Consider the following 72,089-nt stretch of genomic DNA (forward strand, 5'->3'; position numbering starts at 1 on the left):
GCAACACTTAGTTTAAACATTTGGAACAGAATTTATTGCAATAGCACAGAAAGGGTTTTGGTTGCCTTCTAAGCTCATTTCTAAGTTCACTTAGAAAATTAAAAATTTCTCACTGTCTACCTCCTTCACCATCTAGTGTTTACTCTTGCCAACATTTATATATCTGACACAAAACTTTTTCAGTTGTCTCACTTCCTTAAAGCTACAATAGATGAGTTATCATTTCCACTTAGTTGGCCCCAGATCTTTTATTATTCTTTCCTATTTCATTTGATTATCTCATTTGAGTATCAGACACAACTACACTTTCACTCTGCCAGTTCTTCATTAAATCTCATTTCTAATGATCTGCCATTATTCACCCAAAATGGAAATGTTTCCTTTGCACCATTAATTACCGAGCTTTGTCCCTGCAGTCCAACCTGACCACTTCTTCAGTTGTTGCACCCCTAGGGTTTGGGAGCTGAGCTCATCCTTTTATCCCCACCATTCTCTTAGTTGGCAAAGAATGTTGTGGAAATGTTTGCGTGAGCTTCAAGCATAGGCAGAGATCTAGTGTTCCATTTGCTGATGTGGTCCATTTTCCAGGGTTATTAGTATCGAGTAGATATTGATTCCTCACACTAAGCAGGATATCACAATTCTTCTTACTAGACTTCTTATAATTATTTTACCACTTTATCAGATTTCTTGAAGAGATTCAAGTATGACCAATGTACCACTATTTTTTGAAAGTGTATATTCTACAAAATAGACAATAAAATAATTTAAATGTAATTCTATTTCTGGAAGACATGTAGATACATTTCTATTCTGCTTCAAGCCTAAAATAGAAAAATAAAATACATAGCATTGAATTTAGTGGAATGGTGTGACCACCAAACAATGAATATCATGAAGAATTTATTCCAGAGTACTAGTTTACATATGGCACAATTAGATAAAAGGCTCTCTCTCTCTCTCTCTCTCTCTCTTTCTCTCTCTCTCTCTCTCTCTCTCTCTCTCTCTCTCCCTCCCCCTCTTTTGTGCCTGTAATGTCATGTCAGTTATGTCAGCTGTAGTAGCCAGCAAGTGCTATTCCCCTGAGGAATGATACAGTAAGACTGAAATGGGCAACTTACACTAAGGGATGGAATTATATGGTGTTATCTCTTAAAAACACCCATGTCTCTTAGGTAAACCTCTTCCCATGGGGAGACATGAAAGCATAGAGCTTTCTGGGTAGCTTGCTGTTCGATTCTGTCCTCTACAATATAAATTAGATGCAAAGATGTATAAACTAGGAACTTTTCCAGAATTACTTTTAAAGAAGTATGGCATTTCCCAAGACTTCCATGAAAGCAAGATTCTTTGGACTGTCACAAAGCTCCATACCGGTATGCAAAGTCTGTGTGCTCTCTGCGCATGTGGAGTAATGGACAGTCAGGAAGAGAGCCAATTGTGTAGAAGCTGATTAGATGCACCTACATTTCAGAAAGTCCTTAAACTATCATTGCATTTTTTAAGTAAGCCAAAGACTTAAGGCACGAAGCAATATTGTTTTACCCCGATTATATATCATGATCCTGATGACTATTTCTAAATTTCTGATTACAGAAGAAATACGAGTACACGTTTAATATAGAAAATCTAAGCAATGTAATGGAAGAGAAAATAAAGCTCCCATAATGCCAATATCCAGAGACAACCTCTGTTAATATTTATATGTGTGTTAGTTCTCAGTGAGGTTTCTGTCTCTCTCTCTCTCTCTCTCTCTCTCTCTCTCTCTCTCTCTCCCCCCACCCTTTTTTTGACACATATAAAATTTTTGAAATTATGCCATATATAAATATTATATCCTGGTCTTTTCAGTTAATTTATAACATACACAATCACACATACACATAATGTATACATATAATATATAACACAGTCAGTAATATACATCAGAACTATTTTTTTCTAGCTTGTTTGTTGAAAATTTTTGAAAGCACAGCTTATTGCCAACATTGTGTGGCTGTTCATTGTGTGAACATAGTACAATTTGCTCAACTATTCTGCTAATTTTGGTCAGTTTGTTTGTTTTCATTTTTACTCATAAATAATTATATTGTGAAGGATTTGTTATGATTCTGGGTGAATGAAATAAGTGGGTAAAATGTGTTAAATGTTTAAGACTCAACATACGTATTGTCAAATTGTTTGATGAAAGTATTACCGTCTTACCTGCATTGAATGAATTCTAATTTCAACCCAGTCCCATTGGCATCAGGTAACCTTATTTCCTAAACATTTCTTTTAATAAGTAAAAATGGTATCTTGTTTGAAAGTACATTTCTTTTATTCCTGGTGAGAATGAATATTTTTCCATGCAAGCATCTGCTTTGTGGGAATTAATAAACTGCTACAGGAAAGCATAACTTTATACAGAAAATGTTATCTATGCCTATTTGAACATCAGCCTTATTTTTAAATGTTTTTCAATTTATAAAGTGCTGCCACATACATAATTACCTCATTTGAATCTTACAACAACCTTTTGAGGTAGAAAAGATCATGTATTAATTCTCTGTTTAAAACTGAGACAAGTGAGGCTCAGAGAAAATTAGTAATTAGCTCAACGTAATCCAGTTAGCAAGCAGAAGAGGTGCTTTGGTTTTGTTCTACTTTTTTGCTATGGGATCAGAGGGTTTCAATAAAAATTACTGTTTGTGCCAAGTAAAGTCCAGTTAAAGCAAAAATGCAAGAAAGTAAAGTAAGGGTTATCGTTTAATACTCTCCATTTGCTTGCTAGAACAGAGTACCAGACATCAAAAAAAGGTTGGTATCATTTTTTTTTATATGGTGTCTAAGACACTCCAATTTTGAACCAGAATAAATGTTTACCCTGTTTACCCCAAAATAAGACCTAGCCAGACAATCAGCTCTAATGCATCTTTTGGAGCAAAAATTAATATAACACTTGGTCTTATTTTACTATAATATAAGACCTGGTCGATATGATATGATATGATATGATATGATATGATATGATATGATATGATATGATATGATATGATATGATATGATACCTGGTCTTAAATTAATTTTTGCTCCAAAAGACACATTACAGCCGATTGCCCAGCTAGGTCTTATTTTCGGGGAAACAGGGTAGTAAGAGAAAAAAGATGAGCTGGACGGATGTTTTGCTGAGTGTTGCCTCAGAAAGTATTAACTGTAAGCATTCGTGGGCTAAAATATAAGGTGAGAAAAAGAAGTATTTGGAAGATATGCAGAAGACTGACAGTATTTTTGAGGCAATATTTTTCAAGATACCACAAGCTAAGCAAGTAGAATGTAGAGTATATATTTAGAGTAAAAATTTTGTTTCTCCTTCATTATTACACAAGTGTTTGCTAATTGCAAAAAGGTAATTACTTATTCTAATTTGCTTATCTAAAGGGGGAAAGGTCATAAAAATATCAGTAATAACAGATACTCCATTTTGATTATGTAAGCTTACAAAAAATTTTTGGATTTGAAACACTTTATGCAGATCATCCCGTTGGAAGAAAAATCAAACAGCTCTCTGAAAAAGAAATCTCTGAGGATTAAACAACATATTTTTAAAGAACAACCGGGTCACAGAAGAAATTAGAGGAGAGATAAAAGACACGTAGAAGCAAATGAGAATGAAAATACATCCTACCAAAATTTTTGGGATGCAGCGATAGCACTTTTAAGAGGGAAATTTACAACATTACAGGCCTATCTCAAGAAATAAGAAAAATCCCAAATAAATAACCTCATGTTACACCTTAAAGAACTAGAAAAAGAAGAACAAATGAAACCTAAGGTCAGCAGAAGAATGGAAATAATGAAAATCAGAGCAGCAATAAATGAAATAGAGAACAAAAAGACAATAGAAAAAATTAATGTGACAAAGAGCTGGTTCTTTGAAAAGATTAACGAAATTGACAAACTGTTGGCTAGACTCACTAAGATAAAAAGAGAGAAGAAACTAATTAACAAAATCAGAAATGAAAAAGGGGAAGTTATCACCGACACCACAGAAATACAAAGGATCATCCAAGAATACTATGAAGGACTATATGCCACCAAATTCAATAACCTAGAAGAAATGGACAAGTTCTTAGAAACATATAGCCTTCCTAGGCTGAACCATGAAGAACTGGAAAATCTAAACAGACCGATCACCAGTAACGAAATTGAATCAGTCATCCAAAACCTTCCCAAAAGCAAAAGTCCGGGACCAGATGGCTTCACTAGTGAATTCTACCAAAACTGCAAAGAGGACCTAATACCTATCCTGCTCAAACTCTTCCAAAAAATTGAAGAAGAGACAGCACTCCCCAACTCATTTTATGAGGCCAACATTACCCTGATGCCAAAACCTGGTAAGGACAACACAAAAAAAGAAAACTACAGACCAATATCTCTGATGAATACAGACGCAAAAATCCTAACCAAATTCTAGCAAATCGAATACAACAATGCATTAAAAAGATTATTCATCACGACCAAGTTGGCTTCATCCCCAGGGCACAAGGATGCTTCAATGTACGCAAATCCATCAATGTGATACATCACATAAACAAAATAAAGGACAAAAATCATATGATTATATCAATTGATGCAGAAAAAGCATTTGACAAGATGCAACATCCATTTATGATTAAAACACTTAATAAAATGGGTATAGAAGGAAAATACCTTAACATAATAAAGGCAATATATGACAAACCCTCAGCTAATCTCATAATTAATGGTGAAAAACTGAAGCCCTTTGCTCTATGTTCAGGAACACGACAGGGCTGTGCCCTATCACCTCTGCTTTTCAACATAGTGTTGGAAGTCCTCGCCAGAGCAATCAGGCAAAAGAAAGAAATAAAAGGCATCCAAATTGGGAATGAAGAAGTTAAATTATCACTCTTTGCAGATGACATGATGCTATGTATAGAAAACCCTAAAGATTCCACCAAAAAGCTATTAGAAACAATCAACAAATATAGTAAAGTTGCCTGCTACAAAATCAACGTACAAAAGTCCATTGCATTCCTGTATACTAACAATGAAATCTCAGAAAAAGAAATACAAAAAACAATTCCTTTTGCAATTGCAGCAAAAAGAATAATATACCTAGGAATAAACTTAACCAAGGATGCGAAGGACCTATATGCTGAAAACTATAAGTCATTTTTGAAAAAAATTAAAGAAGACACAAAGAAATGGAAAGACATTCCGTGCTCATGGATTGGAAGAATCAACATAGTCAAAATGGCCACATTACCCAAAGCAATATACAGATTAATGCAATCCCCATCAAAATCCCAATGGTATTTTTTAAAGAAATAGAACAAAAAATCATCAGATTTGTTTGGAACCACAAAAGACCCCAAAGAGCCAAAGCAATCTTAAGAAAAAAGAACAATACTGGAGGTATCACACTCCCTGACTTTAGCTTGTACTACAGGGCTACAATAATCAAAACAGCATGGTATTGGCAAAAAAACAGACACATAGACTAATGGAATAGAATTGAGAACCCAGAAATAAAACCACATAAATATGGACAAATAATTTTTGACAAAGAAGCTAAAAACATACAATGGAGGAAAGACAGCCTCTTCAATAAATGGTGCTGGGAGAATTGGATAGCCACATACAAAAGAATGAAACTGGACTGCTATTTGTCACCATGTACCAAAATTAATTCAAAATGGATCAAAGACTTAAGCATAAGACCTGACACAATAAACTGCATAAAAGAAAACATAGGTACTAAACTTATGGACCTTGGGTTCAAAGAGCATTTTATGAATGTGACTCCAAAGGCAATGGAAGTAAAAGCTAAAATAAACGAATGGGACTATATGAAACGTAAAAGCTTCTGCACAGCAAAAGAAACCATCAACAAAATAAAGAGACCACCAACTGAGTGGGAGAAGATTTTTGCAAACAGTGCCTCCGATAAGGAGCTAATATCCAGAATATACAAGGAACTCATACAACTCAACAACAAAAAAAACAAACAACCCAATTGAAAAATGGGCAGACGACCTGAAGAGACATTTCTCCAAAGAGGACATACAAATGACACATAGACATGAAAAAATCCTCAATATCACTAATCATCAGAGAAATGCAAATAAAAACCACAATGAGATATCATCTCACCCCAGTTGGAATGGCTATCATCAAGAAGACAAATAGTGACAAGTATTGGAGAGACTGTGGAGAAAAAGGAACCCTCATACACTGTTGGTGGGAATGCAGACTAGTGCAGCCGCTATAGAAAGCAGTGTGGAGATTCCTCAAAAAATTACGAATAGAATTACCATATGACCCAGCAAGCCCTCTCCCAGGTATCTACCCAAAATATCTGAAAACATTTATACATAAAGACACGTGTGCTCCAATGTTCATTGCAGCTTTGTTTACGGTGGCGAAGACATGGAAACAACCAAAATGTCCTTCGATAGATGAATGGATAAAGAAGTTGTGGTATATATACACAATGGAATACTATTCGGCGGTAAGAAAAGATGATATAGGAACATTTGTGACAACATGGATGGATCTTGAGAGTTTAATGCTAAGCGAAATAAGTCAGACAGAAAAAGCAGAGAACCATATGATTTCACTGATATGTGGTATATAAACCAAAAACAGCAAAAGAACAAGACAAACAAATGAGAAACAAAAACTCATAGACACAGACAATAGTTTAGTGGTTACCAGAGGGTAAGGGGGTGGGAGATGAGGGTAAAGGGGGTCAAATATCTGGTGATGGAAGGAGAACTGACTCTGGGTGGTGAACACACAATGGGATTTATAGATGATGTAATACAGAATTGGACACCTGAAATCTATGTAATTTTACTAACAATTGTCACCCCAATAAATTTTTGAAAAAAAAAATCTCTGAGAATTTATTTTTAATTAACTCCATCAATTTTTATTGATTACAAAATTTTTTAGGTACAGTATAATTTTTAAACCAATGATACAAGTATTTTGGTGAAATATGACCACGTAAAAGCTATATAATAACCATGTGGAAAATGGTATGCTACATACAGACAGCATTCTACAAACTATCATTAGGCACCATGCAACTTTACATGTAGCTGTTGTGTTAGCTAGGATTCTTGGTTGTAAGCAACAGAAACTAATGCTGCTGATCTCAGGCAAAAATAGAATTTATTGGCAGGCTCTAAGGCACTCACAAAAATTAATGAGAGCCTGGAGGACCATTCTTGGAATGAAAGCATAACCCTCTAAATGGCCCTACAGCAAGAACTAGATAAAATATTCCCACCAAACAACAAATTAGACCTATCCAACACCATTCATAAATAAGGCCCTCAGATCCCCACATCCTACATCACTAGCTGAAAACTCAAAATCCAGGAGGAGACCCTCTGGTTGGATAAAATTTTGTGTGCATTTTCCATGCTATTAGGAAAATGAAACCCATTCCATGTTTGTGATCAGCAGTAGCTATTAATGTCTAAAACTATATATATAATTGGGGATTTCCTCAAAAAAAAAAAAAAAGACTAAAACAAATGAATCTTGGCACAGGAGGTGAAATAGGGTTCTGCATTAAAAGTATAGAAATTAAGTAAGGGTCTACACAGCTATAAATCCTGAGACTAACCACCCCACAAGTCTTCTTCTTCTACTTTGGCAGCAGAAAGTAGGCAGCCATTTGTATACCTTACAGGCTGGAGATGAAAGGGTCTTCTCTAGTGAATCTGACTAGCCCAAGAGCAAAACCCAAAGAACACTGACACTGGGGTTTTCTCAAGGAGAAAGAGAGAGAGAGAGGAAGAAAAGGAGAGGGGAGGGGAGGGGAGGGGAAGGGGAGGGGAGTGGAGTGGAGGGGAGGGGAAGGGGAGGGGAAGGGGAAGGGGAAGGGAGGGGGAGGGGGAGGGGGAGGGGGAAGGGAAGGGAAGGGAAGGGAAGGGAAGGGAAGGGAAGGGAAGGGAAGGGAAGAGAAGAGAAGAGAAGAGAAGAGAAGAGAAGAGAAGAGAAGAGAAGAGAAGAGAAGAGAAGAGAAGAGAAGAGAAGAGAAGAGAAGAGAAGAGAAGAGAAATGAAACAAGTCAACCCCCTATTGTAGAACATATTCCCTGTGTACCATAGATTGAATTCGTGACTAATCTGATGAAAGTGTTTAAAATCCAACTCAAAAGTAGTTTAAACAAACAACAAGTTGAAGTTGGAATTTGTTGGCTGTCATAGCTGGGAAGGATGCTGGGGGAGCTCAGAATACCAAAGGCAGAGCTGGGGGAATCAAGACTTCATGACGCTGCTTGCCTCTGTCTTTGCTTACTTGCATCGCAAAGACAAGGGTTCTTCATAAAGCATGTAAAAAGGCCATTGGAAGGCCCACATTTACATTTTTCCACTTTAGCAATCCAAATGAAATGAGAGCCTCTTTATGACAGTATTTGTGTACCAGTTTTGGTAGGAGAGAGCTCTAAGATTGGCTGAGCCTGGGTCAGATGTCCATCCCGAGGATAGATCTGGCAAAGCTGCAAGGCATGGTCTCATGACTTTTGTCTCTCCTTGTCCCCCACCTCACATCTTTTTTTAAAAAGAATTTTTTATTAAAATACAGCTAACATACAATATTATATTAGTTTCAGGTGTACATCATAGTTATTCAACAGTATCCACCTAGCATTATACAGTGTTATTACCACATTATTGATTTTGTTCCCTATGCTAAAGAAGTGATCACCATAGTAAGTCCAGCAACCATCTGACACTGTACCACGCTATCACAGTATTATTGATCTTCCCTTCTTTTCAAAATTTTCAATTAGAGTTGACAATTAATATTATGTTGTATTAGTTTCAAGTTCATAGCATAGTGGTTAGACATTTATATAATTTAGGAAGTGATACCCCTGACTAGTACCACCTGGCACTATACACAGTTATTACCATATTATTGATTATATTCCCTATGCTTTGCATCCCCATGACTATTTTGTAACTACAAATTTGTATTTCTTAATACCTTCACCTTTTTTACCCTGCCCTCAACCCCATTCCCATCTATCACCCTGATAGATCTTGTATCTATCTGGCACCATAGCATTATTCCTTATGCTATACCCTAGTCCCCATGACTACTGTGTAACAACCAAATTGCACTTCTTAATCCCGTCCCCTTTTCATCCATCCCTAACCCCCATCCTATCTTAAAGAAGTCCCTGTAATATTCCTTGTAATACTGGTTTGGTGGTATTTTTCTTTTATGGGAAGCTCTTTATCTGTCCCTCAATTCTAAATGATAGCCTTGCTGGGTAGAGTGATCTTGGTTGTAGGTCCTTGCTTTTCATCACTTTGAATATTTCCTGCCAATCCCTTCTAGCCTGCAAAGTTTCTGTTGAGAAATCAGCCTACAATCTTATGGGGCTCCCCTGTAGGCAACTAATGGCTTTTCTCTGGCTGCTTTTAAGATTCTCTCTTTGTCTTTAACTTTTGGCATTTTAATTATGATGTGTTTTGGTGTGGGCCTGTTTGGGTTCATCTTGTTTGGGGTTCTCTGCACTTCCTGGGCTTGTATATCTATTTCCTTCACCAGGTTAGGGAAGTTTCCTGTCATTATTTCTTCAAATAGGTTTTCAATTCCTTGCTCTCTCTCTTCTCCTTCTGGTACCCCTATAATGCAAATGTTGGTATGCTTGATGTTGTCTTAGAGGCCCCTTAAATTCTCCTCAACTTTTTGGATTCCTTTTTCTTTTTGCTGTTCTGGTTGGGTGTTTTCTGCTACCTTATCTTCTACATCACTGGTTTAAGCCTCTGCTTCATCTAATCTACTGTTAATTTCCTGTAATATATTCTTCATCTATGTTATTGTATTCTTTGTTTCTGACTAGTTCTTTTTCATGTTTTCTCTCTCCATTTTTATGTTTCCTATCTCTTTTTTAATGTTTTCCCCGAGATCATTGAGCATCCTTATAACCAGTGTTTGGAACTCTGCATCTGGTAGATTGCTTGTCCTATTTTATTTAGTTCTTTTTCTGGAGCTTTGTTCTGTTCTTTTATTTGGGGCACATTTCTTTGTCTCGTTTTGGGTGCCTCTATGTGTTTGTTTCTATGTATTAGGTAGGGCTGCTATGTCTTCTGGTCTTAGTAGAGTGGCCTTATGTAGTAGGTGTGCTGTGGGCTTCAGTGGCACAGTCTATCTGGTCACCTGAGCCAGGGTCTCCAGGTGTGTCCCTTATGTAGTAGGTGTCCTGTGGGACCCAGTGGCACAGTCTCTCTGGTCACCTGAGCCAGGGTCTCCAGTTGTGTCCCTTGTGTGGGTTGTGTGTGCCCTCCTCTTATAGTTGAGCCTTGGTTGATAGCTGCACATTGGGAGGGACTGACCCTTGGTCTCACTGGTTGTAAGGACTGGCCTTGACTACAGAGGAAGAGCTGTTGTGCAGGGGCTCACCCTACAGAGCAGGATCTGGCTTAACAGGACTTTGGTGCCTGCTCAGTCTATCCCATGGATGTGTCGTACTTGGAGGTGGCTGGGTGATGCTCCAGCTCATTTTGAAGCTGGCCACTGGGGGCACAGCACCAGGACAACCTTGGAGGGGATCCATGTAGGTCAAGTTCAGCCATAGCCTGTGTTCCACCTGCAGCCACCTGACAGGAGCCACAAAGAAATCTGCAGATGGCTGCTTGTCATGCAGGGTGTCACGGGGCGTCTCAGCTCCCGCTCCCCACATAAGAACGCAGGATATGGTGAGGCCAAAAAGGAACACCCACGGAGCCATTGGTAGGGGAGTCATTACCACTATAGTCTCACTGGAGTCTGGATTCACACGATGTGCGACCTGCTGTCTGCTTTTCTGCCAACTGACCGACTCCCCTCCCCAGCACAGCCGTAGCAGTTATATCAGTGGCTAATTGGCTAACTGGTTACAGCTGATGGCCAACTAGCCACAGCTGATGGCCATCTACTACCCGAGCCAGCACCTTTCCACATAAGGCTGAGAGTGTGGAAACTGCTCTCTGGGGCTCTGTCCTCACACTGCTGCTCATGCCATGCCTGGAAGCACCTTGAGAGGCCAAGCTGTGAACCAACACCAGTGGCTGCTGATGCTGGATTTAGGGCTGCGCAGCCAGAGGCACAGGACACACTCAGCCAGGTGCTGCTTGTCTGAGTCCGTCGAAACTTTGAGAGACCCTAGGAAAGTCTGCAGCTTGAGCCAAGGCAAGTGGTTTGTATGAAAAAGCCACTGGGAGTGGCTTAGGGGTGTCTGAAGGTTGGGTGTGGTGGGGTCTCAAATTGCCAGGGCTGGATGAACTAATGGCAGAGACTCAGATATGGCGGCCACCTGTGTTTGTGCACTGGTAAGGAGGAGGGCTCAGCAGAAAAACAATGGCCTCTGCCAGCTCCCCCGTCCAGGAGAAGGCTGCCTCTCCAGGCCCCATCCCAAAACAGACAACTCAGTTCCCCACTATATGTCCCTGCTGCCTTTCCAGCTGCTGCCCCAGCACTGGAGCTCAGAACAAATGATTCCACTGGTGGGAAAGTCCATGTGGTCCCTTAAGAGGAGTGCCTGTGAGTGCAGCTGCACTCAGTCTCACTCAGTCACAATCTCTGCTGGTTTTTACAACAAGAAATTATGGGGACTTCTCTCCCCAGCACTGGAACCCTGGGATCTCTCACTCCTCTGGAAGGTGGGTGGGACGTCCACAGCTGAAATATCCCTCCAGATCTTTAATGGTCACACACATGGTTGTGGGACCAGCTTGTTCTCTGTCTCTGCCCCTCCTACCAGTCTGGAGGTGGCTTCTTCTGCATGTCCATAGTTGTAGGGCTTTGGTTCAGCAGATTTTAGGTGACTCTCAATGGTGGTTGTTTAGTAGTTTATTTGTCATTTTGTTGTGGTCGTGAGAGGTAAGCACAGCATTTACCTACTGCACCATCTTGATATTCTGTCACCTCACATCTTCTTAATGTAAGTTTTACTACAGCCAAGTCTGAAGTAACAAGTTTATGTACATATAACTGGCCACTACTTTGCCTCAATTGATCTCCCTCTTGCTACAGGGCTTCTGTGATGCCTTCAGAAAAATTCCTGGTGCAAAACCTGGAAGAGCAAGAGAATTAATATCCCATGTGGCAACTTTTGACCTATGGAACATGGGAGCTAGTGGATAAATGGTTTTCTCTTCTGTCACTCAGGCAGAACTTCTGAGATGCATTCTCCATGATTCCTTGGAAGATAACTGGGATTACTCACCAGCTGCCCTCAGTAGTGACTAATTTAAGAATATAGCCTTAGATTGCTTCTCCCTGCTTCTGTGTTTCTCCCCTCTTACTCCCACTCTTCTTCCCTGAGATCACTGCTATCATTCAGATTCTTGTTTCAGGTTCTGCTTTCTAGGGAGAATCCAGGTTAAGACAGGGATTTTCTCAAAGGAATATAGATGCCTTGTTAGACATGTCTATCTCAGACACCAAAAGGTATTGATTTCACGCACATCACCAGTGCCTTCTGAATATGTCAGTTCAGAAGACGTAAAATTTAGATTTTAGCTTCATAAACATTTGTTTTCATATGAACTAATTTTTCAGTAAATCCTAATTAAATATAATGCGAATTACTAACTAGAAGGTAAATTAAGAAAACAAACATGAAAAATAGTTTCCTACATACTGTAAAGCAACAGAAATGGTTTACAGTATGACAGGTGCCCTCCAGCTACCGGGGAATTGATATGAAATATTCTTAGGGAAAAGTCATGTTAAAATGGTAGTAAATATGGGTGTTAATTTGTACAACCTCAGTAATGGCTAAGCCTTTTTTTTTTTTTTTTTTTTTTCAGTTTCTGGGTTATATACCCAGAGTCAAAAAATAAGATAAAATATTTGTTTGGATGTTTCTAAAACTTAGTCCATTTAGACAGTCTTCTTCTTCTTCTTCTTCTTCTTTTTTTTTTTTTAGAGAAATTGTTTAAATTTTTGTTTTTTTTTTTAAATTGTTGCCCTACTTTTAAGGGGTGTTGAAATTACTTTTCTTCTTTTATTGCCTAAACAAATTCAATTTTGGTCGCAAATTTTTAAATACTCAGGTTATACATGGATCAAATAATTTAGTCTTTACACTTTACCGAAATAGTAGTATTAATATGGCAAGTTCATATTTTTAAAAAGATATAATGATTATTCTGAACTGCTATACAATCATCATATGTATTCTTTGTCAATGTAAGAAATATCCAAACCTGTAGAGAATTTTTATAAGAGTTTATTTGAGCCAAACTGACGACATATGCCAGGGGCAAGATCTCAAATGCTCTGGAGAATAGCAATTTTGCAACTTCTTTTATGCATTTGAAATTAAGGAGGGAACATAAGGAAGATTACATGGAGGTAGGAAAAAGCAAGGCTGGGATTGGATTATAGGCTAGTTAAAATGATTATGTGCTTTCTTGAGGGTGGTTATGGCTTATTTCAAAGGTGTGCTAACCTAGATGCACAGGGCTTGCTTAAGGCAAAGATAAACCTTTTACTAAAGAAGTTATAGGCCTGGGGCTTGACTACCCGCCATGATCTGGCCAGTTAGGAATTTATGATCAGATCACCAGGTGAGGTTACTGTCCATAGAACCCCATTTTTTCATTCACATCTTCATACTACATGTTACAATATTTCATATTTGTTTTGTGTTTTCCCATTATATTGTAATAATCTTGAAGACAGAGACTTTTTCTTCTTTGCATCTCCTTCAGTTCCTTTCAATGAGTATTACACATAGAAGGTAAGAAACAAATGTTCTGTTCACTCATTTTTATTGATTATAATATAACTCTTCTGAATAAAAACTTAAATCATTCTCACTATAAACAACATAAATAAGTAGAAAAAATAAAATAAAGAATAACCCCACTATCCAGGGATTATCAAGAGGAAATCTTTAGTACATGTTCTTCCAGTCTCTTTTTCTATTTTATACGCACAACCACATCACTCACCCACAGACGCACACTGACATACATAGTACATATCTAATAAAATGAGATCATGTTAAGCATAGTACTTTTGTGTCCTGATTTTTAATAATATCAGAATCTTTTTCAGTTTATTGGATTTTGTACTTAAAAATTAAACTTCACTGTAATTAAATCAATTAGTAAAGAATATACAAAGAAAAATTATTTCCCCACTCTCCCCTAACCCACATCTCTAAAGTAAACTATGTTAATAATTTGGTATCTAGCCTTCCACACCTTTCGCTGTATATTCCTACAAACATAAATAAACAAAAACACGTAAACGTGTATAAGGTTTTAACTAATTAACTGCATTTTCACACACCCTTTGGATCACAATATGGGGATATGAATTTAGACTCATCATCATTTCACTTCTAGTAGTTTGGTTTATAAGACTGGAGGAGTTAAGAGTAGTAAAAGTTGATAAACACAATTTTTACTTATATTAGATTATTCTTATTAGTACTTAGATTCTGAATCTACACAGTCAGGTGTCTTGGAAAACATCTCTGGTAAATATAGTTTCTATATAGACAAAGGATAAGTAAATGACTCCTTTTGCAATTTTCACTGGGACCTCTATAGATAAATGTATGTTAAATCCAATGATCACTCAACAGTGAGTAAAATTATTTCCTCTCAAGTGCCAAAGAAATATTTGTTGTCATTTTATTTAGTATGTAGAAAATTGGACTCACATTCTTTCCAACCTTTTTAAAAAGGTCCCATAGGAAAATAACTTGAAGGTTAACTCAATAGTCATTCAGTTTACAGAATAGGACACCTACAAAATTATTAAAAACACTTAAATTCACTGAGTTGCTTGTCAAACTTACTTTAGTCTAATTAAACGGTTGTTTTCATCACTTCTTATAATTTATTTTATCCTAGATAAGAAGCAAATATATCAGTCTCTGAATAGAATTAAATATTTCCCTCATAATATATCATCAACAAAGTCCTGCTGAATTAATGAATTGTGTGCATGTTTGAAAGTAGGATTGTACTTGCCTAATTGTGGCATCAGTTGTCATGGTGACTATCAGCCAATCAGTGAATAAACGCCCTTACTTGGCAGTGTTTGGGTGAAGAAAGCTTTGTGCAGTTGTCAGCCTGAGATTTATGATGGTAAAACTATATTTGGCAGGCAAATCAATGTGTTGTCCACTCTTTGTGTTTCTGCCCTCGTTTTAAGTCAACCCCTTGATATTCACTGGAATATTAAGAGACCCTGGGTCTTTGGAGCAGTTTTGTTATTAATAGATCACTTTTTATAAACTGTGTATGGGATGACTAGCTATTTGTATACATATCCAATGAAGGCAACCCCTGGTATTTCTTTGTATTTGTAATTGCAAATGTCAGATCTTGAAAGCAAGTGGGTATTAGAGGATATCTTTTTATGTCTACTATTAAAACATGTCGAGTGATCTATAAATTACCTCACATAGATAAACAGTGGATTAAAATTAGGCACTCTCATTCTGTCATCACTATAATATTAATCATTGGAGTTTGGGTCTTTAATGTTAATATATACCTTTTAGCAGTATATGTCACTACATATTAAATTACATGATAGCTGACAGATTTTTAAATCAAAACATTTTTTTCTCTCCTTATGTCATAACATGATAAGAGAGAAAGTAATTTTTGCTTACAAAGAATGTTTAATCTTTGCACATGTTGTTTCTTATTGTTTATATTTGCAATGAACTGAGATGTTTTTATCAGTGCTTATTCTTGTTCACATACATACCTAAATAGGTGATCAACATTTTCATTTAATGTACAAAGAGATAAATATCCATAAAACAAAATTGAAGTAAAATACCAAATCTTCTAAGTTATTTCTTTTCTTTCATCTAGAATGAATTTTGTTATCCAAAAACACATTTTTAAAATGATGTTGAAACATATGACATCCATTTCCTAATCAATCCAAAAATTGAAAAACGTGTTATATGTCCCATGGTAAAGACTGAGTCAATTATTTTCATTCCTTATAAATTCTGAACATTCAAGGAAATACTGATAAAATGTATATAGTTAATTTACATAAAATACAGCCATTGAAGGATGTGCAGGTAAGGTTTCTTGCATACTAGTTACTGCCAAAAACAAAACCCTCTTTACAAATCCACAGTCATCATAATTTCCCATCTGCTACTGCACAAATCCATTCTAGACATGAAACTCGTGTGGAGTAAGCACATAGCAAGATAATACTTTGTGTAAACAGATAAATAAGCCAAACTTTCTTTACTACCTTTCATTAGACTAAAGGAAAATTAGATCTTTCTCCATTAGTCTGTGTTTCTATTATAATTTTTGTGGTTATTATGATTATATGTTTGTCTCCTCTATTAGACTATGAGATCCACAAAGGCAGGAGGCATATCATATACATAAGTGTGTGTTTAACATTTTGAACAATGTTTAGCTTTCAAAAAAATTTGAGTGAATATATGTGAAGCTGCTTTTTAATAATTTATTTATGGAAGTTGAAAATCTACGGCTTTGTTAGTTTTGTATCCTCTCTTAAATTCTCTTTAACTCAAATGTATTCAATTAATGAAATAAAAATTATCCTATATCTGATTGATTGGTATCAAAAATAAATCTATGAAAAATGAGAAAAATAAGTCTTGACAGGTAGCTAGAAAGTTTCAAAGTAAGGTCATATATTAATGATTATGAATGTTTAAATATTTTAAACAGTATTTTACAGTTCCTAAGACATTTTTCATATATATTTACTCATATCCTCATTCTAATTTTACAAATAGGGAATCTAAGGGACAGAAAAATTTTAAGTACTTGCTCAAAAATAGAATAAAGCTATTTTGATTTCAAATGTGGTCATCTTTCTACTATCAAAAATGATTTTTTATTCCCTATCTCACATATCTCTATTTCTTTGTAAATAACATATCCAAATTAAAAAGAAATAGGCTTGGCAGCTTTAGTAGCATACCAGTTTTTTATTTTAAGAAATTTTTTAAATCCCAAGTCCTAAGGCCCTTTTTAATAATGTATTGATAATAAACAACACAGTTGTCCATCTTGGAAAAAACTAAATTCCACAGACTGTGATATGCTTTTAAGTAAAATTTATGGTGTGATATCATTGAGCACATGTACCTGGCAAAAATGTCTCTGCTAGAGCATAAAATCCTTGGCCTAGAGCCTCTCAGAGTTTATCAGTGGATGTGACCTGTTCATTGCTGAGAACACAACACACACACCCACAATGAATGGTTTGTAACTACAGTTTCAACTACCTGATGACCTAGATGAAGAACAAGGAAGAGAGTATCAATAAGACACTTGAATCCGCCAGTCACTGTTTACATTTGCTTATTTACCTTGATACCCCACACTATTTTGCCTGATTTCTGCTTTATTTTAATTGCATAGTTTACTTTCTGTTTTATTCATTCTCTGACATTGTCAATGTTGCATAGAATTTAGGAAGTAGATTATTAGCCCTTCTCAAAGCTAATACTTGAACATTTAACATGAGTGATACTCACTACACCAGCAGTTATTCTTAACAAAATAGTCTATCCATGAAATGTTGTTGGTGCATTTTAAATTAGTCTCCATATGTATTCCGACATGTATTAGTTACTATAGGAGTTTTTTTAGATAGAACAGATGTATGTGGTAGTAAGGTTCACATGTTGTATTCGTTGTTATGTTTCAAGACATCTCTCCATTCTGCAAAAACTCGGCAAATGAAATCCAAAATGTATAGCATAAACTTTTATGTCATCAATATTTATGTGAATAAAAGAATAATAAATGTTTTTACTTAGATCTATATTAAGTGTACTCAATAAGTAAGGCACAAATGAACAGACATTTGATAAATTATTTTGCTTTATTTCAAAATGTGTATTGACTATAAGAGAAAATTAGTACAACTGGTAAAATTATATAAAATATTCATATTTTACAATGAAAATAATTGAAATAAACATCCATAGAATCTCTAATAAAAATATCATCATTGTTACACATGCAAAAAAAGTCAGCGTGCTCTATTAGCATGGAGAAATTATAATAGTTTACTGATTTGGGTATAAAACATATAATTCTTGTGTTCTTCCTAAATTAAATAGGAGTTTAATCTTAATAATTTCCTTAGTAACCAATGGTACATGTCATTTATTGAGTTTAAATTTTTCTGCTTACATTCAAATTTTGTTATCTTTTTCTAGGTCATTCTGATAATTTTGCTGTCTTGCTATTCTTACATTATTTATCCATATGAAAGTATAAAGTCACTTGGTTTCCTGGGAAAAAGTTCAAAAGTTGTGAATTCAGGTTTACAGATAAAATATCTTCATAAAAATTACTGATGATGAAGGTATGGCCTGTTAAACAGGGTTTTATTTTTGTTTTTGTTTTTTCGTGAATTACACAGTGATAATGAGTGAATTGAAAATTTTTCACTCCAGATTTTAAAAGTACTTTGGTATTTCCTATATAATTTTTTCTCTCTGATACCTTCTTCTCTAAAATTCAAATAACTAAAATGTTTGTCTTTATCTACTGGTATTGTTACGGTGGCATATTCTTCATGAAGATTGAAAGTTGGATCCAGCACTACTGTTGCTTATGGACATTCTTTTTGAAAATAGGGCAGTCTCCATACCAACTATAAATGAAGTTCACGCAGTACTGTATCTGATTTGCCTGCGTGCTTTTTTCTTCATATTTATGAATTTCTATGTGATTTCAGGAAGCTACTAAACCATACAAAGAATACCATTTCAACTGTTTGAAACCATCTGTTTGAGATGATGTTACTGGTGACTTTTTGTCTTTTGTTACTATCTAATCAAAGTTATTTTTTTTCTAATAACTCGACAAAATAGCTAAAAATCTTGCTTCTTTGAGTATTACCTACAAGGTCTGACAATTAAGTTCACGAATTCATCATAGAAAAGGTGCTACATGCCCCACTGCTGAATATCACTATGGTCACCTTTGAAGTACTCCCCTTGGGAAGCTATGCACTGATGCCAGCCCCTAGTCCATCCTTCAAAGCAATTTTGGAACTCATTTTCTGGAATGGCCATCAGAGCTGTCATCGTATTACCCTTGATGTCCTGAATGTCATCAAAATGTCTTCCTTTCAATATTTCCTTTATCTTTGGGTAAAGAAAAAAGTCACTGGGGGTCAGATCAGGTGAGTAGGGAGGATGTTCCAATATTTGTTTACTGGTTATTTGCTTACTGGCTAAAAACTCCCTCACAGACAGTGCCTGTGAGCTGGTGCATTGTCGTGATGCAAGAGCCATGAATTGTTGTGGAAAGTTCAGGTCATCTAACTTTTTTACGCAGCCTTTTCAACACTTCCAAATAGTAAACTTGGTTAACTATTTGTCCAGTTGGTACAAATTAATAATGAATAATCCCTCTGCTATCAAAAAAGGTTAGTAATGTCTTTGCAACAAGTTTGCGAACTTAATTGTCTGACCTTGTATAAGGAAATTAGTACTTTATTATCTTGAGCAAGATTTTAAATATAACAAAATACATTTCAATTTTTAGACTAAAATAATGTAAAAGAAATATCCCAAATCTATAAATAGTTCTGAGTTTGACTACAATTGTTGGAATTTGTCAATCAGTTCAGAAACATATCTTTTTTTCTCTTTTCTTAAATGACTGCAGATTGAGTCATATTTCCCTTTTGTACTCCTTCCTTTTAAAGATCTTTCCTCAAACAGTTCTGAGACATAAATAATGGAAGATGCCAATGCCTCGTCCACTACCTTCTTCACCAACCACGACAGACAACATCAGCCAATTACTGCTTTCCAACCCTAGGACTAAGTAGCTTCAAGTCATGTCATCAAATTCATGTCATCAAAAATTATAGGCAACAAGCATCATTCAGTTGGAGTTAGTTGGTATAAGTTGATGGTCTTTTTTTCCGTTTTTAAAGTTAATAAATAATGTTCATTTATTTTTCAGTCTTTAGAATTTAAAATCAGCAGAAGCAGTTTTATGAAACTTAAATAAAAATAATTATATTATTTTTAACTAATGAAACTTTCAGAAAATGTAGTTTTTCTGAAAAACTACAGAAAACATAATTAGGAAGTAAATCTGTCACTCACAAAATAGTAAATGTCAACACAAATATGGCATGGGAGGAAAACATTCCAGGTATCAGCATGGATTAACATAAATATTATAAATGAGACGCGTTATGCCACAAATAATCTTCACCCTAATGAATAGTACATCTTTATTGAATATCTAAAATATATCAGAACTATACTGGCAGTAAGAAGTACGGAAGGGACACACAGCTCTGTCCTCAAAGATCTACATTTTATTCATAAAAATTTTAGTTCAAGGGTCAGCAAACTACAACCCTTATCCAGCCTGTCTCCTTATATGTGAATAAAGTTTTATTGGGACACAGCCACACTTATTTGTTTACATGTTGTCTATGGTTGCTTCTGTGCTAAAACAACAGAGTTGAGAAGTTGCAACTTAGAAGATATGGCTGAAAATGTTTACTTTCTGGGCCTTTACAGAAAATGTTTGCTGACCCCTGTGAGTTATTCAGCAGATAATTACACAAAGTTAAAAGTTGGCAAGAACCTAGGAGGTCCTTATTTTCTCCAGCTTCTCTGGTGAAAATTCACCTCCTTTGCTGCTTCTTGTAACTTCCCCTACATCGAACTCACCACCTCATTCTCACTGTAAGGTGACCTTGCTTAAAGCCTGACTCCTGTTATAAACTGCCAAGACCCCCTTGAAGGTCAACAACTCCCAGGCACCTGCTAAACCATGGTTAATCTCATCCTGTAGAATTCAAATCTGTTTTCTTTGATCCAAATTTAGGCCATCTATTTCTATCTCCCCTCCCCCTCATTTGCATCTATTAATAGGAACTAGAAAAAAGATAAATAACATAGAAGTGCCAAATTTACAGTTCCAAAATTAAGACTTCTACAATTGAGGAAAGGAGTTTTAGATAGGGTGTTATTTGAAAGGAATTCCAATAAGTATGAGGAGTAGAAAAAGTATTTTAGTCAAAGAGAATGGCAAAAGCAAAAGGATAAAGGAAGGAAGGTACATAGGATGTTCAGAGCAAAACAAAGAAAACAAAAATCAGTGGGCTTAGGGTAAGTAAAAGAGAATTTAAAAGAGCAGTTTTGAATGTGGAATACCTTAAATTAAAAAAGAAAAACCTGGATTCAATTTTGAGAGCATTAGTGGTGTGAGAGCTTTGACTGGGAAGACTTGAACACACGCAAGGTCATTTTTCTTAACAAATTGAAATTGGCAGCATCAGATAGAATTTGTGATGAGTATCGTCTTAATAGTAATGGCTAAGCATCATATCTATATCTATATCTATATATATCTATGTATATATATAGATATATCCTGATCTATACTTTTGAACAAGCCATTATTATCTCCATTATATACATGAGGAAACTGAGATTCATTCAGAGAGGTTTAGCAGATTGCCCAAGGTCACACAGCAGAAGATGAAGACTCTTGCATTTAAATCCTGGCCAGTGTGACCTTAGGTTCCTACTCTTAACCACTATCCTATACAGCCTTAGGTCAATTGTTGAAGTTACATGTATTGATTATGACCATTTCTACTTGATAGCAAATTCAGGGGAACCAGAAACACCTCACCAAAAAGGAAAAGGAAAAAAAAGAAAGAAAATAAATGAAAGAAAAATGTTTGGCAAGGAGAACTTACAAATATGGCTCAAATATCCCTAACTTCAATAAAAGGGAAATGAACTATGAAATTATAGAGCGAGGCAGTATATGAAAATGAAGGCATTGATACTTCATTCAAACCTTTTAATATATAAAGTTAAATATTCACTTCTTTTTAAGTGAACGATTCTGTCAAAAGAATTAATTTTCTGAGCAATGAGGATATTCATTCAGCATGATTCCACCATCTGCAATTTATGAACCAAATTATACTCTTTCAGAAAAAAGGAAGTTCATATAATGCATTTAAACTACATCAAGACCAAATCAAAAATGTTTTCCTAAAATTGAAGAAATCACCAAGTAAAAGTTAATCGCCTGCACCCTTAGTAGACAGTGACCATTAAAGCATAATATATAACAAATGCTTTTCCCAGATGATTTTTAAAACTTTAGCACTTCATTCATGATATGTGAAGGCAGAGATCAATTACCAACTGATAAAAGGAACTCTCACAGCAACAGGGATTTCAATAGTCCCAGTGTCCTGGGAAAGCCTTTTAAATACCTTTCAGTTTTCTAAAAAATTTACAGGGATTCTAGACAAAATGCCCACCCAAGCCTGGAAGGTAACTTGACTGGGGAAACTGGGCTGTGTAGACACTGCAAAATGGAAGAGTTTTCTCTGTATGTGGGAAGCAACATCTCAGATCCAGCTAATTGTTTCTGTTAGAAAATAGGGCTTCATTGTTGTAAGCTGTTCCAATTTTTCATAAAAGCCAGAACTTCATATACTTGGGTAACATTACCCATATTTTTAAAAATTTGGTGATTAAATCAAAATGTTTAGGATGCTGAGCAGACCAAAGCCACATTTGCAGGCCAGGTAGATCAGCAGGCTGCACCTTACCTATTTTGCACTGGAGCATCTATTATTTACCAAAAATGGAAATAAAACGTGAATATTCACAGAAGGAAAAACGATTGAGAGAAAACCATGGTACTCGTTATATAACAAAACTACCTCATTACAAAATTTTTCTTTCATTTCTTCCTGTTTTTACCTATTTGTTTATTTAACAAATATTTGCTTATTGTCTCCTGGGTGTCAAGCTCAGCAACAGGTGATAGAAAATCATGTACTCAAATAATTAAGCTATTTAACATGTGCAAGTTAAGGTATACACTCAAGTACTATGCGACCACAGAGTGGGAAACGTCACCTCTCCCCAGGGAGCTCAGGAAGCCTGCTGGGTTGAATGGGCAACATTGGTTTTGCTTGCTAACCATCAATTTCCCTTTTTGCTGATGACATTGCTTCAATTTAGTTTGAGGAAGATTTTAGTCTGGATAGGTTATCAAAGCCACTTCCAATTTGTATTTCTTGTTCACGTTATGTGTCCTACACAGTAGAGAGAGGGCTTTATTGGCTCACAAGCACTGAGGGACCAAGACTCAACATGCTTTAGCTACAGCATCAAACACAGCTAGAGGGGCTTGCCCTGACTTTTCCTTATCTTTGTTTTGACATGCTAGCTTACACGTATCACTTCCTTTCAAATCTCATGGGCTCACATTAGCCACATGGTCTCATCTAACTTTACAAAGGCTTGGTCATGTGAGAGTACATACGAAACCACACCCCACGCCACTGCATGCAGCCTGGGTGGGGCTGTTCATCAAGATGTCCACTGGCCATGGTTCAACATGGGACCCAAATTGGGCAATCAGATACTTTCTTCCTTTGAGTCTTGAATCTTGAACTGAGTCTTAGAGTCCAAAAACAGAATCAATTGGTTCTAAGACCTTCCATTAGTTCCTGCAGTCTAGATCCTTCAATTTTTCTTTTCTGTGGCTTGAAAGTTTAATGTATTCTACTATTCTCTGAGCCATTCCACATCCTTCCAAAAAAAAAAAAAAAATCATTTTATTGCCCAAGTTAGTTAGAGTCATTTTTGCATTTTTGCAAGAGTCATTTTGAACAATGATAACTAATACACTGGGAGAGGTAATGTCCAAAGTAAATCTTAAAGGATGACTAAGAGTTTGATGAGATAGGAGACCTACGTTGGCATCAGGAGGTTAAGAGGCAACGAAAGGCAGACAAGTAAGAGAGCCAAGTACAAGTAGTTCTGCGTGGCTGGAACAAAGGATGTGTGACTGTAAGGATGACATGCACTGAGAAGGAAACTGTAGGCATGGCAATAACAATAAGGATTTCCACACCATGCGAATGCACTTTAGGTTTCATTCTGTAGACAGAGCCCATGCCCAAGCCAGAGAGGTGTGGCTGCAGATAGTGGGGGAGAGAGGGCATTGAAGGCTTCTAAGGAACTGTGATTTCACACAGTTTTAGTGTGAGTTCACAAAAACATGACTGTGCATGTTTTTTAAACAGTTTTGTTGAGATATGTTTCACATACTATAAAATTTACCCATTTAAACTATGCAGTTTTATTGGTTTTTATATATTCACAGAGTCATGCAGCCATCACCACAATCTATTTTTTAAACATTTTCATCAACCCAAAAAGAAACCATGTAACACATTAGTAGTCTTTCCCCTTTCCCCTAGCTCCTGATTATCAATAATCTGATAATCTTTATTCTGTCGCTACAGAATTTTCTATTCTGGACATTTTATATAAATAGAATCATACAATATGTTGTCTTTTTTGACTGGCTTTTTACACTTAGCATAATGTTTTCAAGTCTCGTCCATGTTGTAACATGTATCGGTACTTCATTCTTATTCCTGAATACTATTCATTTGTGTGGTTATACTGTATTTTGTTTTATTCATTCATCAGTCAATGGACATTTAGGATGTTTCCATTTTAGGCTATTATGAAAAATGCTGCTATGGACCTTCATGTACATGTTTTTATGTAAACATATATTTTCATTTCTCTTTGGTATATACCCAGGAGTGTAATTGCTAGGTCATATGTATATTTAATAATTTAAAGAAGAACCTAACTACATTCCAAAGCAGCTGCCCCATTTTACATTCTGATCAGCAATGTATAAGAGTTCCAATTTCTCCCCATCCTTGCCAAAACTTGTTACTGTCTAGTTTTCCAAATTTCCAACTCCTAGTGGTATGCTTGCAATAAATTAGTTTCTATATGTTCTTCCATTCAAAAAATGCCAACTCATACAGCCCAAGAATTAGAAATTGATTAGAGATAAATGAAGGAAAGAGGCTTTTAGGATTTCTGTCAAGTTCGTAGCTTGGACAATTAGAATAATACTGCTACTCCCCTATGACACATCAGATCATTTGGAATATACCTGCCAATCCTAACAACTGTCATCCTGACAGTCCATTGAACGTACTGCCCAGCACTCACGACAGATATTTCAGGATCACAAACACATTTGTGGTAAATGAACCCATAAACATGGATAAGGTGTGTAGGATGAAAAGAGAATAAGACCAAAGCATGAACCCTTGATAGAGCAGATAAAAGCAAACGAGCACACACACACACACACACACACACACACACACACACACACACACCTAAAAGAGGATGGGAATGGGCTGCAAAGGTTAAACTCATAACGGTTGAACCCTCTGAGCAGGTTTACAGTCTGTCAAGGGAAGGAACCAGGAGAGAAGTTTGCAGAGGCGGCAGAAGATAATGGATTCAAGACTTTTTCTGTGAAGAGGAAAGCAAAAGGGTTTCCGCTTAGAGTGGAGACATTTCCATAGAAAGGTATTTTTCAGGTTCCTGGGTGGAGGAATGAGGTCTCCCAGAAGAATCACTTGTGTGTTGAAGAGAAAATCATTCTCCTTTCTTTGGAGCAGGAAGAAACAGGGAAAAGTTGTCAGTGAAGATAACTGTGTAAATTAGGAAGGAGATTTGTTGAAGGGGCTTCACTGTTTACTGTTTTGTTTTCTTTTTCTATCTAATGGCTACTCATTATCCTGTTAAGGGATAGGTCAGGATATCTGCTAAAACCAATGTGAGGCAGGAATTTATAACATAGACTACATTTCCAAGACCATTCTTTTATAATTGTCACACTTTTTCTCCCCAGTGTCATTTCGGGCCTCATTCCAATTCTCCACCTGAGAGTTTCTCTACCACTGACCGGTCTCTATCAGATCCACACTATATAATGCTGCAAAGTAATCCTCTGAAAATACAATTTCAGTTATATGACCTCCACAGACACAGATGCACACGCACACACACATCACACAGACTTAGGAAACCAACTTCTTACTTCCTACTGAACTGAGTCCTCGTGGCCCCCAAAATATCTATCTTGCTTTCTTAGATATATTCTATGCTCCAACTCAAATAACAATTCCTTATTCCCCTAGTTTTCCTCTTATTTTCTTACTTCCATAGTTCTGCTCCTTTTGTTTCTTCCACCCAAAATGCTTCCTATCCATCTCTATTTTCTTATTTATATCCATTTTTGCGATCTCGAGGTCTATGATGGCATGGGAGGAGGGCCATTTACCTTCGATCTTACATCCACAGAAGACTTCATGTTTACTTTCATATGTGTTTGTATGGAGAGAGATGTCATATACTTCTTGGTGTCACAGGTATTAATTTCTTATATTGAATGTTTAAAAATACCTCAATTTTTAAACAATCCTATTTGTAATTTCTTTATTAATATACTAGATGCCTCAAAGGAAAGAAAGTCGCTTAGGTCTCACTAGAATGCTAAGAGTGCCTGTTCAAGCTTAATAATAACAATAAATCAACAGGTAATATTTACCACACAGTGCTTATTATGTGTGGGCACTGATTTGGGTTCTTTATATTTTATTTAGGCCTTCAAGATCACCCCCATGAAGTAGGTGCGATTGTTATCTCAATATTACAGAGAAGGATACAGGTTTACTGATCACAGGTAACTTGCTGAAGGTCACACAGCTCAGATGCTACCTATTTCATAAGCTGGGGTTTTTAAAAATTCTGCTAAATTACAACTACTCTCTCATTTCTTTGAAACTCCCTAACAGCAAATGTTCATATTCTCATGAAATTCTCTTTATTTTGTATCATACTTTTGTTGAAAATATGATTAATCTCCAAAATAGTCTGATAGCTTCTTAAAGTTATGAATTGAGGACAAATGCATTCTTTGTATTCCCAGGGCCAACACTGAGCCTCACACACAGTAGGACTTCAACATACCCCCTATATTATATTTTGATGTTATAGTTTATCTGATCAAACCAGCTTTTAAATAAATTCAACATTTATACAGGAAAGATGTTAGTGTAAATGCAGGTCGATGTCAGTGTAATTACCAGTATAGTAAATCAATAAGAACAGAAAGCATTAGCGCCATAAAGAATATGAGGCCGGTAATGATAAGCAATGGAGGAAAATCTAATGTTTGTTCTTGCAGACATTTTCTCTCATTCCCTATTCTTCCTTTACACCTACACTTAATTAGCATCTAGTGTAGTCTTTTGTTCTTTCTCCTTTAATATTAAATTTAAGAACTTGCTCGGTGATGAAAATAATATGTAAAAATGTTCTTGCCATCTGTGTTTTTGGTTCTAAAGGTGAGAGAAATAAACCCAAAAATATGTGAATCAAATGGTAATCAGTTAAACATTCTCACATAGAATATACACCATATTACTCTTTATTCTCCTTTCACTTTTTGTAATTCGTTCTTTTTATGTCTTCTTACAAATCATATTCTATGGTCTTCTCTTTTTTCTTTACTCTCACTGCCTGGATGTCCTTCTTACCTTTCTTCCTTCCCTTCTGTCCCTCTTATTTTCTAAAATAATTCAGAATTTCCTGTGAAAATCTGAAGAACTAAAGATAATTTTATAATAGAATTATCTATACAATATTCAAAAACAACTTACACTTGCCAACATAAAATGGGGTGTTGAAATGTATTATATTCTCTCTTTGGTACTTAGACCCTGATGTAGTATTTCTATAATACATCTCTTAGTTACATATTTCCAAACTGAAATCTAAAAATTCAGAAGCATCTCAATGTATGAGTCCTTGACAACTGGTCACAATAATTCTCATTTTTATATGAGTTATTCATTTACTTTTCTGCTTAGTGGTATCTGACCATTGTTTTCCACTCATAATTTAACATTGGCTATCTGCTTGTTCATATATTACAGCACTTGCTTTCCCTCTCTAGCTAGCTAGCTAGCTAGCTAGCTAGCTAGCTAGCTAGCTAGCTAGATATTTTTTCCTATTTATAGGCTTTGAGATAGCCAAAATTTTGCTTACATTATTGTTCAAAACATTATATAAAGTATTGTTTAAAGTTTGATTGCACTTGTTTATTTTACAGATTAATAAAATATTTCTCTTCTGTAGCCTTTGGGCACACAGATCATAAATAAGCAAACTCGTAAGATGATAGAAATAAAAGATTACTGGTTCCCATTACAGCCTGAGTATAATTTGACTAGAATTCTTCTGCCTTTCACCACAGCTTTTCATGAGGTATTAATGAGAGACTTGGCCACAACACTATGCATTTAATTCATTCTCCTCTAAAAGTTGGAAAGAGTTAGGGATTCAGTCAGATGTTCTCAAACTTCAGTGTGTGGGAAAAGGACTTATAAATAATAATCCAGAAACTCTGTGTAATACCATGTAATTTACACAGCAGTTTCACATGTATTATCTTATATATAATTTCAAAGAAAGCATAAAGCATGCCCCACCTTCTTATAAAAGTGTGGGAAAAGAAAACTGTCAGGAAGAAACCCAAATTAGAACATAAAGGAGTCTGACAATGTCACTAAAATTGTACCTTTAAGGAAGCAGGGTACTGTTACAATATACATAGTTAATATGTCCTAATTTTTAAGCCAAGCTATAAAGATAATTAGTGGCCATCAGGTAAGATTAGCTTCAGGCTGCATATAACAAAACAAAATTTAGAAGAATCCTGATGTAAACAAGATAAAAGTTAATTTCTCTCAGCAGACAGAGCAACTCTCCCAAATTCATGTAGAACCTCTGATTCACGATCCCTCTACATAGCCTTCATCCTCATTGCAAAACATGGCTGCTTGATCCCCAGACATCACATCAGAGCTCCCCATAGTAGAAGGGAAGAAGAGATGAGCTCGCCCTCTCCTGTCTAAGGAAACTTCTAGAATACCTCACACATCATTTCGACTTGCTTCTCAATAACCAAATCTTAAATACATGGTCACCCTGGTTGCAAAAGAGGCATACAAATGTAGTATTTTAGCTGATGGAAATGAGCCCACTAAGGTGAAGAGGAAGAGTAGATGTGGGACAGGCAGCTGGTAGTCACTGCTACAGGGCGGGAGAGAAGAAGGGAGACACAGAGGTAGGCAAGAAGGGAGGCAGAAAGGAGAGCTACCAGCTCAAGCTCCTTGTTACCTCGGGGATTAATTGCTACCAGCCCTCAAGTGTTCCACAAATAAAGTTTGAAAATTCACCTCTCCGGTCATTTATAAAACTATGTGAGCATGCTGTAGCACAATTGAACATTGGTGACTGCGTTTTGGGAGTAGTAGTAGTAGTAGTAATGCTAGTTCTTTAGTACTCAATATATACTCCCAGAAAAGCCTGTGGAGTCATTTGAAAGGATAACAAAACCAAGCTTCAATGTGAATAAACATATAATTTATTTTCTATGCTTTTCTGACTTATCTGGTAGGTATTTGTAATTCGTTATACTTCAAATAAACTGATGGACATTTATACTGTAACTAACTAGAACAAAGCAGCATTCAAAAGGCTAAAGGAGTCAGTATAGCCTGTGGTCAAGGAGATGAAATTTGAAGTTGAGTTTAAATCTAGACTCTTTCAGTGAAAAGCTACATGTGACCTTCCCCTTCAGTGACTCACTCCATAAGCCTCAGTTTTCTAAATTACAATACAGAGATGACAAAAGTACTTGTACTTGTACTTGAAGGGCTGTAATAAGGATTAAATAAGACACATAAAATATATAGGATTTAATAAGCATTCATAAATTTTTTCCAATAAACTACTAGAGAGTAATCAGAGACTATTTTTAAAAAACACAATAATTTCAAAGGCAAGATATCCCTGAGTATTTCAGTAGTACATATAGGGTTTACAAAGAAACATAAAGATAAATAGTGTAGTTAGGCAAAATGTGCTTCATCAGAGAATACTACTAAGCAAAAACTAAGAATATTTGTTTTCTGTAGCTGATGATAACTAATGGTTTCTAAAACAGCAGAAAATTGAATATTGTCTAAACTAAGAATGGTTCCAAAATATCAAGGCCTTGTTTCTAATTTTGAATATGGTACAATTAAATAATGCTATCAAGTTTTATTATTTGGAAACCTGAATTCTCTAAATTACCAGCATCAGAATTAGTCATCAGAAAACCTAAGAATTTGGCTTCAATAGTGTATTTTCTCTGATCATTTTCCAAATATAAGGGAAAATACTTTTTATCGAGATATAATTGACATAACATTGTGTGACGTTAAGGTATAGAAGATGTTGGTTTGATACATTTATGTACTGTAATATGATTACCATGGTAACCAGCTAACACCTCTATCACCTCACAGAATTGTTATTTTTTGTGTGTGGTGGGGACAATTAAGATCTAGTCTCTTATAAAGAAGAAAGAAATCTTACCATTTGCAACAACATGGATGGACCTAGAGAACATGCTAAGTGAAATAAGTCAGACAGAGAAAGACAAATACCATATTATCTCACTTATATGTGGAATCTAAAGAAAAGAATTAAGTGAATGAACTAATCAGAAACAGTTTCAGAGACATAGAGGAAAAAACTGAGGGTTGCTAGATGGGAGGAGGGGTGGGGATAAGGGGGAAGGTGAGGGGATTAGAAAGCACAGTCAGTAACCACTAGATTGCCACGGGATTATGAAAGTTAATTTGGGGAATGTAATCAATAATGTTGTAAAGATTTTGTAGGGTATCCGATGGACACTTGTCTCATTAGGGAGACCACCTCAGGGATGATGTAGATGCCTGATCACTGCACTGTACACCTGAAGCTTAAGCTGAACAATAATGAATGTCAACTACAAGTTTATATATATATATGTATATACTTTTATAAGAAGTGGAGTACAGTATTAGGAATCGAGACAGTGGAAATATAATGACTGTGTGCAACGTCAGAGGGATAGTGGATTGGAGGAGGGTGGTTGACACAGTATGAGGGATATAAATGATAAACATCTAAGAATTACTTTGTTTTGTGCACCTGAAACTAGTTAAAAAAAAAAAAAGATCTAGTCTCTTAGCAACTTTGAAGTCTATAAAACAGCATTGTTGCCTATAATCACTACGCTGCACATTAGAGCTCCAAGATTTACCTAGTTGTTGCAAGTTTGTGCCATTAAACATCTCCCAGACTGCCCCACTCCCAGCCCCTGGTACCCATGATTCTACTCTCTGTTGTTACCAGTTGGGAATTTTCAGACTGCAAATATTAATGATGTCGTACAGTATTTGTCTTTCTCTGCAAATACAGAAGTGTGGTCGAAAAATACGGCGAATGCTTACATAAAGAATTGTTTCAGTAATTTTTTTGCATTGCCATTAATCCTCCTCAAAATAATCCCCTCACTTTGAACACACTCATCCCATCATTATTTTGCCACTTTCTGAAGCAGTTCTGGAAGTCCTCTTTCATGAGTGTCTTTACCTCATCTTCCGTCATGATAATGCTCTGTGTCACACATCGCTTCTGGTCTGGCAATTTCTGTCAAATAAAAACATTACAGTGTGTCTTCATCCACCTTACTTACCTGACCTGGCACCATGTGACTTCTGGCTCTTCCCCGAAGTCAAAATGATTCAGGACATCGAGGAAGCCAGGACAGCGCAACTAAAGACACTCACAAAAGAGGACTTCCAGAACTGCTTCAGAAAGTGGCAAGAACAATGGGATAAGTGTGTTCAAAGTGAGAGGGAGTATTTTGAGCGGGATTAATGGCAATGTGTCTTTTACTATAATAATTTTTATTTATTTAAACATTCACCATATTTTCCTTATCACACCTTGTACTTTTAATGAGTTCATTTTTTATGTATAGTAAATCTGAGCTCACAGATAGTTGCTTAGTGTTTCCTTGTTCATCTGGCTTGAATGACTAATAGTCTTTCCATCACCCTAGTTATATCATATATTTAGGAATTTACTTTTCCTAAAGAAATATTTTCAAACTCTTTCGTAATAGAGTAAACATCTCTTTGAAAACCGGTTTGGTGAGCATGTATTTCAAGCTGTGTGACGTGATTTCAGTGTCTCTGAGAGGAATGTGGCTTCCTGCCTGACCTTCTTCATCAGTTGTCCAAGTCTCTCCACTTCTTCCTGTCCCTTAATGCAGGATGCACCCTGTCTTTTTCTCTAACCTCTTCTTTTCTTTCTGCCATAGATAACTTACTTTAGTTACTACCTCCTATGGATAGCATCTGGAAAAAGAGTGATTGAACAGCTAATTAATGTACTATTTATATATCCATTCATTTGAAAACCCACACACTTATTAAAAATCTACTCTGACATACCAGATATTCAAAAATAAAAGACAGTCACTGACTTCAAGTGGTACATAATTTTGCAGTCAACAGACACTTGAAGTAGTTTAACAGTTCAGATAAAGATAAACCCAGGCTCTCAGGCCAGCATTAACCTTAGGAGGAGTTTCAGAGATACTCATGGGACAAAAGGGCTTGCAAAGAAGGATGGGACATTAAAGCCAATTTATTTTTGTTTCATCAGACTAACTAAATTATAAGATGCTTGAAGTCCAGAGAAATGTCTTATTCACTTTGTTTTTTAATTGTCTACTCTGCCAAGAATGTTCAAGTCATTCATTTTCTTGTATAATGAAAACTACTCTGATTTACTAATTCTGCTGCTGACACATCCCTTACGGCTGATGACTTTTTTGGTTTGTCCAAAGAGTAAATGGTAACTTTTTCATGTTAGCCATCTGCACCTGTGGGGACAGAGCCCCAGAAAGTAGTTTCCAGGCTCTCAGCCTCACGTGGAAAGGTGCTGGCTTGGCTGTGGCTGATTGGCCTTCGGCTGTGGCCGGTTAGCCGATTGGCCGCCGGTATAACTGCTGTGGCTACGAAGGACTGCCGAGGATTGCCGAGGAGCCGAGCAGAGCCAAGCAGAGCCGAAGAGAGCGGAAGAGGAGAGCCGAGAGAGAGAGAGGAACAGAGACGAGGAGAGTGGAGGAGAGTCCTCGGTCGGTCAGTTGGCGGAAAGGCGGACGGCAGGTCGCGCGTCTGGTGGGCCCAGCCTCCAGTGAGACCATAGTGGTATGACTCCCCTACCTATGGCTCCATGGGTGTTCCTTTTCGGCCTCACCATATCCTGTGTTCTTATGTGGGGAGCGGGACCAGAGACCCCGCAGGGCGCCCCGCACTACAAATGGCGCAGCGAGCAGGGTCTCCCGCACGACAAATGGCGGAGAGAGCAGGGTCTCCCGCACGACAGCACCTCAGTGTGATCAAGTTCTTTAAATATTTTCCTTGGATCGGGAAGGTATACACAGCAAACCATTTATAGAGCAGAGAGAAATCATGAAGACACTCAAAACCTGTGGATATTTATCCTCAAGAAGGAACAAAGCACAGAAAATAAAGACTGGAGGTTCTGGAAGATAAACTTCGCCCAAAGAATTTATATTCTGTCTAAAACAAGGTTTCTACCTCAGAAGATCCCAACCTGTGTTTCAGAAATGAGAAGAAATACCAGCAGACCCAACAATCTAAAGTGAAGTTTAACACTAACTTAACCTCTAGAAAGGGCCTCAAATACTGAAGATTCAGGAATAAATGATAGCTGAAAAAATGTGTCAGTAATCAAGTTATAAAGGATTTGATACTCTCTAATAAGAAAGACATGATGAGGTTATGAAAATATCAAATAATTAATTGAATGCTCCTAATCATAATCACCCCTCAAAATAATAAAAAAGATATCACTGTTTCTTTTTGTTTTTTAGAACATCAAATTATTTAGGAGTAATGATAAAACACTGATTAATTGTTTTGTTTTAAAACAATTAGATTAAAATATTGTTTGAAGTGATTCATTCTATGCAATTGACATTTTAATGTATAAATATAATTACAGACACTTTAAGAATGCATACTTTTTACCTTGATATATATGTTAGCAATTGTGTTTGAAAGATAATCATAAAATGTAAAACTTTGTGTTTAATCACCAGTGTCAAAAATTATTAGGTAATAACCACTGGAGACGAGAATGTGTAAAAGATACAAAGGCCCATATTTAAGATATAATTTTTCTAATAGTTTCTCTGATTTTAAGATGTCATGGCGTCATATGAAGGTTAATAGGTCAGATACCAAATGGACTTTTTAGAAAATGTTAAGTGATCAATTTGCACTCATAAAAGGGTTAAGATTACTGGAAGCTACAGTCCTCTTTGACCATCATCTAGGTACATCACTTACTAGAGAGACAATAAAATGTGCCTGTTCTCATGTTCAACTGGCCAAACAACAGTGGAACCAAGTCGTTCTTTAAAGGAAAACTGCCCCCAAATTGGGGGTGGAATAGAGTTCCATCAGTGTTATAAAAATAGAATTTTGATACTAGAACACATTGTTTGGAAATCTAATTCATTGAGCCTGGTGCCCCTGTGTGGGGACAAAGCCCCGGAGAGCAGTTTCCAGGCTCTTGGCCTCACGTGGAAAGGTCCTGGCTCGGGTAGTAGATGGCCATCAGCTGTGGCTAGTTGGCCGTCAGCTGTAGCCAGTTGGCCAATTGGCCACTGATATAACTGCCGCTGCTGCGCTGGGGAGGGGGGTAGGTCGGTTGGCAGAAAAGCAGGCAGCAGGTCGCACGTCGTGTGACTCCAGCCTCCAGTGAGACTATAGTGGTGTGACTCCCCTACCTATGGCTCCATGGGTATTCCTTTTTGGCCTCACCATATCCTGCTTTCTTATGTGGGGAGCGGGACCAGAGACCCCGCAGGCCGCCCCGCACGACACATGGTGCAGTGAGCAGGGTGCGGTGCCGGCCAAAGCTCTCCAAAAGGCAGTGGAGCAGTTTGTGCATATGAACACTCAGTCCCAGGAAGACCAGGAGGAGCAGCTTCCAGAGAGCTGGACCCCCATGGAGGGGTGGAAAGACGTGGACAGATCCCCAACCAGCACAGGCCAGAGAAAGTGAAGGTCGTTGCAGCCCTGTGGGTTGGAAAGTGCTTGCTGAGACAGCCCGAATGCAGGACTTGTAGTCCCAGGAGGAAATGCTTGCTGAGTGTTCCGTGGGAGATGAAGGTGAGGTCAAGGTCATCCCTCGCCCCAGGACAGCCCTGGCGAATGACTATGGGGGGAGCAGGACCAGAGACCCCGCATGAAACCCCACGCGACAAATGGCGCAGCTATCAGGGTCTCCCGCTCAACAGATGGCGCACCGAGCAGGGTGTGGTGTTAGCCGAAACTCTCCAGAATGTACTGGAGCTGTTTATACGTATAAAAGCTCAGTTTCATAAGCAGGGTACGATGCCGGCCAAAACCTACCAAAGCATGGTGGAGCGGTTTATTCGTGTGAGAGCCCAGCTTCGGGAGGCCCATGAGGAGCGACACCAGGAGCGGGAGGCGCGGTCTGCCTGGGAGACTCAAGCCTCCAGCTGGCACACCACCCTCTTGCCCATGGAAGGTGATACCTTCATTTTGGTGATCTGCTGCGGCCTTAGGCTCCGAGGGTTGTGGACATCTTACACGGAGGCCTCCACCCACTCAGACACCTGGCACGGTGAGCAAGATTCCAACCAGGTAGGAATGGCGTCTGACTCTGGGCAGGAGGACGTGTGGGCCCCACACAGTGTGTGGTGTCCGGTGGCCACTGTTCTCAGGAGCTGGACCCCCAAAGAGGGGTGGGAGGACATGGATGGCTCTCCGGCCAGTGTGGAGAGGGCCCTGCAGGCTCTGGCGGAGCGGTTGCCGGAGGAGGAGAAGGCTATAGCCGACTGCGTGGGCTGGATGTTCCTCACGGCCTTGAGTTGTAATACGGAAAATGCGCCTAATGAAATGGCCCAGGTGCCGGACCAGGTGTCCCGGTTGGAAGTGCTGGAAGCCCGGGTCCGCCTGTTAGAACAGGGGCCCCACAGTGGAGACTCTGAGGCAGAGGCGGAGGAACCGAGTGGAGACAATGTAGCTCCCAAACCCCAAGCCCGGCCAATCTTGAAGCAAAGGGTAAAACATCAGCAACCTTTGGGCCCTGGGGGCGTTGCTGCTGGCAACCCAGCTGTGACTGAGTTCACAACCTACACCCCTTACACTCCCACTGAGTTGCAGGAGCTGGGGAGGCGGTACAGACACCGCCCTGGAGAGCCAGTCTCGGCTTGGCTATTACGTTTATGGGATGAGGGAGCAGACAACATTCTCTGCTCCCCAGCTGAGATGGAAAAGCTAGCTAGCCTTTGTGACATCCATCCCTGCGACAAAGGTTACAGAACTGCCATAGGTTGGCCCAAGACCAGGGCAACCACTCTCTAATGGAGTGGCTCACTGCTGCGGTACGCACAGTATGGGGACAGGCTGGCAAGCTGCCAGACACTGTGAGTCAATGGCAGTCATATATGGAACTTATGCAAATCATCCGTGAAATGGGTATGAGACATGCTATATTCAACCCTAATATGCAAGGGCCAGATGACAAGCATTTTACAGCCAGCATGAGAGATCTGGTTTTGGATACTGCACCTGCAAGTGCTTTAGGGTCCTTGGTTGCTATTCTTACACCGTACGTAGGGCGATGGATCCATGAAGTTACAACTGCCATGGCCACCCTAGGGGATGTTGAAAGCTGGAGGCGAAGGAAGTTCAGACAGGAGGTCCGCACAGTTGAGACCTGGAAGCCCAAATCAAAAGTAAAGGAGCAAGGTTGCGGGCCTCAGAGAGTAACACGCACACAGATGTGGTGTTATCTTGTGGCAGCAAGGGTCGATCAGAAGAAAATGGACCAACAACCCAATGCACTCCTGCTTGAACTTTAGAAACAGTTGCGTCCGGAGCAACAACTCCGGAGAAGCATAAAGGAGGAGTCTGGCAAAGCATGACCCGTGTCCCTCCAGGACTTCATGCAGCCGCTTGAGGCCGACTCCTTTCAGCTTGATTAGGGGTGGGGCCAAGGTACCCTGTCAGAGGGGACGAGCAGGGACCAGAGGCCCCACGTGGAACTGTCCATACATTGGTTCCCTTCTAATGTGCAGAAGGTTTTGGCCCTAGTTGACACTGGCGCAGACTGCAGTCTTGTTTATGGGAACCCAGAACTGTTCCCCGGACCAGCAATCTGCATTGATGGCTACGGGAGAAAGACTGTGACTGTAAAAGCTGTTTCCTCACCACTGGGTATAGGAAGGCTTCCCCCTTGTACTTACAAGGTTTATGTCTCCCCCATTCCAGAGTGTATTCTAGGGATGGACGTGCTACATGGCCTCAGCTTACAGACGTCAGTAGGAGAGTTCCGTCTCCGGATCCGGCTGGTGAAAGCGGTGACACGCGGGCATGCTCACCACCCTCCTCAAGCGTTGCCACAGCCCTGGCGCGTGGTTACACTGTGACAGTACCGCCTGCCAGGAGGGCAGGAGGAGATTGGTCGTACAATATTGGAATTGGAGAAGGCACACATGGTGAGGCCAATGCACAGTCCCTTTAACTCCCCAGTATGGCCTGTCAAGAAGCCAGATGGGACCTGGCGAATGACTGTGGACTATAGGGAGTTAAATAAGGTGACGCCACCCTTGCACGCTGCAGTGCCTTCAATTCACGATTTGATGGATCCTCTGACTGTCCACCTGGGGACATATCACTATGTAGTGGACTTGGCAAATGCTTTTTTCTCCATTGATATTGCACCCAAGTGTCAAGAGCAGTTTGCTTTTACTTGGGACGGGTGGCAGTGGACCTTTCAAATCCTTCCGCAAGGATACTTGCACAGCCCCACTATCTGCCACGGGCTCGTGGCCCAGGATTTGGCACAGTGGGATCACCCGTCCTCTGTAGCCTTGTTTCATTATGTCGATGATATTTTATTAACATCCGATTCTCTTTCAGATTGAAACCTAGGAAGTCTAGCTGTGCCCAGAAGGACTGGTGGTGCCCTGAGAAACCATGGCTGTGCCCAGAGACCCTGGCTGTGTCCAGGATATTGCATTCACCTCCAGGCTCCTCGCACAGGCCCCTCGCGAAAGACGCTTGTCGTGTAGATTGTGAGGCGAGACCCTGTAGGGGTGGAGTGTGGGGACAAGCCCCAGAGAGCATTTTCCAGGCTCTCGGTCTCACGTGGAGGGGTGCTAGCTCGGGTAGTAGATGGCCATCGGCTGTGGCTGGTTGGCCGTCAGCTGTAGCCGGTTAGCCAATTGGCCACTGATATTACTGCTGCGGCTGGCTGGGGAATCGAATCGAGTAGAGTCGAGTTGGTCGGTTGGCAGGCAGAGAAGTGGACAGCAGGTCACACGTCATGTGAATCCAGCCTCCAGTTAGACTATAGTGGTATGACTCCCCTACCTATGGCCCGTGGGTGTTCCTTTTTGGCCTAGCCATATCCTGCTTTCTTATGTGGGGAGCAGGAGCAGAGACCCCTCAGGCCGCCCCGCACGACACCCTGCCTTCTCTCCAACCCCTTTGCAGTTGTCAAGCAGTGCACAGCTCAGCTCACTGTCAGTACACCACTGCCGAGAGGCTGCACTGGGGAAGGAGAACAGTTCTTTGACAAAGTTGATTGGCTTTTTAAATTGCATTTTTTGAAGACTTCGGCTAAGTGTGTATTTAAAATCCATTGTGATGATAAATATGACACACTTTATTCAGCCTAAATGTGCCTAAATGCTGACAAATAAAACTTTGGAATAGGAATAAATACAAACAAGGGAATTCTTTCAGTTTTCTAACAGTAGAACGAAATTTTCCTGGCAAAATATGACACTTGATTTTCCTTTTTTTAAGGCAAGTCGGGTGTTAGTAAATTTTTTGAAAGAACTGCTCTTTGCAATAACATCCTAGAGTGAATGTTTTTAAGTTAAGTTTTTTTCAAAACGTGAGCACTTTTTAATTTGTTTTTAAAGTGGTACAAGTTTTTTTAAAAAATGGGGATAAGCAAAGTTGAGGAAACACAGTAAATGCAGAATAATCTTTCACATTGTGCCCACCTGCAATCATTGCCCCAAATACCTTGCGTTCAGTTTTGGTCATGTTATGATAAAGGTTGTATCTGGTTAGTGTCAAAATATCCAGATGCAGAAGGGAAAAGCTGCTCAGTCAGGTTGTTTCATGCATCAGCTCCCCAACTCCCGGCATTGGATGCACCCAGCTGATTGTCTGCAATGATCAGGCTGCATCTGGATGTTTGGCATTGTGTAGCCACAACGAAAGACTAAGTGCGAAGTTTTACAGCTGTTAAGGTAACACCTTTTTTTTTCTTCTTATGCTTCACAGAAATAAGTTTCATGTACAGGATAATTTTGGTATCACATTATACAATTGGTGCTGCAAGCCCAGAAAGTGAGAATCCTGTTTGGAGAAAGAGGGAAAAGCACTGTGGAAGCAAGGACTCTAGGGGAGCACAACGGGCAGATCATGGAAATCATAGTTTCTTCTGAGTGCTCAGATACAGGATCATGTGATAGATGTGACACATCTGATGGGAAAAAATGAAAAAGTTAAGAGTTTGTAAACTACAAACTCATTCTTTGTGCATTTGTAATAAATCCCCACTATAATGAAAATAGTGGGGATTTATATGAGCTGGAGGTGGGTGGGCACAAAAAATCAGAGTATACTACTTGGAACTGCAACAACAATAAATACCACTGATTTAACTAAGCAAACTACAATGAAATGAAATATCTCCATTGAGATTTATCTAGACTGTTGCATCTTTGAAAATGTTAATGACTTTACCACATTAAAGCGAATGTTTATTTTTAAAGTCTCAAACAAGAACACCTCTTTTCTCCAAAAATACATCTATTTCTGTGGCAGCTTTAGAAAGTCGTTGACATTTAATGAAAAAATGTGGCACAATTTCTTTAGAGCTTTGCCTTGTGATTTTCTACATGTACTTGAATCATGTTAACTTTTGTCTGACTTGCTTTCCCCAAATGCAATGTGCAAACAAATCCTTTACTTTGGAAAAAATATTTTTTCCAACCTGCCAGATTGGAAATATATTAAAATTTGAGAAATGTTTTGAGTTGCAGGAAATTGAAATCATGAGACTTTTACTATAGAATGTCACACACACAAAAAATTATCCTTGTTTAGGAGGAAAGTCTCTGATTTAAATCAGATAACTGCTATTATAATATCTTATTTACTGTGCAGCAAGGTATATAATCAACAAACTTCTCTTTTCTAATTAATGTAAATTCATGAAAGACTCATGATTTGGAGCATATCCATTTAAATGGCATTATAAAGGAAAACATTTTTTAAAAACACTGAAAACATTAAGTACGTTTAACTTCTCAATAGTGGGGAAAAAAGTTGAATATGTGAAAATAAAATTCTACCGACACAAATAGCTTTTTATGTAAAAGATGGTTATGTTGCCGGAGGCTCACAAGGAAGTCCAAGACAGGCTCAGCAGGGGCAGTGGTGACTCGGTTCTTGTCTCTGAGCAAGAAAGAATTCAAGAGCAGATAGATGCAGGAAAGAGAAAGTGACTTACTGAAAACGAAAGGGCACACTTGAGAGGAAACTGCAGCGAACTCAGAGAACGGGTCCTGCCGAGAAAGTCACAATCACGGGTTTTTATACCTCTGGGGCGGGAATTGGTGACATCCCATTGACGTGGTTCATTCTTCTCCTCCTCCTGGGCGGGACCCTCTGTTTCCCTCTTTTTCTTCCTTATTTGGCTCCTCTGGAACTGGCATGGCACCAGATGCATGCTGGGAGTCATAGTAACCACAATACAAATGACATTATGATGACATTAAAATTAGCTGAAGGTCAGATCCTTGGGCAGGATTCGCCTTGCTGGGTGAAATCTGTTCTTGTTTTTCTCCAGCTGCAGGTGCCGGATACAGTCACTTGTTACTTGTGTAACCTGTGAGGCGCCTCACATTGTATCTTGGAGCGGTTGTCAATTTCCTAGGTTACCTGTCCTGTTTGTCCTTAGAAAAATATAGTAATTATTTGCTCTTCTTAGGTATATTCTCTTTAGAATAGGATGAGAATCCCATTCATTTAATGATGTAAGTTGAGTAATTAATAATAGGCTCAGCATTATATTTACATATGTGGGTGAGGAATAAAATAATAATAAAACATTCTCCCTATCATTGATGATTTGCAAGTTTATGAGGGCAGGATTACTATATTTTAAGGCATAAGACTCGCTTGAATTAATGTTACTTAGCCTCTCTGAGTTAGATTCCTCACTTTTAAACTGGTAAAGAACAGAATCCAACTGAATAAATTTTTAAAATCTGATTAGCTTAATTCAATGATTCATGAATCAGGCAGCATCCAATCTATCAGACAGAAAGAAGTTCCAAAGAAATGTACAATGCCAGTGATTTTTATAGGCCAGAGTAAGCAGGGTCAAGGAAGTTATAATAGAAATTTGCTGATTGGTTAAAACAGGATTACTTTCCTTATATGGAGCAAAGGGAAGTCATGTACCTGAGTCAGGAAAACCAGTGCTGAGCAGGCAAGCACTGATTGGTTGACCTACAGCTTCCTTTTCTGGTAGAGCCAAGCATAGAAACTTAGTTAAATTTTGGTATGCTGACATGGGGCTTAGCATAAACCACTCCATCTAGACTAATCTGATTACTTTAACAAAAATATGGGTAATTGTATCCACCCATATCACTGTAGTAGGATTCTCAAGTACTGGTAACCAGAATGTGGGTTTGTTTGTTTGTCTTTTCATTGTTTTTTGGGTTTTTTTTTACATTACAGGAAGTTAGTTTTAGTGTTCCTTCAGTGGTTTCTGGGTCCCCTATGACTTGATTGGTCTTCCCATCAGTTTCTTTCTAGAAGTAGATGAGCAGACTCCTCATTATGTTTCATTGGTCAAAGCTGGGCCTTAAACCTAGCCCAATCACAGGAGAAAGGAATTACTATGATTAAACTAGATCAATCATGGCTCATCCTGTGAGGCTGTGGTAGAGGGTCTCTCTCCCTGAGATCAAGTTACATACAATCACCCATTACCTGAACAAAATTAGAGTTCTGTTAACAAGGAAGAAACCAGGACAACCAACAATGTCAGCCACAATCATAAAGTTATGTAAGTTCTACATTATTAAATAAACAAATGTGAAATAATTTTCCTAGCCCTAAAATGTTATGGAAGTGTTATTACTATTATTGATGACGATGATGATGATGACGATGATGACAATATTAACACTTAACATGGAAATCTGCATTTGCAACCAAAATTATGCACTGACTAGTCCAACCTCCTTCCCCAACTCAGTTCTCTCTTTGTTTCTGTCTCCCTTAGTATCTCCACCCAACTACTTAAAAATTAGCAGCACGTCACCCATGTGTACAGTGTGTCTTCCATATCCCCAAGGCAACGTAGAGAACGTTATTATTGTCATAACTTCTATTAATGTATAGCAGATTTGTTTTCATACATCATTGCATTATGATCATGCTAATTTGATCAAGTATTCATTCTGGGATTCTGACTCGGTTTACAGGACTCGGAACAGAGGAACTAAATATATAAAATTCAATCCAAACTAAATTTTAAAAGAAACATTTTTATCAGGGCATGTTTTCGCCATCTACATTATAGCAAAATAGTTTCCACTAGTGCTTCCCACTAAGTTTACAGACTTTGTGGCAAAATTTCTGTCATTGTTGTCTACTTACTTCCTATTCCCCATTATTAGTAGACACATTTATTTGATACCTACTTCTAAAACATTGTACTGAGCACCAAACATAGCCCCCATCTGTAAGTATTTATGATCAAAATTATGAGAAGAAAAAGTTAGCTGCATCTTGTAGAAGTAAGATTATTTTGGTAAAAGGTTTTGCAAGTGGCTTAAACTGGGAAGAATAATCACTATGCTGAGGTATTACAGTAAAAAAACTACAAATGAATGGGCTTAAAGATGATAGAAGTCTATTTCATGCTCACATAAAGTCCAAAACAAGTGTCTCGGATTGGCAAGTGACTTCCTTCCAAGCAATGATTTGAGGACCAAAGTTTTCTTCCACCTTGTGTTTCTGTCATTATCAAGATGTGTTTGCCGAAGTTCCATCTTGGGTTCAGCATGTCACAGAAGGACAATGATCATGGAGACCTAGCCATGAGAAGAATTTTGTGGGCCATTCCTGGAAGTTATTCATATCATTTACTATCCCATTCCATTGGGTAGATCTCAGATGTAGGGTCACCACAAGACAGACTGTAAAATAGTCTACAAAGAAGAAGAAATTAGTTGAATGACCACCTTGCCAGTCTTTACCATAAATATAATAAAAAAAAATTTGTTAAACTTACTGCTTTAAAATTTTTCAAGCTAAAACTCAATATGTATATAATATAGAGCTTTGTACCTATAATAATACAATAAAATTTGTAACAGTAATAACAATATGGTGACCCTTGATGAGTCATTACAATGTGCCACACAGTGCTAAGTGCTGTATAGAAGTGTAACATTTAATCTTCACAGTATCCCCCATGAGGTAGACATCACTATTATTGTCACTATCATTTAGATGGGCAAAACTGAGGCATAGGAGAACTTGCCCAAATTGGTAGGTGATGCAGACAGCAAAGAAAATGACAGGACATAAATGCATGGAAAGTTGCCGTTGCAGTTCAACTAAAAAATGCTTTACCTAAAACTTTGTGGTCATCAATTTCAAATTTCATTTTTATCAATATTTTTCTTGGCTTCAAAACCTTCCTAAACAAATTCTCACATAAGCATATGTTAAAAGTAATATGCTTATATCCTAGGTAGTTTATCTGCTTGAGAAGCTAATGAGATGGGAACAAAAATGTTTAATGAATCACAACTTCCTAACCTTCTTTTCTGTCCAATACCAGCACATTTTTCTCACAACCTAGACATTGTCAACACAGCATTTTCCACTGTGATGTCTATCCATTGTATATCTAGGGTAGTCAGTGGAGAGAAAAAAAAGATATAGGGAATTATCTCTCAGGAGAGAGAGACAAAAATGCAGAGCAAAAGTTGGGTGGATAACCCCTTAGTAAATATGGAAACTAGGAGAATATTGATGGAAATATTTGAGAAATATGTATCTAATGATAGAATTGTACTTGGGCTTCATTCCTCACCCCATCCACAGGTCACCCTTTGGATTAGGTTCACTTCCAAACTCACTATTGTTGATTTCTTAGAAAAATGTTTAACATCTTTCCAATTTTCTATTGCCCTACGTATCTGAAAACATGTAAAAATAGGAAACAGATGGGACACTCAAAACAGAATAATTTAAGAAAAGTTTATTCACAAAGCAAATTGCCAAAGGTCTGTGTGTAGAACTGTGACGGGGCCGGTAGCATCTTAGCTGGTATCACCCTAGTCCTGAAGAAACAAGCCAAGAAAGTGGTTATCAGAATGTGGAAGAATTGTGCAGAATTAACCACCTTGAAACAAGCAATTACCTTCTGTGAAGGTACACTGCCCACTCAAGGAAACTCACAGGGAAGGAACCAGGGAATTGGAAATTGATGCATGATCTCACTCTCTCACTTCCACCAAGCTCCTGGAGGGGGTTCTGACTGACTGGACCTAACCAGAAGCCAAAAGATCAGCCTTCCAGAGCAGAGAGCAGATGGACAAGTGTGGAGAGAGGATCTAGAGAAAGAAATGAAATATATCTGACACGTTTCATTATATTGTTATAGATATTTGCCAAAATAAAATCTGCTCAGCTGTGAGGTGATCACAGTCTTTCAACCAGTTATGTTGCTTAGAGAGATTTGCATTGTATGCTTCCTGCTAAGTAACAAACACACATATTTTTCCCACTTATTAGAAGCCAAGTCACATAAAAAGACTTCCCAAAAGTAATCATAGTACAGAACTCATATATATATTGTCTTGATGTTTTTGACATTCACATACTTAAACTTCTTGGTTATCCCATAATGAAATTTAGCCCTCTGCCGAAAAGTGGTATTTTAGAGTATGAGCACGGTGGGCTATCGTGGGCATTGATAGTGCCTGTTATAACAAGCAATACTAAAAAAATAAAAACTAATAGAGGCAGATTACTTTGTTCTTTATACAAATGAAAGGGGGCAGGGGGAATGGTTGGGTCCCAAGGGATGAACAGAGAGACAGGCTGGGGAATTGACAGGATTGGCTACATGCCATTAGTCTTTTAGCTTCTGTTTAGTAAGCTTTCTGCCAAACTGTAGTACAATAGACCTTGTCAGATACCTGATGCTATACTGGTAACAGCCGAAGCCTTAAGAAATCTAGGCTGTACGTATGAAAAACTAGAAATATTTGTATTTATTAAAAACATCTCTCTGAATAAAGGTGGTTTTTGTACAACCAAGACCATTATTTATGAGTTCACTCATGTATGTAAAATGTATTCTTGCCCAACCACTTGCCTTAAAAGAGACTAAATAAAGCAAAATGAAATAATCTAATGAATCTCATGTACCCATTTTAGTACTTTAAAAAGTAAAAGGAGACATTCCATCATAAAGCTGAGATTGCTTTGCATGTATCATCCAATTTAATTTTACAGAGTTCCTGAGAGCCTGTGGGAATAGTTGTCATCATTCCTGAGGTGTCTTGATGACATTGTTGCCTAGTAAAGGGAAAGCACTTCTAGGCCTAAAACAAATCCTTCAACTGTAGTTACATGCTTGTCAGGCCCAGTGCTTAGTAGCTTGTAAGGTTCCCTCAGATCAAGTAGATCCTATTTTTTCTTGTTCTTTTCTCCTGACACTCATTTTAAACTTGTAGTAATCAGTTATGTTAACAAAGTTGAAGGACCTCAGAACTGAGAGGCTTTAATGCTAAAGACAAATTTGGCAGCTGTTTCCATGATTGGCTTGGGGGTGGTATTCTCAGTTACCTTTACAAGACCTTTCTCTACTTCTGTTCAGTTTCAAGTCGCAATATGAAATGGGAAAATGTCACCAAGCATAAAACGAAAGTCAAATAGGTTGATATCTAAAAAAGAACTCTACTAGAAAGTATTGCAAGCATTGGATACCACTCACCAAATTGTACTCAAATCTGAAAATAAGAAATTTTTATAGTAAGCATTGTTGGAAAGGCATGGGAGACTGATGTGGATGTTTCAATGTAAAATCATGGTTGACAGACACAGACAAATGGGAGCATAAACTTCATTTAGTTCCTGTTGGCAGAGGAGCCCAATAGTGCTTCCAAGGACCTTAAAGGTTAACAATAAAATCTCAAATTGAATCCACATTTTCAATGTGAGCCAATCTGTTATAAAACAATGAATTGGCATGAACATATCAAGGCCACTGAGTACAGTTAAGCAAGAGCCTGTCAGCGTACCCATACTTTATCACCCATGCAGAGAGTAACTCCCCATGACATTAAGGATACTCTATTTGATGGAATGTCATAGATAGTTGACACTGGCCTTATCCTCGATCGTAGATTCTCTGTCTCATCCTGCCAGTTTAGAGCAGGACCTAATGATTGCAGTGTTGTACTTCACAAGCCCCGATTGGAAACCAAAGCTGAGTTTAGCTATGAAAATTGCTGCACAGCATCCGAGATGAAAATTGGGAGAGATTGATAGAGGTGATGACCAGCCATATGGAAGAAAATAAAGTGAAAAGTATCATGTCCTGATCTTGGGTAGAAAAGCTTATAATTTGCTCAAACTGAAGGAAAATAATTAATAAGAATGTCAAAGAATTTTGAGGCTGCAGATCGTTTCATTCTTTGGTGACTTGAACGAAACAAAAATTGTATGTCCTTAGTGGTCACAGGGCACACAATGCCCACAAATATACAGAAGTTTAGACAGATATGGTAAAACACATAATTACATAAGTATTTATTGTCTACTATGTGGTAGAAATTGGGAACCTAGAAATAAACATAGAGATAAATAAGGTCAAACATGCACAATTCATGGAATTTATTCATAAGCAAAGTTATTTTTGTGTCCAGCTGTCTCCTTAAATGTAATCAATGGCAGAAACTTCCCTGGATGAAAGCTCAGATAGTTTTAAATATTTTCTGATGTTGATTAAACCATGTATATAATCGAGTAATTTAAATCTCCATTCCCATGTAGCAGTCACATAACAATTGTTTTAAATTTGAAGTTTCTTCTCCAGTTTGTTTGTGCTGCAGAAGGAAAGCCTGTAAATGGGGAAGGCATTATGGCCCACTTCTTTCTTTCCCTGCCTTGAACTTTTTATCCCTCCAAAGCCAGCTTGCTAACCTCACATTCAGGTCAGTAGAACTGGAGCAGGCATGGAAGGAGAGGAAAAGGAGGTAGGAGTGTTCTCACCTGATGGATACCATCATGATGACACAGCCTGGGTGCTCACTGGGCTTGGCAAGGGTTTAAAGCTGACCCTTTCTCTAATGGGTGTTTTTGTGAGTTCTTAACAGATTCCCTGATCAGTAGACATCTGTTTTCCGAAGCTCATTTGATGTGCTGAATGGACCGCAGATCCAGTTGGTTGCTTTGGACCCTTCTCGAGCTCCGCGGTGTTCAGAGGTCCACCCCCAGCTTCCTGCTACTAAAGTACCTTTGTGCCCTTTGGCAGGTGCACAGCAGCTCCTTCATGCAAAAGTTCTACATCAAGTCCACAGGACACATTCATACCTCCTTTGCTCTGATGACATTTGGAAGTGTAGTTACTTCTCAAACCACAGGCTCTTTATCCTAGACTCTTATTTGTTAGACTTCTTACATGTGTTTCAGACATCAGTCTTCTGTGCTATCTAAGCAAAACAAATCTAAGCACGGGAATCAGTAGATTTGCAGGGCTGAAGTGTCCCCTCAATGCTCTCATAGAGTGGTTCCCAACCAGGGTTAATTTTGTACTACAGGTGACATTTGGTAATGTTTGGAGACATTTTAGTCATCACAACTGGAGAGGAGGCGCCATTGGTAGAGGCCAAGGAGGCTGCTCAGTATTTTACAATACACACAGCAGCACCCCCAAAAACAAAGAACTGTCCAGCACAAAATGTCAGTAGAGCTGAGGTTGAAAACCTCTCTCCTAGAAAATACTTTAAGTCTGTTTTTTATTCTTGAGTAGGATAGAACTATAAAGATGAAAACATAATATTCCTGACACTTCCTCAACTCAGGAAGTGTCACTTATATTAATTCACTCACCATACGTATTAAGTCAGGCACCGTTATCAGGGATAAAATGGTTCTTGTGGCTCTTACTTGCTAAAGGGGGAGGGAGATAGACAATAAAAAAGTAAACAAACACATTAGCAGATATTTTGTACACTAATAGTGTTCTAAACATGATAAAGCAGAGTAATGTGATAAAGAAAGGGTTTCATCACTTTGTTTTAGAGCAGTCAAGGGAGTCCTTTCTGAAGAAGTGGTAACTGGGCTGACATCCAAATGGAACGTGGCCACTCCATGGAAAGGGCATTCTAGGACGTAAGCATAGCTAATGCAAGGGCTGGAGCAGGAACAAGCATGTAATGTTGCAGGAAAACCAAGAGGTATTGTGAGTGCTGAGGAGCACAGCACAAAATGAGGACAGAGACGAATGCAATAGGTAGGTCTTATTGGAACAGCAAACAGTTCTTAACCAAAAATACTTTGGAGGGACTTTCGTACTGGGTGTTGAAGATATCCATGAATCCTTTCTAAAATTCACAAACCTTTGTGCATATGTCTATGTGTGTATTTTTCATCGAGCTTCAAAAATGACCCTGTCAATGTACACCTGAAATCCTTATGGAAGCGAGGCCTGTGTTAGGACTTTTCTGAAGTTTGGGTAAATTCCAGGTTCTGGAAGCAGTAGTTTATTGGACTTCAACACCCCTGTCTTTTTGTGATTCTGAAGGAAATGTCAGAAAGCAATTTAACAAGAAATTGGGATCACAGTTCTACCCCCAAGAGAACATGCAGGAGGCCAAGCAAATGTCCTTTATCATCCCTGAGGAAAAGGATAGAGAGCCAAACCAGAGGGCCCAGAGCCCTACAGAAGGAGGACAGAAATGCTGGCTTCCCCCCTTCTCTCTGGTTAAACAGCCACCACTCTCTGACTGAAAAGTCTTCAGAAAATGCATCACTTGTTCTACCCTACCACACAACCCTTTCCTGGCTGAACAAGGAAACATCATGGAGAGCTCAAGTGGCAGTACCTAACTGCAAAGGGAATGAATTAAATTAAAGGGCATAAAACCAGTAGCCCAAAGCCTGGGGAGCAGGAGGAATTTCATAGAAAACCTCAGGAGGTGAGTGGCTGGGGAAAAGGGGAAAGGACAATGCCAAGAGAAATGACAATATTCAGGGACCAGAGCCAGTTTAGTCATGGCAGCTAAGTAATTTCAAACTACAAAAGGAATTTTAGGCTTCAAAACTCCAGCTCCCAAATAGTGTTATAATTAGTATTATTTTCAGATTAAAGAAAACACCACTTTTGTGTAACAAATTACCTCCATTTTAAAAGCAAAAATAATATATTTCACTTCATAAAAAAAATGCCCAAACGGAAGCATTCTTACATTAATTATTTCACTCTATTCAAAAAGCATATCCCTGCTTGCTTTTTATTATGCCTTCCAGCTTCTACTTTGAAAAACATGTTAAGAAGCTGGAAGGTATTTTTTTTAAATGAAAGGAAAAACGAAAAATAAATAATCTTTGAAGCAATTAGAACCAAAATACAGAATACATAAATATACATGTACGTATTTCTTTATTTGCCCCCTAGATGTAACTCCCATTTTATTCTGCCTCTCTTATTGGCACCAGAACATGAAGCATCTTTCTTTCCTTGAACTTCAACAGCAGGCAAATGTTTGCCCCAGAATTGAATCAGATTCTGTTCTGTGGATTGATTGGCAAGAGTTTTCATAAAGGGGGTGTGGTCTCCAGAGGGCAAATACATAATTTTCATAATGCATTTCTTTTTTCCCCCAAGCCTAGGAACCTAAGTCTATTTCTGAACCATTTTGTCTGAGAGTAATAATTAGCAGCGCGTTGCAAAAGACAAAACACCATCATCATTGCTTCGTGGGGTCTGTAGTTGCTCTTGCAGAATCACCAAGAATATAATTTTACTGTGGGAACAAAGGACATATGTGAAGTAAATATTGTCACAGATTTTAGAGTTTGGGGATGAAATTTTTTAAATTTGAATGTTACAAAAATCACAGGAAATAGAATTTAAAATGGATTCTCTCAGCGCTTCCCTTCACTCATTTTACTGTGACTGAGGTAAATGTTGCCACTTTGTGTGAGGAATGACTGAGTACAGGCAAGTCTTTCTAAACAGAAAACTGAGGCTCTTGAATTTAAAACATCTGTAAAATTAAGGTATCCTCTTGAATTTAGCTTCAATATCTAGAAATTGATCTCCAAATGAAAAACAAATAGGCTCCCGTCAGTTGAAGGCTTTATTGAAATGTTAAAAATTATTTGAATACTAAAAGTGATCTTTAGATTGAATGTCTCTAATGGAAACCAGTAATAAGAAAGTGAAAATAAATGTGTGGTGCTGTTATTTGTACTAGGATTGGAATGTTGACAGTGCCCTGTGTACATACGACAGGAGAGGCTTGACCAGTCCACCAGGTCTGAAGAGTGTGATGCTCTGAGGATGGGGCTCAGCCCGGCACGATGGCAAAATCAGCAATGTCCTGATTTTTGGAAGCCAGGCTTCTGACATCAGCTATCCCCAAACATAGTTATGAAGCAGAAAGCCTCAGCCCTGTGTCCTCGTCAGTGAGTTCCAGAGGCTCTCGACAGGAGCCAGCAAAGGTCCCTGATTCAGATTTTACCCCCAGTGCAGATAGTGCCAGCAATCTGATTAATCATACCACAGCACATTAGTCAGTGCAAATTAGAAGTGCCGGATTGGAGTGCCCCAGAGGCAAGGACAAAGCTGCAGATGGGAGAGACAGCAACAAGACAAAGCAGTAAAACGACTGCACAGTAATTGACAGTCATTATGATGAGCCTGAGTCATCAGGGAAAGCTAAATTATGCTCTTATGCTCCACTTCAGAAAGAAGGAGAGTGTACCAGAGTCACCGAACCTGGCTGAATATCAGATTAGCCTGCAATATGCTGGTTCAGTAGGTCTGGGGTGGACGTGCCCAAGAACGTGCGTTTTAACATGAGTCTCAGGGAATACAGATTTAGCTAACAGCCACACCGATATCTGGGAGCTTCTAATGTCATGGAGGGGAATCTATGGCATGTAGAGAATTTGCCCAAGGTCACCTGACTAGAGTGAGTTAAAAAGCCAGCATTCCCACTCAGGCCAACTCTAGCAGATTCATCTAGGGTTCCTCTGCAACTTTTAGCTCATTGGAGCCATGGGTTGGCTTAATTCTTGGCTTCTGAATCTACTGATTCAGTAGTCCTCAAAGCGTATGACTTGGAAACTTGTTAGAAATTCATGTTCTCAGGCACCACCCTAAACTTGTGAATCAGAAACTCTGGGGGTGAGGCCTTGCAATCAATCTTTTTTAGCAAAATCTCTGAGAGATTCTGCTCTACCATAAGAGATCCTGAAATTCACTGTACTAACTCATTCCATATATTATTTAAATAAAGTTAAAACAACGGGAGGCATAAAGTGTCTTGTTTGGCAAATGTCTGAAGCGCCTGATCTTCTTGTTTCCTAAAAAGGGCAGATGTTTCTGCACAATTGTCTTTCTGTGCATTTCAGCCCTTGGCTGGGAGTCCATCTCTCCAAGTCTGAGGCACCTATTGTCCCTTATGTCCTTTCCTTCACTCTACCTCTTGAAAACCTTTTCTCAGCAAACAATCTCTCAAGGATACCTTATCAGTCCAGGTTCTTGATTAAAAAATATACACAAACCAATGGTGGAGTGACTGGATCAGAAAGAAAGGTTACTGGAAGGTTATCAGATAGCTTACAGGGTCTAGCAGAAAGCTGGATAAGAGGCTAATAAATCATCAGGGAACTGAGGCAGCCTATTCAGCAGAGAATACATCAGAAGTCACACCCCATGACGTTCCCACAGCCACTAGTGGACTCAGCCCTGCAAGATTCCATGAATAACCTCTAAGTATCCATACCTTTTTGCACCATTCACTCAAGATTCAGTATCTCCAGAGAAAGCATCCAACTGGCCATACCTAGAATAAATGCCCAAGTTCCAGCAGCTAAAAAGGAGGAAGCCAGACTCCATATGTACTAAAGTGGTCTTCATAGACACTGAGTACCGGACCTTCTGGCCCAGGATACACAGTCCCAAAAGACCATGTGGACCTGAAGTTTTAGGATCACACAAACCTGGGGTTTCTTAGCCTTTTATTATTGTTTTTTCCTAGTGGAAGTGAATTAAAATAAAGAGACATCTTAAAACTTTGGGATTGGGAACTGATGTTTCTTTTTTTTTCTCTCTCTCTCTTTTCAGCTATTTGCTAAGCTGCTAACCCCATAATCTTTCTAACAGTGGAAAGGCAAACTACTTCTCTGCTCTGAGAATCTATGTGTGCTTTGGAATAAATTAAAGCCTATCCAGTCATGTGTGTTTCAGAAAATCAAGATCATTCCCATCACAATTAATAACTCTACTTAATTTTAAACCTGCACATAAGTGATTTGAACATATCATCTGCACGTTTTCTATGGATTGATGATTGATTGATTGATTGATTGAGCAAATGTTTATTGAGAGCCTATTTGGGGCCAGAAATAGTACCAGGTAGTAAGAATATAACAATGCTTAAGGGTACTCTACCCTCAAGATGCTTCTGATCTATTTTGTGTTCTTAATCTGGGATCCATAAATGCATTTCCAAAGTAAATTTTGTGTCTATCGATAGATAAATAAATACAGATGTGATATATACACACAATGGAATATTATGCAGCTATAAAATGAATGAAATCTTGCCATTTGTGACAACATGGATGGAACTAGAAAGCACTGTTCTAAGTGAAATACGTCAGGCAGAGAAGGACAAATATCATGACTTCACTTATATGTGGAATCTAAAAAACAAAACAAATAAACAAACAAAACAAAACAAAAACAGACTCGTAGGTAAAGCGAACCAACTGACTGTGTTGAGAAAAGAGGGGCGGGGGAATGAGTGAAAAGGTGAAGGATTAAGAAGTATGAACGTCTACTTACAAATAAATAAGTTACAGGGATGTAATGTAGAGCATAGGGAATATATTCAATAGTAACAAAATAACTTTGTTCAGTGACAAATGATTACTAGATTTATCATGGTGATCACTTAGTTAGGTTTATAACTGTTGAATAACTCTGCTGTGCACCTGAAACTCATATAATATTACATGTCAACTATACTTTAATAAAAAAGACATATGCTCTCCATATAACTATAACTACTACTAAAATAAAATATGTAACTGCTAATAAAAGAAGAGTTTTGTAAATCTCCTGAAATTACTTACAAATATCTAGCAATATTTATTTTCCCTTATCTTTTTTATCAATATACATTGGGATGGGAGGGTGCATAGAGATCGCCCTAGCTTCTATTATTTACTCAAGTTGATCTTGGTTCCCCCTTTCCTTCACACCCCCTAAGATCTCACCTCTTCACCCTTGCACATGGCAGGGAGGAAGTGAGAATTCGTGCCCTTCCCCCAAACAACCATTAATCAATAACAGATGGGAACAAAGGCATAGTCCACCTTCCTCTCCCACATGGCGAGACGGCTCTGAGGCCTCAGTTCTGCAGTGATCCTGAGAGTTTACCCCTGGGATTAAACTCCAGTTACCCTTAGTGTTAATTTCTCGACGAGGTCCCTCTGCCTTCTGCCTCCTCCTCCCTGTCTCTCTTCCCATCTCCCTCCCACCATGTTTCCTGGGACAGCCTCCCAAGCAAACCACTCCCACTCAAATCCTCGTCTCAGGGCCTAGTTCTGGGGGAACCCAAACTAAGACAAAATCCACAAGCCTAAGAGATTTAAAAAATCGCTAGTCTAGTGGCAGACACACTAGGAACTTCAGTTCTGCCCTGATGTGGTCGGTATTCTTAAAGGGATGAGCATGGGCGTTACAGGAAGATACCTGCCTATATTTTTAACCCAAATATTTTTAATACCTTCAATCTTTTCACCTAATGTCGTTTTCTAAAGTCAAACCCTCAGCTTAGAGGACAGAGGAAATTTGCAAGCATATTTATATTTGATGAGGGAGAAAGTGGTATCAGTCCTGGACAATATGGAAAGGCAGAGCCTCATCCAAGGCAGAGCTTTGTGACACCCTGGGGAGCTGTCCTGCTGTGCTGGTGACAAGCCAGCCAGCCTAGCAGGGACCTGGACACTACACATTTGTCTGCCCGCCTGCTCTATGCTGAGCGGAGCCTAATGTGATAGGAACTGTTTGTTATATTATTTACTATGTGTCTCTAACCTCTTTATGTGTATGGGCTTCCTACTGAGTGAGGAGACAAATCTGCTCCCAGAAGAGATGCACAAGAATGTCAGCTGAAATGTTCAATAACGGTAAATTCCTTTGAGCTCCTTGCATGTTCTAATCCACCATGATGAAACTTTCATGTTTTGTCAGCTATTGTAATTTTGCTTTCACAAATGCAATACAAATTCTTCTTATATAAGTGACTTTCACGTTTAGCGGTAACTTTCCGGGAAATTCTACTATTGTGATTTTAGATGGCATGTGTTTTAGGAGCTCTATAAAACACACACACCTAAAAGGTTTATATTTGAATTCTTTTCATTTCAGTCAGCCGTAGACAAGTTTTAGTCTACGTTTTTAAATAATTGACTCCATTATATTTGATAAAATATAGGTTAGTTCTGAAGGCAATAGCACTTACATAAAGAGCTTTTTTTTTTAAATCTCCAGAACGCTTGTAAACCTAAAATAATTTTTATGTCTCTGTGAGGCAAGTAAGAAGCTACAGAATTCCGAGCTTTTATAAAAGAAAACTGAGGCAGAGAACTGGGATTGGATTGAAAACACTAAACACAGAAGAATTAAAGGTTCTCTAAAGGTTCTCTAAGGCCAGTGTTCTCTATTCAGCTGAGCAAAAGTTGCTGCATCTTGCACACTTCTCATCAGTATCTGTTGACAGAGGAGAAATATCCAAGCTTGTAATAATTACAGAGGTTAGAAGCTGTAATTAAAACTACATAAAATTAATGGATGGACTTAGAAAGATTTATGTGCCTTGAAATAAAAGTACTTTCAACTAGTTGAGATTTATATCTGTGACTTGTCAATTCTGTGTGTGGGTGTGTCATTTTTAAAATGAGGTAAGTATGCTATTATTCAAGTGTGCAAATGTTTCCAGTTTCTCTGAGCTACTGTTTTGTACCAAAGAAGGACGAAAGAAGGCCGTTTGGGACACTCCACTGTCTATGCAATGAGTCATGATTACCATTCCAAAAATGACTATATCTTACTTACGACAAACCAAAGGTACTCTGTCAACCCAGTACTTTGGTATTTTACAGATTGCTTTGTCATTTTCCATCACAAGAATTCATTACCTAATTTCCTTAAACTGAATTTTCTTAGTTTTATGAGCCTTCCCAGAAAAAAGACATAGGAGTAACCACCTGAGGAGTAGGCTGAGAATAAAAGAAGGTTTCCCCCCAGTACAAGGATTCTGTGAAGAAGGCAGGGTGTGGATACAGTCCGGAAAGGTAGCTCTCACACACTGCACGTGGAAACCATGAATGTTGCACACAGAGAGAACAGAAGAGGGGAGTAATTCACATTTCTAGCAATAATAATTATTGTCCAGTAGTTTTCTAACCAGGTTTCATTTCTCCAGCTATTCTCTACCTTTGATCCCATCATTTTCTGATTAACTACTCATTAATTTTCTTATCCCATGTAAATTACTCTTTGGAATTTTAGACATTCTCTATGTAGTTGTTCCTTAAAAGAGTTTTTAAAAGATTATTTTAAAGGATAAACCTGTCATATTATCCTAACTTTCAAGTGTCTGAAATAATAAATAGGTGTTAAGATTGTTAAACTTTGAAAAATATTCATTATCCTTTACAGTTTTTATTGCAAAATCAAACTCACACATATGTAAATGTCTTTACTTGGATCACTTAACGGCAAACATTTTATGATGTTAAGTGTACATGAATAGTAATGCTGTGGAAATTTACAACAAAAAAAAACTTACCCCCTCCCCCAATTAAGAAAACACATTTTCCAGATGGAACCAGGTGGTTCAGAGTCTGACTGGTATTTCCAGTGCGGCTGCGTTGGAATTGTGAGTGCAGGAGTAATCACGCCTTACTAAAAGAAGGAGCTAGCTTCACATCCCAATTTGCATAATTGATCCAGTATGAAATAAGTCCTGTAGCAGATGAGCACTCTGGGGATCCCTTGTTTGTCTCAGCATGTTCAATGTCTGCAAGGCATTAGCCATCAAATATGTATAAACATCACCCTTCCTCATGACTTTCCTGGGAGCTTAACAGACCTTCTTAAACTAACGACAAAATAATCAGAGACATAAAAATGTTTCTTTTGGACAAATTTGGCATGTTATAATAATGGAGTGTTTATGACTCAGAGTTACCCCCTCCACTGCCACTGCTTTATTTAGAGAAAGCAGGCAGTGTAGGGAAGCAGGCAGCTGCAAAAGTTTCCTACCAAGATGAAAGTTGTGAAATTCTTACTAAACACTGCTTGGCTATCAATGATTAAATGGGTCTGGATTCTTGGGGCTGTGGCTCACAGAAGCACCATTGTCCCATCTCTGGTCTGCATATTTTAAGGTCAGATTGCAGTTCAGACACAAGCAGGTGGAAATCTCAAAAATGAGACATGGTTCTATTAACCTGACTACATTGTTGGGAAAACTCCGGGGTGGTGGTTGCTTTTTTTCTATGAAGCTATTTTTGGTGCATATTTAGAAACCAGAATCTGGTAAAGCGACGGGGGCCAAACAGACATACACACATTAAAAAAAAAAAAAAAGAAAAAAAATCTTTAGGAGTTTCCAGACCGTGAGTGGTAGCCATGCACTTGGAAAAAGTTATACCACAGATAGAAATAGAAAATTGTCTACCAGTAAACAAAGCAATCAAATTATTTAGGTCCTTGAGGAAGACCAAAGAAGACAGGCTAGGGTGTATGTGTAAAAGCCAGACAATGGAGGACATTGTTTGCATATCAGAGAGCTTCAAATGTATCCCATAGGTAATAGAAATACTTGGCAGAAGTGAAACAAACACAAAATGTATCTGACTTACTCAGTAGGAAGAGTTCTGCAGAGCAAGGTAACTTTCTCAGGGGCTTAAGGAGAGGAAGGAAAACATGTTAGAAGATACTTCTAACTGGAGTGACGGTGAGCAGTGACATCATTCAAGGTTTCAGGCAGTGAGAGGACAGCTTTCAGGGGCAAGTAATGGTTCACCTTGGGTCTCGGGAGTTTGAAGTGTCCTTGGAATATTCGCTAAACAGCAGTGGTTGATTGTACAAGTGAAAAAATTCAAGGAAAACCTTTGAAATATTGACTTCATCAAAACTGAAATGATAGGGGTACACATGAAGGTGAGAATTAAATGACTACTATATGTACAATATTTAAAAGAATTTCATGCATATACCCTGTTTCCCCAAAAATAAGACTTAGCTGGACAATCAGCTCTAATGCATCTTTTGGAGCAAAAATTAATCTAAAACCCGGTATTATATTATTATATTATATTATTATATTATATTACATTACATTACATTACATTACATTACATTATATTATATTATATTATATTACCCAGTCTTATATTATAGTAAAATAAGACTGGGTCTTATATTAATTTTTGCTCCAAAAGACGCATTAGAGCTGATTGTCCAGTCTTATTTTCGGGGAAACACGGTAGTATGCACTAAGTAAATATTTTCTCTTAATAATTACAATCATTATACTCTCTCATGGAGTTTCTTTCCTTGAAAGCACTTGTATATCTTTGTGATTATGTATTCTTTTGTGTGATTAATTGATTGACTATCTTCCCCATTAGAGGGCAAGCTCCATAAAGGCAGGGGCTACATCTGTTTTACTTTAGGGGTTTTTAAAGACTTTTTGAAATAATTTTAGAGTTCTAGAAATGTTGCAAAAATTGCCCAGAGAATTCTTATATATTCTTCCCCCAGTTTCCTCTAATGTTAGCATCTTATAGAAGCATAGTGCAATAATCAAAACCAAAAACTTAACTGATAAACGACACTCTTAACTGAGCCATACGCTTTACTTGAATTTTGACAGTTTCCCCACTTATGCCTTTTTTTATGGCTCAGGATCCATTCCAGGATTCAACATTTCTTCCGGTTGACATGTCTCCTTATCTCTTTCAATCCGTGACTATTCCTCCATCATCCTTTGTCTTCCATGAACTTGACACTTTTGAAGGGTACTGGTCTTCAATATTCCCTCCCTGTGAATTTGTCTGGTATTTTTCCCATGATCATAGTTACACTGTTTGCAAGAATCCCACAAAAGTGCATCCCATCAGGTCTACACAATGTCCTTATGTCTAATTACTGGTGGTGTTGACTTGGCTCACTTGGTTAAGGTGGTCTGCTAGGTTTTTACTGTAAAGTTACTATTCTGTGTTTCATCACCATTGTGTCTTTAATTCTTAGTGCAACACTCGACACATAGCAGACGCCTAGTAAATATTTGTTTATGAATGAATGCTGGCTGATCGCCTTTCTCTCCTCGAAGCCGGGCAGTGAGCAGCGTGCTGCCTTTCTGTCTGCCCAAGCCAGCACCACCCACAGTATAGGAGACATGGCTTTGTTAACTTCCCAGATTTTCCCTGAAAAGAGCAAGTAGGTTCTCCATTTCCCCCACGTGACATCTACGCTGTAGTTACTGCGTACATGCGCAGATTTATCATTATCGTGTTATGGGGCTGGGGCTCCAGTCCACTTTGTGTCAAGGGTCCTGGATGGGTGGAGCTGGGATATGAGGTCACAGGGCTCTGGAAGACAGAATCAAAAGAAGGCAAGGGTCAAACTTTTCTTTGAAACATTTTTCTTTCCATAAGGGTAATTGTAGAGTCCACATTTCAGGAATTCTCCAATGAGAAAAAGTTTACAGGCAGGAACTTCAGTAACCTCTATGAGGCTTTGGCATAAATGTTTGAGCCTCAAACAATCTCTAAAGGCTATTATAAATGTTACCCTTTTCTCCATTTTCACAGTTGAAGGGAAAAAAAAATCCACCATGTTCTTGCCCCAAACCCTAATTTAGTCAGTAATTAATCTGAAATGAAAGCTAATTTCTTTGCTTACTTTAACAAATATTTTAGAACAAAGGGGTTACTTTAATTTTTTAACTGACGTGCTAATCTATTTTTGATGACACTAATCTTTTTTGGCTGGAGGCAGTGGCTGAGTGGCCTCCACATCACCGTGGTTCAACCTAGACTCCCTGGAGCCAGAGGTTCAAATCCCAGCCGGGTCACCCCAGACGAAGGCTGATAAATTGAGTGCCTTGTGATGCAGTCCTGACAGGGTGGTGATCTTTCAGCAGAACCCTTGAAAGCTTAAGTTTTCTCTGGACATTAATGATCCCCAAATAAAATAGACCACAGTATCCAAAGCATATTTCTCATTAGTCCTCTAACTCCAAATGCACGAGAGAATGTTTATGATAGAGGGGGAGGTTAAATGTGTTGAAAAAGATAAACTGTACCAAACACTAGAAGATCCCGAACAGGTGTAATGGGAGACAAATCCGCTGGGAGCTATGACAGCATGCACACATGCAATCTACTCACCAGCGTTAGTGGAACCCTGAACCTTTCGACGTTAAGTATTCTGAAGCAGACAGTAAAGTATGCTTAGAAAGTATAATAAACACCTGTGGTATGGAAATGTAGCCTCCATGGAAATGGGGAAAATGAAAATTGTGAACCAGCCCCTACATTTCCTCTTAACTCTACGTCCCTTCTGATCTCTACTTTCACCACCACACACAGACACACTGGCAAACACAGTGAGCTAAGGTGTGAGCAAGAGGTGTAAAAACCTGAGCATGGTCCATTGTTTCCCAACGCGTTATTCAGTACCCATGGGCTTACAGTAAGGAAAAACCAGCCAGCTTGCTGGAGACCGGGGGTGAAGACATAAACAAGTTGGTTTTGCTTCACAAATTCCACCAATGAAAGCAGTGCGGTTTGCATCGCTCGTTCTTTAATTGTATTACACATTCACACACAGTTCTTAATATTAAAAAGGTAATATGTAAATACATGTACATTCAAGTATATTTACAGTCTCTGTTTGATGATCTTTTTAGGTTTATGTTTTCTACCTGAAACAATCAATGAAGTGATTGCTCATAATCAAAAGTCTAACTATCACAGCTGTGTAATTTGTGGGCTTTGAAAGTAGTTATTCAATTGTTAACTGAATTTAACTATACTCCTGTGGGGACAGAGCCCCAGAGAGCAGTTTCCTCGCTCTCGGCCTCACGTGGAAAGGTGCTGGCTCGGGTAGTAGATGGCCATCAGCTGTGGCTAGTTGGCCGTCAGCTGTAACCATTGAGCCGTTGGCCACTAATATAACTGCTGCAGCTTCATTGGGGAGTCGAGGAAAGTCGAGGAGAGTCGAGGAGAGTCGGTCAGTTGGCAGAAAAGCGGACAGCAGTTCGCACATCATGTGAATCCAGCCTCCAGTGAGACTATAGTGGTGTGACTCCCCTATCTATGGCTCCATGGGTGTTCCTTTTTGGCCTCACCATGTCCTGCGTTCTTGTGTGGGGAGTGGGAGCAGAGACACTGCAGGCCGCCCTGCATGACAACTCCTTAAGGTTTGACTCATTCATTTATTTTTCATTCAACAAATTTTAATAAACACATTACGTTCAATGTAGCATTCTATTCATTTTGTCTTTGATCAAGTTGTACCATTTGTATGCATATGTACCTGAGTGCGTATACGAGTATGTACAGATGACAATTCATCGAAACACTCACCTTCTACAGAACAAGCATAATGACTAAAGAAGACAACAAAAATGATTAGCAGATTGGTGAATACAGCTCCAAGGAAAACGATAACGGAATTGGGTTTCAATATTCCAATGATGATCAAGTAGAGACATTGTTCATAAAACTATGAAAAAAAATAGAAATGTACCATATGACCTCTCTTGACTACATTTATTCTAGAGTCAATCCAATGGAGTAAATTGTATTTACAATGGAAAGCATTTATTAAAGGCATTAGGAAGAATTTCCTGGCTGTAAATCTTGTGAAAAAGTAGAACATTGTCTTCTCTTTTCAAAGATTAGATTCTTACAATTTAAGAGCTGAGTAGAACTATAGAGATGATCTATTCACTGCCTGTTAATCTTTTAATTGGTCATACACCCACCTCTTTAGAATCTAATTAACACTATAGACTTTCCTCCTTGGAAAAAATTCACATACAAAATATGGAATAATATTTCCCTAACCTCAACTAAAAATTTTGATTTCCTTCAATATTCCCCAATGTATGGATGAATACACTGAAGCCCAGAGGTTACATAATGCTGTGGGTGTAATTGTGTACCCCCACCCCCATATACTTATGTTGAAGTCCCAACCTCAGTACCTCAAAATGTGAATATATTTGGAGGTAGGGTCTTTGAAGAAGTAATTAAGTTAAAATGAAGTAACTAGTATGATCCTACTCCAGTATGACTGGTGTCTTTATAAGAAGAGGAAATTCGGACACAAACATGCAAAGAGGGCAGACCATGTAAAGACACAGGGAGAAGGCAGCCACCTACAAGCCTAGGAGAGAGGCCTCAGAAGAAACCAGTCTACTGACACTTTGATCTTGGAGTTTTAGCCTACAAAAGTAGGAGAAAATAAATATCTGTGTTTAAGCCACCTAGCCTGTAGTACTTTGTTATGGCAGTTCTAGCAAACTAATACAAATAGTAAGTCCAAGTTTGTCGTGCGGGGCGGCCTGCAGGGCCTCTGGTCCTATTCCCCACATAAGAATGCAGGATGTGGCTAGGCCAAAAAGGAACACCCACGGAGCCATAGATAGGGGAGTCAGACCACCATATCCTCTCTGGCGGCTGGGCGAGACACACGCAGTAGTAGCCACACGATCCGCAGTCTGCCATTCACTTCTCTGCCTGCCAACCAACCAACCAATCAATGCAGGCCTACAGTTACATCAGTAGCCAATTGGCTAACCGGTTACAGCTGATGGCCAACCAATCACAGTTGATGGTCGTTCACCACCCCGACCCAGCACCTCCCCACGCAAGGCCCAGAGCCTGGAAACTGCTCTCTGGGACTCTGTCCCCACACTCCACCCCTCCAGTGTCTCACCTCACAGTCTACCCGACAAGCATAGAAAAAAGCATTGGCCAAGTCCACTACATAGTGATACGTTCCCAGGTGGACAGTCAGACGATCCATAAAATCGTGAATTGAAGGCACTGCAGCGTGCAAGGGTGGCGTCACCTTATTTAACTCCCTATAGTCCACAGTCATTCGCCAGGTCCCATCTGGCTTCTTGACAGGCCATACTGGGGAGTTAAAGGGACTGTGCATTGGCCTCACCATGTGTGCCTTCTCCAATTCCAATATTGTACGACCAATCTCCTCCTGTCCTCCTGGCAGGCGGTACTGTCGCACTGTAACCACGCGCCAGGGCTGTGGCAACACTTGAGGAGGGTGGTGAGCATGCCCGCGTGTCACTGCTTTCACCACCCGGATCCGGAGACGGAACTCTCCTACTGACGTCTGTAAGCTGAGGCCATGTAGCACGTCCACCCCTAGAATATATTCCGGAACGGGGGAGACATACACCTTGTAGGTATGAGGAGGAAGCCTTCCTATACCCAGTGGTAAGGAAATGGCTTTCACAGTCACAGTTTTTCCCCCGTAGCCATCAATGCAGACTGCTGGTCCAGGGAACAGTTCTGGGTTCCCATAAACGAGACTGCAGTCTGCGCCAGTGTCCACGAGGGTTAAAACCCTCTGCACATTAGAAGGGACCAATGTATGGACAGTTCCATGTGGGGCCTCCGGTCCCTGCTCATCCCCTCTGACCGGATGCCTTGGCCCCACCACTAATCAAGCTGAAAGGAGTTGGCCTCAGGCGTCCCCATGAAGTCCTGGAGGGACACGGGTCACGCTTTCCCAGACTTCTCCTTTAGGCTTCTCTGGAATTGCTGTTTCAGATGCAACTGTTTCCAAAGTTCCAGCAGGAGTGCATTAGGTTGTCTGTCTATTCTTTCCCGATCGACCTCTGCTGCCACGAGATCACGCCACATCTATGTGCATGTTACTCTCTGAGGCCCGCAAACTCGCCCCTATACTTTTGATTTGGGCTTCCAGGTCTCAACTGCACGGACCTCCTGTCTGAACTTCCTTCGCCTCCAGCTTTCAACATCCCCTAGGGTGGCCATGGCAGTTGTAACTTCATGGATCCGCCGCCCCACATAGGGTATAAGAATGGCAACCAAGGATCCAAAAGCACTCGCAGGTGCAGTATCCAAAACCAGATCCCTCATGCTGGCTGTAAAAAGCTCGTCATCCGGCCCCTGCATATTAAGGTTAAAAATTGCATGTCTCATACCCATTTCACGGATGATTTGAGTAAGTTCCATATATGACTGCCATTGACTCACAGTGTCTGGCAGCTCACCAGCCTGTCCCCATACTGTGCGTACCGCAGCAGTGAGCCACTCCCTTAGAGAGTGGTTGCCCTGGTCTTGGGCCAACCTATGGCAGTTCTGTAACCTTTGTCGCGGGGACGGATGCACTGTCACGAAGGCTAGCTTTTCCATCTCGCCTGGGGGGCAGAGAATGTTTCTGCTCCTTCATCCCATAAACGTAATAGCCAAGCCGAGACTGGCTCTCCAGGGCGGTGTCTGTACCGCCTCCCCAGCTCCTGCAACTCAGTGGGAGTGTAAGGGGTGTAGGTCGTGAACTCAGTCACAGCTGGGTTGCCAGCAGCAATGCCCCCAGGAACCAAAGGTTGCTGACGTTTTACCCTTTGCTTCAAGATTGGCCGGGCTTGGGGTTTGGGAGCTACATTGTCTCCACTCGCTTCCTCCGCCTCTGCCTCAGAGTCTCCACTGTGGGGCCCCTCTTCTAACAGGTGGACCCGAGCTTTCAGCACCTCCAACCAGGACACCTGGTCTGGCACCTGGGCCATTTCATTAGGCGCATTTTCCGTATTACAACTCAAGGCCGTGAGGAACATCCAGCCCACGCGGCCAGGTGTAGCCTTCTCCTCCTCCAGCAACCGCTCAACCAGAGCCTACAGGGCCCTCTCCACGCAGGCTGGAGAGCCGTCCATGTCCTCCCACCCCTCCTTGGGGGTCCAACTTCTGAGTACAGTGGCCACCAGGCACCAAACACTGTGTGAGGACCACGTCTTCCTGCCCAGAGTCAGACTCCATTCCTACCTGGCCGGAATTTTGCTCGCCATGCCAGGCATCCAATTTGGTGGAGGCCTCAGTGCAAGATGTCCGCAACCCTCGGAGCCCACAGCAGCAGCACATTACTAATGCCTTCTACGGCCAGGAGAGAGGTGTACCATCTGGAGGCTCGAGTCTTCCAGGCAGACCACGCCTCCCATTCCCGGCGCAACTCCTCTCGGGCCTTCTGAAACTGAACTTTTACACGCACAAACTGCTCCACCATGCTTCGGTAGGTTGTGGCCGGCACCATACCCTGCTCGCTGCACCATTTGTCGTGCGGGGCGGCCTGCGGGGCCTCTGTCCCGTTCCCCACATAAGAACGCAGTATATGGCTAGGCCAAAAAGGGACACCCATGGAGCCATAGATAGGGGAGTCAGACCACTATATACTCTCTGGCGGTGGGGCGAGACACGTACAGTAGTAGCCACACGATCCACAGTCCGCCATTCACTTCTCTGCCTTCCAACCAACCAACCAATCAACACAACCCGACAGTTACATCAGTAGCCAACTTGCTAACCGGTTACAGCTGAGGCCAACCAATCACAGTTGATGGTCATTCACTACCTGAGCCAGCACCTCCCCATGCGAGGCCGAGAGCCTGGAAACTGCTCTCTGGGACTCTGTCCCTACAAAGTTCCGTACCTAAAGGTAGAGCTGGAAACATGATCCTTTTCCTCAGACCTCTCCCTAATCCAGTTCTCTTTCCAGTGGTGTACGTCTTTCAATGGAAAGTAGTGAAACTGACCTACTGATCTTCCAGGGTTACTTTTCTTCCACTGACTCTATGATATTATTCCTTAACAAGATTAAGTTAAATCTTTGTTTTTGTTAAATCATTTAAGCACTTGTAAAAATAGAAAAATAAATTCTGTGCTTCTGATTCATCAGGAATAATGTAAATATAGTTGTTTTCTATGAGAAAAACACTTTAATGTTCTTTATAATTGGTGAGTCTTCCTGAATGCATACCTACAATACTAAGAAGCTTTAGTATGAGTCCTTTTCCATAACAGCTCAGGATGAGTCACTGCAATTACTAAGAGTCACAATTGAGTATAGGAGCCTACCTAGAAGGACCTCATCTTCTTGCAGACGAGGTTACATTGCAGGTGTAGTTTAGTTGGTTAAAAGCCTGACTACAACATAAAAACATTTGATCCTTGCTGGACTGATACTTGCTCCTTGAATAATTAGAGTAATGATATTGGGTAAGTTTCTTAGCCTCTCTAAGCCTCAACTTCTGCATCAATATTTTGGGGATAATAATATTTACCACATAGGGTAATTGTGAGGATGAAATAAAATTATATATTATATGCTTAACAGAGCGTGTGCCCAAAATAAACATCTAATACACAAAATTATACAAAATCTTTAATATATATATATATATATATATATATATATATATACACACATACACATACATACATATATGTATATGTATATACTCAAAATTGTAGGCATAGGAAAACTTAAAACTGAAAACTTCTAAAAAATAAGAGTAAATCTGTGTGACTTAGGGTTATACAAATTTTTAGGTCATATACATAAAGTTCAAACCGTAAAAGAAAAAAATGATAAATTGGACTTTCTTGAAGTTAAAAAGTTCTGCTCTTCAAAAGACACTATATATAAAATGAAAAGCAAGTTACAAAAAATTACAAAATGCATATCTGATAAGGGACTTGTATACAGAATATGTAAGGAATTCATATAACTCAATAAAAAGATTACAAATAATTGAATTTTTAAACGGGCAAAAGATTTGAAGACATATGAATGGGAAATACACAAATGAAAAGATATTATTATTAGCCATCAGGGAAATCAAAATTAAAACATAATAAGAATCTTTTTCACACCAACTAGATGGCCAAAGTGAGAAAGACTGACAGTACCAAGTGTTGGAGAGGATGTGGAGCAACCAGAACTCTCACACATCACTGATGGGAAGTTGGGATGGTTAGTCACCCTAAATTTAGCTCTTACATTCTCTGTGCCTGAGTTTGCTTATGAGTAAAATAAGAATATGGTAAAAACTACCACCAAAAGTTGTTCTGAGAATTAAAATGAGCAAATATATTTGAAACACTTGGAAAAACATTTAGCCCATAGTATGAAGAATTATTAACATGTAAATTCAGTTAAACTGAGATGATGCAAGAGACTTGAAATTAATCACGTCAGGATCTCTTAAAGATCAAATGTTCCAAGAGCTTGTCCATACTTGTCATTACAACTGACTATCTCCTCGGGACAAACCTATAAAATAAGCGAAATCATCTTTCTTATATTCTTATTTGCTTGCAAAAGGGGTATATTAGAGAACCTAGGAGCAAGGTTAAAATAAATTTTGGTAACAGAATAGATGGAACCAGGAATCTAGAAGTCCTTTCTCTCTTTCATTATTCTCTCATTGCATACATGTTTCGGTTCCTTATTCTCTCTCCCATTAGACCAATTTCTTCTCTTTCTTCAATCTATGTGGCACAAAATAGGGATACAGATAGCTCCCAATTTTATTGATTAGAGTTTCAGGCACTAAAAAACATATTTAACCTTTCTCTTGGTCATAGTTTTACATTGTTCAATTTTCAGTTGCACAATCGTCAGCCATGCAAACGCAGCCAGAGAGGACAACTACCCAGGTCCCATCCCTGGGGTTATGCATAGGAGCACTTACCAGAAAAACAAAAGCCAACCTGGGGGGAGGAGACAGTTCCACAGATGTCTGTAGCATAAGGACTCCACAATACTAACTTTTTATTAGGTAGGATGTTTCAATGACAAGTAATAGATACTAGAATTCAAACTGGCTTAAATTACCATAAAGGGATTTTATTGCTTTCCATGATGGAAAATCTCTAGGAGTAGGGTTTGCCTCCAATGGGGTGTCACTGAGCATCCAAATATTAAGATCAGGACCACTCTTTGTGCACTTTCCCTTTGCTTTATTTCTTGTCTGTTTTTTCCTGTTTTGAATTCTTTTTCATTATCTTCTCCCCTCATAGTCCCAACTTGGTGGCAGTGGTTTCTAGGGCTGCATGCTTCCTTATTCATATCCAATGAGAAAGAGAAATGTTATTCCTAGCCATTAAACAAAAATGCTGAGCATTCATCCAGTTGGACAACTTGTATCACATGCCCGTCTCTAAACCATTCCTTGTAACCAGGTAGATGAGCTAAACTGAAGTCTGGACCACTTGCCCAACATTTCAAATTAGGAGTAACTTCTGCTTTCCCTGAAATACAGGGACCCTGCCAAAGGAGTGGATACCTTTGCAAAGACTAGAAAATGGATCTTACATGGCTCAAAAAAAGTTCTATGGTACTGTTTTTAGTATGAAATATTGGCATGAGGGGAGATTACATTGTTTATAGTTTTTTCTCATTTCTGGATTTTCTTGTTTTTTATTAAATGTATTGGGATGACAATGGTTATTAAAATTACATAGGTTTCAAGTGTACATTTCTATAATACATCATCTATATATGCATTGTGTGCTCACCACCCAGAGTCAGTTCTCCTTCCATCACCATATATTTGACCCTGTTTACCCTCCCTCCCTACCTTCTGGTAACCACTAAACTATTGTCTGTGCCTATGAGTTTCTGTTTGTTTGTTTTGTTACTTTGTTACTTTCAGTTTTATATCCCACATATGAATGAAGTCATATGGTTCCTGACTTTTTCTGTCTGACTTATTTTGCTTAGCTCAATAATCTCAAGATCCATCCATATTGTCACAAATGGCAGTATTTCATCTAACCTGTTTTTTTTTTATTACTTATTTAGCCACTCCCCTAAACCAAAAAACTAAAACTGATTTTTAAATGGTTTTCTATTCCTCATGGACAAAGTCAGAATTGTATGCATATCTTATATCCTATCTCTCCATGCTTCAGTGTCACAGACACACAGTCTCCCACCACGAATATTGTCATATTTTATACCCCCATGACTTTCTTCTCCATGTTCATTGGAGTTTCTGCTCCTACCTCCACCCCTAACCCCTCCCATTTTCAATCCAGCTTAAATACTACCTTTTTTGAGCTCTTTCCGAATTGGGTGCCCTATCCCCTCCCTCACAGGCAGAATTTCTCTTTTCAAACCAGTGGTATAATATAGCTCTCATTTTGTTGTGAGTTGCTTGTATCCTAATATCACTTTGTGGTTGGGAACTACTTTTATACAACTCCCAAAATGATGCCTCGCGCAAATTATTACTAAAAATTCTCTATGTGCAACTTTCCAAAATTCAACACTTTCTAAACGTTGACAAAATTAACCAAATTTATCTTCTGCTTTAAAAAAAAATAGTCCCAGAGTTTATTCAGTATTAATTGTATATCCAAGTCATCAACATCTGATTGAAACAATTTAGAATGCATGCAATTAGTTTCTATAATGTATGAATGTGCTTTGCACTTGTAGTTGTGCCAAGCTATGCACTCTGATAACCAAATGTTTTTTGAATAGTTGGTACTTGAAAAGTTTAACACAAACAGCACTGACTGTACACCAGTCTGCATCAATCAAGGTAGTTCAAATTTCTCAATATGCCTCTGCAATTTGGGCCACTCTCTGATTATGGAATCCCCAATGAGGACACTCGGGAATCTCCCTGTACCTCCTGGATTATTTATCTCCCATCCTCAAGGTTAATTCACATGAAACAATTTCTCTTGTTAAATGCCAGTTTTGCCCTAAGGTATGAATGTTTAATCCTCATGAAGGTAGTGGGAGTTACATATGTGCAGTGGTTCCAGTCCCTTAACTAATTAGTGGTGAGAGGATGTTAATAAGAGAGTGATTTATATAACACCGAGGAACTGCCAAATACAGTAAAATCTAATTTAGACCAACTGGTGGACAGCCAGACTTAACTGGTGGAAAAGTAAGAATTAGAGAATATTTTTAAAGAAATTATATATTATAACCTTCTAACATATTTGGTAATTAAAAGTAGTTCTCAAGCTTTAATGGAGCAGAGAGCAAAAGTGTTGCCAAGTAGAGAAGCCTTTTTGAAAACTCAGTTAAACTATCGTCTGTGTCTATGAGTTTCTGTTTCTCATTTGTTTGTCTTGTTCTTTTGTTGTTTTTGGTTTATATACCACATATCAGTGAAATCACATGGTTCTCTGCTTTTTCTGTCTGACTTGTTTCGCTCAGCATTACTCTCTCATGATCCATCCATGTTGTCACAAATGTTCCTATATCATCTTTTCTTACCGCCGAATAGTATTCCATTGTGTATATATACCACAACTTCTTTATCCATTCATCTATCAAAGGACATTTTGGTTGTTTCCATGTCTTGGCCACCGTAAACAAAGCTGCAATGAACATTGGAGCACACGTGTCTTTATCTCTAAATGTTTTCAGATTTTTTGGGTAGATACCCAGGAGAGGGATTGCTGGGTCATAGGGCAATTCTATTCGTAATTCTTTGAGGAACCTCCACACTGCCTTCCATAACGGCTGCACCAGTCTGCATTCCCACCAACAGTGTATGAGGGTTCCTTTTTCTCCACAGCCTCTCCAACATTTGTTATTATTTGTCTTGTTGATGATAGCCGTTCTGACTGGGTAAGGGGGGCGGGGGGTGGGGGGTGGGAGATGAGGGTAAGGGGGATCAAATATATGGTGATGGAAGGAGAACTGACTCTGGGTGATGAACACACAATAGGATTTATAGATGATGTAATACAGAATTGTACACCTGAAATCTATGTAATTTTACTAACAATTGTCACCCCAATAAATTTAATAAAATAAAAAAAAAGAAAACTCAGTTAAATAAATAGATACAGTGATTGTGATTATTATCATGTAATATTTTTAATATTAATAAATATTTTTAATTTTGCAACTTTTTTTTCTGAACCTACATATGTAGTCCTGCATAATTCTACTTAGATTATTGCATTGCTGAAAAAGCCATTCACAGACTTGTTATGAGCAAGTTGGTCCTCCCACTTTCTGGGAACACAAAAAGGCAAGCAAGTAGCTCCTAGCTTTGCCTGGGCTTCCAAATGATCTTGAAGTATGACATATAAAGATGTTGTTAGTTGTTCCCTCACTCTTCATGTAACAATATATATTTATAAAGTGCTTACTATATTCCAGTCACTATTCTAGGCACTGGATGCAGAAAGTGGACTTTATAGGCCAGGTTAGCGTCTGGGTTGGATTTGAAGTACTGTGGGAAGTCATTAGACAGTTTTAATTGACAAAATCTGATTTGGATTCATGCATGTGAGGTGGGTATGAGGGTAGGCTGGACCAAAGTTGCAGAGGGTTGAGTTAATCAAACTTCCCAGACCATCACACACTCATGTTGGCCCTGTGTGAGTCCCATTTTTCTTCATTTATATTTATATGAACTTTTATTCACAGAACTCACTCCTATGCTGCTCACCACCCTGGAGAATCATTTTAATACATTGGTTGCCTCTCTTGTTATTAGCATGTGCTCTTATAAAGCATGCATTTTTCATGTTTACATGTATTTTTGATGTACATAGCACCATGTTATATCACTCCTTTAGGCTTTCTTTTTTACTTAGCACTATTTTCTTAATACTTGCCTATCTGTACGTGTCTTTGGCTGGTTGCCTCTAATGGCTGCATAGTATTCTAAAGCAGGAACCCACTATAATTTTATAGCCTTTAGCCAAGCAATGATCTTAGCCAAGATTACTTCCAACTCCCTACTGCAGTAAAGGTAAGAAGAACATACTCATACATATTCCCTTATCAACTTGCATGAGATTCCCAAGGTATAGATACCTAGGAGTTCAATTGTCCCAGTACAGGGTATAAATATACTTAATTTAACTAACAACTCCAGATTATGTTGTTCCTTTTTACACTCTCAAGAGATTGTCGGAAGGCTCCTATATTTCCAAATTCCTGCCAATAATTTACATTATTCAGCTATCTAATTCTTGTCAATATAATAGGTGTAAATTGATATCTTATTATTGTTTTAAAAAGCCTATTTCTAAATGTTAACTAATATGGGTATCTTGATGTATGTTTGACAACCTTTTGAGTTTTTCATTTTCTGTAGTGCCTGTTCATATTCTTTACCTCTTTCAGTTGGTATCTCTATTTCTTGATTGCAGAAATTCTGTTTGTATATCTAAATGTTAGTCTCATCAGTTCATGACATTGAAAACATCTGTCGTGCGGAAGACCCTGCTCGCTGCACCATTTGTCGTGCGCAGCGGCCAGCGGGATCTCTGCTCCCGCTCCCCACACAAGAACGCAGGATATGGTGAGGCCAAAAAGGAACACCCACGGAGCCATAGGTAGGGGAGTCATACCACTATGGTCTCACTGGAGGCTGGGTTCACCGGACGTGCGACCTGCTGTCCGTTTTTCTGCCAACTGACCGACGACTCTACTCTCCTCGACTCTGCTCCGCTCTCCTCGGCAATCCTCGGCTCTCCTCCGTAGCTGCAGCAGTTATATTAGCGGCCAATTGGCTAACTGGCCACAGCTGACGGCCAACCAGCCTCAGCTGACGGGCATCTACTACCCAAGCCAGCAGCCTTCCACATGAGGCTGAAAGCCTGTAAACTACTTTCTGGGGCTCTGTCCCCACAACATCTTTTTCTAATCTGTCACCCCGCTATTAACTTTGCCCGTTGTAGCATTCATTTGAGCAAATGTTTTAATTTAATTATAATCAAATTCATCGTTTTGTTTTTTTTACTTATGGCTTGCACTTCAGTTCATTTATTTTAGAAATCTTTCCCCAATTTAGGTCCTA

The sequence above is a fragment of the Rhinolophus sinicus genome, chromosome 5, assembly GCF_057876585.1.
Source record: "Rhinolophus sinicus isolate RSI-liver-muscle chromosome 5, RSI-T2T, whole genome shotgun sequence".
NCBI classification, from domain to species: Eukaryota; Metazoa; Chordata; class Mammalia; order Chiroptera; family Rhinolophidae; genus Rhinolophus; species Rhinolophus sinicus.